Below are 71,498 nucleotides of genomic sequence, written 5' to 3'. Positions count from 1 at the left end.
ATAATCTATAACGTCGAGCGCAGAGCCCGTGCATGTGAAGGAAAAACAGGCGTGACCAAGGAACCACAGCTGACCACCCATAATGCAGAGCGCGGAGCCCGTGGCACGTGTAGGGAGAGATCGGAGGCTAGGTCTTCTCTGAAGAGAACAGAAAAGAAAGTAGGCTGCTCGCTGATCGGCGAAATATCTTTAAAGGTTCACATCGAATTATTCGGCGGTTTGGAGAAAAACATGTGGCGAGACACGTTGGCGATTTGGAGGAGACGTGTTTGGAGAAAAGTTGTTTGGCATTTTTTGGCGAAAATGTGTCTGTGTTTTGGAGAAAACGTTCGGCGTTTTTTTGAGAAAACCGTTCGGAGATTTTTGAGATTTGGAGAACTTTATTCAGCGAGATTGTGGTCGACAATTTGGAGAAATCGTTCAGCGATTTTGGAGAAGACTGTTCGACAATTTTGGAGAAAACTATTTGACGATTTTGGAGAAAACTATTCGACGATTTTGGAGAAAACCGTTCGGCAATTTTGGAGATCGTTATGGAGTATCGTAATGCTTCGGCGACCATACGCGGAGATCAAAAGTTAAAGGGGAAAAATGGAGACAAATCATGGAGACAAAAACTTTATTCATCATAAAATGAAGAGTACATATCTGGAGCATTTCAAGGGTAGAAACGTATAAGGTGCTCGATGTGCCATGAGTTTGGAACATCAATCCCATCTAAGTCACATAAGCGATAAGATCCTGGTCAGGTGAATTCTTTGACGACATAGAGCCCTTCCCAAGGGGAAGAAAGCTTGTGCAACCCTTCGGTCTTTTGTTTTCTGTGGAGAACAAGGTCGCCGACGGTGAATGAATGACCTTTTATGTTGCGGTTATAGTACCTTCGTAGATCTTCTAGATACTTGGTTGTGCGGACGTAGGTGATCAGGTGTTCTTCCTCGGCCCAGTCAACGTCATCTGTCCAAACAGCCATGGCCTGCTCTTCAACATAATTTTCCACCCTGGGTGCTTGAAAGGCAACATCTACTGGTAGTATGGCCTCTGATCCGTAGACCAAAAAATATGGAGACACATTGGTACTATGACTAGCTTGAGTGCGCAGTCCCCAGACCACAATTAGTAGCTCTTTGAGCCATCTGCCCGGATGCTTTTCTTCTTTCTGATATAGCCTCTTTTTGAGGGCGTCAAGGATCATACCATTAGCCCGCTCAACCTGGCCATTAGCTCTAGGATGAGCAATAGAAATGTATTTAACAAAGATGCACCGGCCTTCACAGAAGTCCCAAAAATGATGGCCGGTAAACGTGGTTCCGAGGTCGGTGGTAATGCTGTTCGAGAGACTGAACCTGTGTATGATATCTTCAAAGAGGTCGACTGCTTTCTTTGTAGTAGCTGAAATGAGCGGTTTGTACTCGATCCACTTGGAGAACTTATCAATGGCAACATATACATACCTAGAACCTCCTAGCGCTGGCTTGAAGGGCCCAATCATGTCCAGTCCCCAGCATGCGAAAGGCCAAGAAGCTGGGATGTTCTGCAATTCCTGTGCCGGTACGTGTATTTGCTTGGCGAAGAACTGACATCCTTCACAGCGCCAGATGAGGTCTTCTGCGTTAGAGATGGTCGTGGGCCAGTAGAAGCCAGCTCAGAAAGCTTTGCCGACCAGGTTTCTCGAGGCCGCGTGATTGCCATAGGAACCAGAATGAATTTTGTGAAGCAACTTCACTCCTTTGTCTTGAGGGACGCACTTCTACAATACCCCTTCATTGGTACTCTTCCTCATCAAGTTACCATCTACCAACATGTAGTGCTTACTTTGGTGGATTAGGCGTTCGGTGTCGGTCTTGTTGGTGGGTACTTCAGAGTTGGTGAGGTACTTAATGAATTGCTCCCTCCAATCAGCGATCGGTGAAGGCACCGCAAGTACCAACTGCTCGGCCGGGGGAACCTCCTCAACTTCCTTTTCTTCTTTAATGGATGGCACCAGGAGATCTTGCATGAAGACCCCTGGTGGAACCACGGTGCGAGACGAACCTATTTTTGAGAGCTGGTCAGCTAGTTGATTTTGATATCGTACCACGTGGTGGTACTCGATACCGTAGAACTTCCCTTCAAGCTTCCTGATTTCGACGCAGTATGCGTCCATCTTCTCACTAGAATAGGACTAGTCTTTGTTGAGCTGGTTCATAACCAGCACTGAGTCTCCGTACACCATGAGGCATTTGATGCCGAGCGCGATAGCTATATGAAGACCATGGAGACATGCTTCGTATTCCGCAGCATTGTTGGAGGCCGAGAAGTGTATCCGAAGAATGTAACATAGCTTATCCTTGGTCGGCGTAATGAACATAATACCCGCACCGGCACCATTGATGTTAAGGGCACCGTCAAAGTACATCACCCAGTGCTCAGGGCAAGCGACAGCGATGGGCTCTTGGATCTCGGTCCATTCAGCGATGAAGTCAGCGAGCGCCTGTGACTTAATGGTAGGTCTACTTCTGAATTCAATGGAATAGGTGCCGAGCTCAACAACCCATTTAATGATGCAGCCATTGGCTTCTTTGTTGCGAAGAATATCCCCTAGGGGAAACTCAGTGACCATGGTGATCTTGTAGTATTCGAAGTAATGCCGGATCTTGCGCGACATAATTAGAATTGCGTATAACAGCTTTTGTACCTAAGGATAATGAGTTTTTGGCTCATTGAGTACTTCACTGATAAAATAGACCAGACATTGCACCCTGTAAGCATGCCCGGCTTCCTTGCGTTCGACGATGATAGCTGTACTCACGACGCGAGAGGTGGCGACGATGTATATGAGCAGAGTCTCATCTAGCCTTGGTGCTGTCATGATCAGTGGCTTTGTTAAGAACAACTTGAGCTGCTCGAAAGCTGAGTCTGCCTCCTCTGACTAGGAAAAGTGCTCGGAGGCCTTGAGGAGCTTGAAGAAGGGTAGCCATTTTTCACCGAGGCGTGATATGAAGTGGCTTAAAGCAGCCATACAACCTGTAAGCTTTTGTATAGCCTTGACACATGTCGGCCATTTCATATTGGTGATGGTGGAGACCTTGTCCGGATTAGGCTTGATGCCTCGAGCACTAACGATGTAGCCCAGCAGTATACTGGATGGAACTCCAAAGATGCACTTTGAAGGGTTCAACTTCCATTGGTACTTGTTCAAATTGGCAAAAGTTTCTTTGAGGTTGGTGATAAGGTTGTCGGTTGTCTTGGTTTTGACGACCATGTCATCAATGTAGGCTTCGACATTGTGGCCGATCTACTGGTCGAGGCACATCTAAATGGCCCTTTGATAGGTAGCCCCAGCGTTCTTGAGTCCGAAGGACATAGTTTTGTTGCAATATGCACCGAAAGGTGTAATGAACGATGTCTTTTTCTAGTCTTCTTCCTTGAGGGAGGTCTGATGATAGCCAGAGTAACAGTCAAGGAAAGAGAGTAGTTCACAGCTGGTAGTAGAGTCTACAACCTTGTCTATCCGAGGCAAGCCGAAGGGGTCTTTAGGGCAGTGTTTGTTAAGATGAGTATAATCAACGCACATTCTCCATTCTTTATTCTTTTTTCTAAACAAGAACAGGGTTTGCTAACCAATCTGAATGATACACTTCTTTTATAAACCCAGCAGCTAAGAGCCGTTTTATTTCTACCCTAATAGCCTCCTTCTTGTCTGGCGCGAATCGGCGAAGTTTCTGCTTGATTGGTTTGGCGGTCGGCGAGACATTCAAGGAGTGCTCGATCTTCTCCCGTGGTACCCCCGACATGTCTGCAGGTTTCCAAGCAAACACATCGGCATTGGCACGTAGGAAGGAGACGAGCACGCTTTCCTATTTAGGGTCAAGGTGAGCCCCAATCTTCATGGTCTTGGAAGCGTCATTGAGGTCGAGGCCGACCTCCTTGATTTCCTTGAACTTGGCGGAGGCATGGGGAAGCTCAAGCTCTAGAATCTCCATGTCTTCGGCGGTACTGTCTTAGCTTCAGCGACCATGCTAGCCATCTAGATGGAGAGGTTGGTGGCTTCGGCGAGGGCGAGACTCTCTGTCTTGCAGGCGTAGGCGATCGAAAGGTTGACCCATAGAGCCAGGACTCCTATAGGCGAAGGCATCTTCAACACCAGATATGCATAGTACGGTATGACCATGAATTTGGCCAGAGCTAGCTGGCCAAGTATGGCGTGGTAGGCTATGTCGAAGTCGGCGACGTAGAAGTTGATATGCTCAATGCGGTAGTTGCTTGCCATGCTAAACTGTACTAGCAGGGTGATCTCTCCAAGTGGCTTGGATGCCCTTCTAGGTACCACACCCCAGAAGGAGGAGTCCGAGGGTGTGAGATCTGATATCGCAAGGCCCAACTCTCATAGGGCTCCGGCGAAAAGTAGGTTCAAAGCACTGCCACCATCAACAAGGACTTTTCTGAATAGCACCTTCTAGATGGTTGCGTCGAGGACAAGGGGCAAACACCATGTATATGGTATGTCTGCCCACTAGTTGGCCCTACTGAAGGTGATGGGGATCTCGGACCATGGGTGATAGCTGGAGTCGGCGGTAGTTTCTTCTGAAGTGATGGCGAGCACTCATCGAGCGGCAAGCTTCCGTTCCCTTTGACTCTCAGTGGAGGCAAGGCCCCCAAAGATGGTGGCGACCACCTTATTGTGGTCCTAAAAGGCGTTGTTGTTGTTCCCAGGCGGTCGGCGACCTCCTATTCCATTGTTGGCGTCGTCGTCGAGCCTCTTGTCCTAGAACTCCCTGACTAGACCAATGCAGTTCTTCATCTTATGTTTGGCGTTCTTGTGAAGAGGGCACGGACCATCGAGTATCTTTTGGTACTGCTCGTCATAGTTACGCTTGGTGTGAGGTTGACTAGCGGAGGTGAAGATGTGTTTTGGCTAGCGGCGGCGATTTTGGCCAGGCCTGTGTCCTCCTGTTTGATTACGGCCACTATCATAATGATAGATGTGGTTGTCAGGGCGGCGGTCATTGTGACGTCGGTCGTCGGGGCGATCGTCGTATCGGTGAGGTGGTCGCTGAGTGCCCGCATCCTCGTTGAAGCGCACCTCGGCTTCCTCTGCATTAGCGTACTGGTTGGCGGTAGTTATCATCTCGCCGATACCGGTCGGTGGCTTACGGTTGAATTTCGAGCGAAGCTCGCGATGGTGGAGTCCTCGGATAAAGGCGGTGATGACTTCAGCTTTTGTGATGTTGGGGATAGAGTTCCTCATCTCAGAGAAACGCCAGATGTAGCTATGGAGGAGCTCAGATGGCTTCTGGTTGATGCAGCTGAGATCATGCTTCGTGTCGGGTTGAGTACACATGGCCATATAGTTGTCGATGAAGACTTTCTTCAACTCTTCCCATGAGCCGATGGAGTCTGGCGCAAGGCTGGTGAACCAGCTCATGGCGGGTGGCATGAGCATGATGGGGAGATAATTTGCCATAATGTTGGTGTCTCCTCCGGCGGCATGGACGGTAGTGGCATAAGCCTACAGCCATTGAGTTGGGTTCATTCTTCCTTCGTAGGGCTTGACCCCGGTGATCTTAAAACCATGGGGCCATCGAAGCATTTAGAGTGCCCTTGTGAAAGCCAGAGGCCCCTTAGGATTATCGACACCGTAATCTGTGGCATTGTGGTTGGGGATAGGCTCGAGGGCTGAGTCTGGGATGCCGTACTCCCTTTCGTAATCCTAGCGGCAACGTACTTCATCTTCATGATGACCAAAGCGAAGGTGCTCGATACGCCGCCGCGCATCCCGGAGGTTGCTAAGATGTACTCTAGCATCTTGTTTGACCTCCTGGTCGTGTTGGCGATGGTGTTCAGCGTGATGCCCCCCGGGTCCCCCTTAGAGAGGTAATGACTGGTCGGTGAAATGGCTTTGACTTGGGTGGCGATTGGACCTTAGCGCAGTTGATCGGTGAATCGTGCTCAGAGAGCACGAAGGTCTCTGATCCTCGTGGATCTCATTGACCTGACAGTGAGTCGCTTTAAGCATGGCAGCGATCTTGGTGAGCTCGAGTGTTTGAGGGAAACGAGCGAGCTCGTTGGCGGCTACTGCCAAATTAGCACTTGGAGTCTTGAAGACATCGTGGCCGTTGATGCAGAGAAATACTTCGTCGAGGTCGCAGTAGAGCGGGAGCGGTCTTCCTTGAGAGTCAAGCCAATTATTCCGAGCAGCCTCAGCCCTTGCGATGGCTGCCTCGTTTTCTTGCCGCTGTGCGTGGTTGATGTTTTGGTTCTCCCGAGCAGCGTGCTCCTCCTCGGTTTCGCCGTTCCGAGGAGGGCTATCGATGCTAACGTTGAAGATCGCGCCACCCCAGAAGGATGCGAGGAGAAATTGATTGGAGAAGGTTTCGGTGAGGGTCTTCGTAAAGCCCTGAGACTTGGAGCCCAGAGTTTCTTCTGGGATGGTCTGGAGGTGCGTCCTAAGGCTCCAGCCTAAGTGTAGCGTGTTGATAGCCGGTGGGAGCTGGATGGCGATCTGGTCGGTGAGTTTGCCCCTTAGGGCATGCTGGTAAGTGGTGGCGGTGTTGGAGAATCCGAAGGGTAGGGCCATAGCCCTTGCAGTTTGACAAGCACACTCTGAGAGATTTGGATCGGAGGGTGGTCCAGGCTGAACCAGAGTGTCTAGTGCCGATTCGGCGATGGAGAGACAATTGGCGAGCTTCAGTCCGACCCGATCGATGGATTTAATCAGATCATTATTATTGATTGGCCTCCTCTAGTAGCGAGGAAGCGGACGGTGAGTTGTTGCCGAAAGGGACCTTAGAATCTCCTCTGAGATCAGATCTGTAGTTGTAGGTGCAAGGGTGGCCGACGCAGAAATGATCTGCTCCAGCTCGAGGAGCTCTCTGACTCCGTCAGCGTTGATGACCCACGAGATGGATCCGACCGTGAAGATCTGGCCAGGCTGTGGAAGGAATGAAGAGCCTATGGAAAAAGCCATCTTGTTCGACAAGGAAATAGCATGCAGACCCCTACCTGGCGCACCAACTGTCGACAGATTATCGTCGACAGTCCTCCGAGGGGTATCCCACGAAGGTAGATTGATTAGTAGAGGAGCGCGAGATCAAGAACATGAAGGCAATAGAGACACACGAGTTAGACAGGTTTAGGCCGTCAGTATGACATAATACCTTACTCCTATGGTCTGTTGGTTTGTATTAGCTATCGTATGATATGCCGTGATTTTAGAGGGGGTCCCTGCCCGCCTTATATAGTCCGGGAGGCAGGGCTACAAGTCGGTTAGATCTGAGAGATAATCAGAAAGTAATAACTAATTACAGGAAACTAGGGATCATACATATCCTAACAGAACTCATAGTATCTTCATGATATCTTCCCGATGTCTTGCGGAAGGCATCGAGCAGAGTCGTGCCCCACAAGGCTTCTTCTTGTGGGCCAGGCCACCCCAAGGGGCACAGCCCATGGGGTCTGTCATGGGTATCTGGGGTCGTACACCCCACAATTACATTGTATGACATAATTAAGTACGAAATAATGTCTTAGGGATAATATAAGAGTTATAGTGCTTTCCTTAAGATTTCCAAATTATACTAGATCACCCTTTCGGTGTTGTAGAGCTCCAGTTATAAGCTTGTGAAGTTGCATGGTAGAATCTATCCTAGTCTAGATAGAGGTGCTCAATTGTGCTTGATTGACCTTGTTATTTGCGGAATCACCATGTGATGATAACAATGTTGTAGGCAATTTCATTAGCTTTCCAAAAAGTCTAGGATCACCTTCTTTGGATGCTTATATCTCTAGTTATGTTTAAAACAAGTGACTACTTTGCTGCTGTCCAGATTTCTATACATGTGCTGGGTGATTGGTTTAGCTTGCTCTTGTTTTGGCCAAACATGTTGGTTAGTTCTTGATCGATGCATGGGTACAATATCTGAACTTAAGTTCACTTGTGTGCCATACCTAATATGCTTGCTATCCCTCATAATAGGTTATGTGATGTTTAGTTAAATAACTCTAGGTGCCTATGTCTTGTATGATCTTATGTTTGCCTTGAATGCTATTATGTGATGCATCTCATATTACCATTCTTTATATTCATGCACTTGCATCTTGCATCTCATCTAGGTATGCTAGATGAACCACGTGAAGGACATGATCTTGGAGCCGAACCCGAAGATGGTGTATGGTGGACCTATCCCAAAGATGGAAGGACTAAGCAAGTGCTGAGATGGGAGATACTCGCCAAGCAAGTGTCGTCTAACAAACACTAACCTAGTGTTGGATCATAGGCAAGCCCCGAAGCATTCTAAGTCTCCTACATTTTTATAAATATCACTTGAGTTCTTTATGTTTGATGCATTAGTTTCTAAGAGTTGATTGGAACCACTTGATGCATAGAACTACCTTATCCAGAAATATACCTTGAACCCTATGTAGGTCCAGGATCAAATGTATGCTTAGCAATGCTTAGACCGATAGAAGTCGGGTGATTTCCTGTCACCTACGAGATATAGGTGGATATGAAAGCACGGTTGGCTATATTTGCTATCGTGGAAATAACCTTGTGTTGATGAATAAAAAGGAGACCGGGCGGGATATCGATAGAGAAGCAACAAGGCATGAAGGTCTTGGGTGTGGATCTATCCCCGTCTGTGTCGATTAAGGACCGATGCTTTATATGTCCTCATGTCATGTTGAACGCATGCCTATCACTTAGTTGGCCGGATTACTCGTTTCGACCATAAAGCCGAGTAGCTCAACTCAGGCTAGAAGCCAGGAAGTGAAAGTGCGCACTCTGGTGGTAGTAAGGATGTGCGGGGAGCCATTGGCATAAGTCCAAAGGAGAGATTGACCTCCTGGCAGAGTGGATTCCCTAAGAGTGTGGCACTGCTCGGACCCATGAATTTGTTCCTGAGTTGTACCAAAGGTGACCCGAGGCAACCACTGATTAGGTTGATTGGGTGTGTGTTAGGAATAATTCCCCAGCTGGGTAGGAATTGATTCGAATTGCCGTCTCTCCTGGATAGTGAGAACTTGATTGAGCAGTGGCAATGTAGAGTAACTTAATGGAAACTTGATGGTTATGATGATGATACTCACATTACTACATCGGCTATGGTTACTATTGCCTATTACTAAATGATATCCCACATGTTTGGCACAGGTTAGTTGCTAATCTAGAGATGAATAGCTATAATTAGCTTGGTTACTGAATTGTAAAATGTATAGCTCAACTCTTGGCTTTTATGCAAAATGTTGTCAAGCAAGCTCCACCTATAAAACCTTGCATGCTCCTTGGTGTCACTTTATTTTTCGTTTATGATGGGTGAAAGCATCTAGGCCCCTAGTTGGGTTTCGGTGATTAATGACAATACGTGATTATTGTGACTAACGTGTGTTTTGCAGAAACAATTGAGTTAGGTCATAGTAATGGAGATTGAATGGGCAATCATGGTTGTCATGCCCCTACGATGGAAATCGTTTTGGTTTTCAAAGGATGGACGACAAGGTTAAGGATGGACTAGTTCTAAGTGTCAATTGGAGTTGGAGAGACACTTAGAGTAGTTTAGGACTTTGTTTTTCCTTTGGCCATACTATTAAGGGGGGTATGAATGGGTAGCTTGACCTAGGTGAGTCTAGTGAGTTAGGTATCATGCACACTTGTTATGACTAGCACTAGGTAGCTCCAAAACAACCCTATGATCTAATGGAGCAAACTTCATTCACATATGTTCGAGAGTTGGAAGTGAATGGAGGGTCAAATACTGACCGGACGCTGGCTTCGGTGTGACCAAATGCTAGCTCAGGGTCTGGTTAGTTCATTTGACCAAGGTGAAAGTGTCTGGAAGTGACCGGACGCTGCGAGGTCATGGTACCGGACGCTGAGGGCCAGCGTCCGGTCGACTCTAGTAAGGTCCTAGAGAGGGAGAATCCTGATCGGGCGCATCCGGTCAATGTTGACCAGACACTGATCAGGTTCTAGTTACTGACCGGACGCTGCACAGTAAATGACCAGACTCTGGAGGTCCAGCGTCAGGTCGACATCAGTAAGGTTCCATTGAGGGGAAAATGTGACCGGACGCATCCGGTCAGTGTTGATCGGACGCTGCCAGCGTCCGATCAACTCATAACCACTAGAGCTTGGGGTATACTGACCGATGCATCCAGTCTACATGACCGGAGCGTCTGGTCACCCCGTAGAGGCACATAACGGTTCATTTTTCAACCGGTGTTATAAATACAACCTCCGCTCATGTGTGGGGGTACTTTTGCTCATTCCAACAGCTGAGAAACACCTTAGAGAGTGCCAAGAAGAGCAAGGTCCTAGTGGGGTGATTGAGATTTGAGAATCCCAAAGAGAGCCCTCATTAGTGAAGATCAAGAGTAGCAAAGTGTGCATCCACCTTCTCATTAGGCTTGTTGTGGTCAAGTGAGAGTTCATGCTTGTTACTCTTGGTGATCACCATCACCTAGACAGCTTGGTGGTGATTGGGAGCTTGGTGATCATCCAGAGAGCTTGTGGATGACCCAAGCCAAGTTGTGAGCGGTTTGTGGGTGATTCACCGCGACGGAGTGTTGAAGAATCAACCCGTAGAGAGCACTTGATCCTTGTGCGGATCAAGGGGGAGCTACACCCTTGTGTGGGTGCTCCAACGAGGACTAGTGGGGAGTGGTGACTCTTCGATACCTCGGCAAAACATCGCCGCGTTCCTCCTTCTCTAATTACTTTGAGCATTTACTTTGAGCATTTACTTTGTGCAATTCAATTCTTGTCTTTACATTCATAGAATTGCCATGCTAGAGTAGGATTGGAACTTAGGTTGCAAGTCTTTTGTGCGGTAGAACAATTAGAAACACTACCTAGGCATAAGGGGTTAATTGGGCTAACCATAGGATTTAATTATTGCAAAGAAATTTAGAATTAGCCCAATTCACCCCCCTCTTGGGCATCTTGATCCTTTCAATTGGTATCAGAGCCTCGTGCTCATGTATTTAGGCTTAACCGCCTAGAGCAAGATGTCTCATATGGATGGACCTCCTCCTATCTTTGAGGGAGATGACTTTCCTTATTGGAAAATTCGCATGGAGGCGTATCTAGAGGCTCTAGATGTTGGTATACTTAGAGCCGCCTCACAAGGCTTCCTAAAACCTCGGGATGCTACTAACCTACAAGGTGATGAGGTGAATTACAAGAAGAAGAATGCAAAGGCTCGAAACACCATCTTTAGAGGCCTTTGCAAAGATGTGTTCAATCAGGTGAGGAACCACAAAGACGCCCATGCACTATGGTCGGACATTTGTGCGCTCCATGAGGGAACTAAGAGTGAGCGTGAGGAATGCTATCATCTTGTCATGAAAAAGCTCAACTCTTTTGAAATGCTTCCTAAGGAATGTGCTAATGAAATGTATTCACGTTTGAATGTTCTTGTAGAGGAAGTCAATGGGCTTGGACTCACTCAAATGCAACCATCCGATGTTGTAAGAAAGATCTAGAGTGTCCTCCCCATTGACAAATATGGGCATATTGTGACCGTGCTACATCAAGGTGATCTTTCCACCACTACACCAACACAAATCTTGGGGAAGATCAATGCTCATGAGATGTACATGCACATCATGCCACAAGATGGCTCATCCTCTACCAAGAAGAAAGATAAGGACTTAGCATTCAAAGCTAGTCAAGAGAAGGGCAAAGCAAGACTTGAGTATGAGAGCTCAAGTGATGATGAAAGTCTTGCAATCATGGTGAAGAAGACCACCAAGATGCTAAAGAAGCTAAACAAGAGTGGCGTCAAGTTTGATGGCAAGAAGAAGAAGTTCTTCACTAGTTCTAGAAGGAAGCCAATCTTCGAGATGGATTGCTACAATTGAGGAGAACTTGGTCATCTAGCTCACCAATGCACAAAGCCCAAGAAAGACAAGTTCAAGAACAAGAACAAGGGCAAGAAAGATGACTCAAGCAATGAAGATGAAGATAAGAAGAAAAAGAACAAGCCATACAAGAAGAGAGATGGCAAGAAGAAGGACTTCCACAAGAAGAAGAAGAGTGGAAAGGCTTACATCGTCGGTGATTGGCTCATGGACATTGATTCATCTAGTGGATCATCCGATGATGATAGTGACAATGAGAAGGTGGCCGCCATTGCTATTGACTCATCATCTTCACCGCCACCACCGCCATCATCCTCTATACACCTATGCCTTATGGCCAAAGGTGAACGAAAGGTATCACATGATGATGATAGTAGTGGTGATGATCATGCTCATAATGATGATAGTGATAGTGATAGCGATGATGATGAATATGAGTCACCTACTTATGATGATCTTGCTAAATTGCTAAAGAAATACACTAAGATCATTATAAAGACTAGAGCTAAAAATGAAAAGCTTGAGATTAAGAATGATTCTCTTTTAGCTAAATGTGAGATAGCCGAAAAGGCTAGTGTTGAGCTTAGAAAAGCAAATGATGCTATGTCATCCAAACTCAAGGAGCTCAAATCTTCTAATAAAAAGCTTAAAGATAAACATGATAAACTTGAGTGGGTGCACAAAGAGCTCATCACTAGCCATAACAAGCTAAAAGATGAATATACTACTCTCAAGATTAATCATGACAATCTTGTTATTGCTCAAGAATTTTTACCCAATGAGCCACATGATGCTACTAACGATGTTGTTAAGATTAACATAGCTACATCATGTGATGATTTAATTGATGAGAGCATTGAGCAAGGATCTAGTGGCAAAGGCAAGCAAGTGGTTGAGTGCAATGACTATGATGAGTATGTCAAGCTCAAGCATGACAATGAAAAGCTAAAGAAAGAGTTTGAAGAGTTCAAAACCCACAACACCATTGTGCTAGAAACTCTTGATCATGATGGTAACTTGATTCTTGAGAATGAGAAGCTAAAAGAAGAAAACAAGAAACTTAAGGAGAGAAACAATGTTGCACTCAAGGAAGATAAAAGTAGTGATGCACTCAAGGAAGAGAACAAGAAGCTCAAGTTGGAAAAGAGCATCTCAAGATTGGATTGAGCAAGTTCACTAGAGGCAAGTATCTTCAAAGTGAGCTTCTAATGAACACCGTCATGAAGATGGATAGAAGTGGCATTAGGTACATGGCAAACAAAGAGAAGAAGGCTCAAGCTCAACAACAACAATCAAAGCTAAAGAGATGCTTTGAGTGTGGACAAGAAGGCCACTTTGCTCATGAGTGCCAAACTCCACCACCACAACCCTTGCCCAAGCATGCTAGACCCTTTGCCTTCAATGCTCACTACATGCTTAGAAAGGATTCTAGTGGAAAGATGAAAGTGATGTTCTTAGGACCTCCAAATAATAATAGGCCTAAGAAAATTTGGGTTGCAAAGTCACTTGTTGAGAAGGTGAAGGGCCCTTAACAAGTTTGGGTTCCTAAAGCTTGATCTCTTGTGTGTAGGTGAACTACAAGACTGGTGGAAGTCATTGGGTTATTGATAGTGGTTGCACACAACATATGACCGGTGATCCTTGTATGTTCACCTCACTAGATGAAGAAGTAGATGGGTAAGAAAGAATCACATTTGGAGATAACTTAAAGGATTGGGCAAAGTGGCAATATCAAATGATCATTCCATCTCAAATGTGCAATATGTTGCTTCATTGAGTTTCAACTTGCTATCCATTGGACAATTGTGTGATCTTGGCTTCCAATGCATGTTTACCGAGAAGGAGGTTGTTGTATCCAAGAAGGATGATGATCATGTTGAAAGGTCCTAATGGCTAGAGGGGGGGTGAATAGCCTAATAAAATTTCTACAACAACACTTAACAAAAGGTTAGACAATTATGAGGCGAAGCAAGTGTTGCGCTAGCCTACTCAAAATGCAAGCCTCCTACCACAATTCTAGTTTAGATAGTGTCTATTCACATAATAGCAAAGACACTATCCTATGTTAGTGTGCTCTCAAAGACTAACTAAAGAGCCACACCAACCAAGCAAGCAAGCTCTCAAAACTAGCTACACTAAAGAGCTTGTTAACTAGTTTGCGGTAAAGTAAAGAGAGTGATTAGGATAGTTATACCGCTGTGTAGAGGTGTGAACCAATCAATCACAAGGATGAATAACAATGGAGACCAATCACCTCAGAATCAAAGGACGAACACAACGATTTTTACCGAGGTTCACTTGCTTGCGGCAAGCTACTCCTCGTTGTGGCGATTCACTCACTTGGAGGTTCACGCGCTAATTGGCTTCACACGCCAAACCCTCAATAGGGTGCCGCACAACCAACACAAGATGAGGATCACACAAGCCACGAGCAATTCACTAAAGTACCTTTTGGCTCTCCGCCGGGGACAAGGTCAAGAACCCCTCACAATCACCACGATCGGAGCCGGAGACAATCACCACCTCCGCTCGACGATCCTCGCTGCTCCAAGCCGTCTAGGTGGCAGCAACCACCAAGAGTAACAAGCGAAATCCGCAGCGAAACACGATCACTAAGTGCCTCTAGATGCAATCACTTAAGCAATGCACTTGGATCACTCCCAATCTCACTATGATGATGAATCAATGATGTAGATGAGTGGGAGGGCTTTGGCTTAGCTCATAAGGTTGCTATGACAATGAAAATGGCCAAAGATGTGAGCCATAGCCGGCCATGGGGCTATAAATAGAGCCCCAATCAAATAGAGCCGTTATACCCCTTCACTGGGCAAAACGCGCTCTAACCGGATGCTCCGGTCATACTGACCGGAAGCTGGCCCTCAGCGTCCGGTCGCCCGATGGACGCCACGCGTCACCAGCTTCAAATGCTATTCGTCAGATTCCAATGGCTACGAAGCTGACCGGACGCTCCGGTCAAAACTGACCGGACGCTGAAGCCCCAGCGTCCGGTCGTTTCCAGTAAGCTCCCCGAGGCATGTTTTTTCGACCGGACGCGTCCGGTCCACCTTGACCGGACGCAGACCAGCGTCCGGTGCTCAACCCTACCTACTGTGCCGTCTGACAGCTCGACCGGACGCAGCCTTTCAGCGTCCGGTCGCTGAGTGACCCAGCGTCTAGTCAGTAGACCGACACCAGCATCATTTCGACCAACTCCATTTCAACTCTAACTTCTTCACCCTTGCTCAACTGTGCCAACCACCAAGAATTTTGCATCCGGCGCAATAGAAAATAGACATTTCATTTTTCCAAAAGTGCTGAATCCCACCGAGCAAGCTCGGCGGGAGGGAGAGAGGGACCCAAACCCATCTCAACCCTGCAAACACCTTGTGCACATGAGTTAGCATATTTTCACAAATGTTATCAAGGGTGTTAGCACTCCACTAGATCCTAAATGCATATGCAATAAGTTAGAGCATCTAGTGGCACTTTGATAACCGCATTCCGATACGAGTTTCACCCCTCTTAATAGTACGGCTATCAAACCTAAATGTGATCACACTCTCTAAGTGTCTTGATCACCAAAACAAAATAGCTCCTACAAGTTATACCTTTGCCTTGAGCTTTTTGTTTTTCTCTTTCTTCTCTTCAAGTTTAAGCCCTTGATCATCTCCATGCTATCACCATTGTCATGTTATGATCTTCATTTGCTTCTCTACTTGAAGTGTGCTACCTATCTCATGATCACTTGATGAACTAGGTTAGCACTTAGGGTTTCATCAATTCACCAAAACCAAACTAGAGCTTTCACATGTGATATTCAAAGGATTTATATACAACAACCTATATATAGTGGACTTCACCTCCGAAGCTGCAAACTTGAAGACATGCCTATTCACCAAAACAACACTTGGGTGGTTATGGCATAGAAGACTTGCTCATGTTGGGATGAGCTCACTCAAGAAGCTTATGAAGAATGATTTTGTGAGAGGGTTGAAGGATGTGAAGTTTGAGAAGGACAAGCTTTGTAGTGCATATCAAGCCGGCAAGCAAGATGCAAATATCCATCCAATAAAAACTTTCATGTCAACCGCAAGAGTGCTAGAACTCCTTCATATGGATTTATTTGGACCAACAACATACAAGAGTTTGGGAGGAAATCTTTATTGTCTTGTGATTGTTGATGATTATTCAAGGTATACATAGGTATTCTTCCTTCATGACAAATCCAAAGTTGCATCTTTCTTCAAGAAGTTTGCCAAGAGAGCACAAAATGAATTTGAAGTGAAGCTCAAGAAGATAACAAGTGACAATGGGAAAGAATTTGACAACACAAACATAGAAGCTTATTGTGATGAAGTTGGAATCAAACATGAAGTCTCCACAACATATACTCCTCAACAAAATGGTGTAGTTGAGAGGAAGAACCGGACATTAATCACTCTTGCAAGAACAATGCTTGATGAGTACAACACCCCTAAAGCTCTATGGGTGGAAGCAATCAACACCACATGCTATGCATCCAACAGCCTATTCCTTCAAAAGTTCCTTGGCAAGACACCTTATGAGTTGCTCAATGGGAAGAAGCCGGACGTCTCCTTTTTTAGGGTGTTTGGTTGCAAATGCTACATCTACAAGAAGTGGCAACACCTAGGAAAGTTTTAAAGACGTTGTGATATTGGTTTTCTTGTTGGTTACTCATCAAAGTCCAAAGCATATAGAGTATTTAATCATGCCACCGGCTTGGTTGAAGAAACATATAATGTGGAATTTGATGAATCTAATGGCTCCCAAGGAGCACATGAGAATCTTGATGATGTAGGTGATAAACCATTGAGGGAGGCTATGAAGAACATTCTGGTTGGAGACATCAAGCCTAAAGATGATGAAGATGATGTACAAGTGATTGATCCACCTTCTTCATCAAGTGTGCCACAAGATGGTGAAAAATATGGGAGAGTAGGAAATGAAGACACTCATGTCTCCCATGAACAAATGGTGGTACAAGCACAAGATGTTAATGCTCCACAACCTCCCCCTCAAGTGGTTCATAGAAGAAATACACCTCTACTTCAAGATCATCCACAAGATCTTATCATAGGGAGTCCATCAAAGGGTGTAATGACTTGATCTCAAAAACTTGCTTCATTTATTGCTCATCACTCTTTTGTCTCTTGCTTTGAGCCTACTAAGGTAGAAGAAACTCTTCAACATCCGGATTGGATAAATGCCATGCATGAAGAGTTGAACAACTTCACCCGCAATGAAGTTTGGACTCTTGAAGAGCGACCAAAAGGTGCAAGAGTATTGGAACAAAGTAGGTGTTCCGAAACAAGCAAGATGATCAAGGTGTTGTTGTGAGGAACAAGGCAAGACTAGTTACAAAGGGGTTCTCTCAAGTTGAAGGTTTTGATTTTGGAGAGACCTTTGCCCCGGTTGCAAGATTAGAAGCCATCATTATCCTCCTTGCATATGCATCACATCATGAAATAAAACTTTATCAAATGGATGTGAAAAGTGCATTTTTAAATGGCTTTATTAATGAACTAGTTTATGTTGATCAACCTCCTGGGTTTGAAGACCCTAGATATCATAATCATGTTTATAGGTTGTCCAAGGCATTATATGGGCTTAAGCAAGCCCCAAGAGCTTGGTATGAGCGCCTTCGGGACTTCCTCATTGGGAAGGTCGACACCACACTATTCATCAAGAAGCTTGATGGGCATATCTTCATTTGTCAAGTGTATGTTGATGATATCATCTTTGGATCATCAAATAAAGATTCATGCAAAGAATTTGGTGAATTGATGTCGAAAGAGTTCGAGATGTCAATGATTGGAGAGCTTACATTCGTTCTTGGTTTTCAAGTCAAGCAAATGAGAGAAGGGATTTTCATCTCTCAAGAGAAATATACTAATGATCTTCTCAAGAGATTCAAGATGGATGAATGTAAGCCAATCAAGACTCCAATGCCAACCAATGGACATCTCGACCTAGATGAGGGAGGTAACCCGATTGATCATACTCTCTACCACTCTATGATTGGTAGCTTGTTATATTTGACTGCATCTAGGCCCGACATCATGTTTAGTGTGTGTATGTGTGCTAGGTTTCAAGCTAATCCTAAGGAAACTCATTTAATTGCCGTAAAAAGAATCCTTAGGTATCTTAAGTACACACCAAGCATTGGCCTTTGGTATCCTAAAGGAGTTATATTTGAATTAGTTGGCTATTCCGATTCGGATTATGCCGGTTGCAAAGTTGATAGAAAGAGCACATCCGGAGGGTGCCATTTGCTTGGTAGATCACTTGTGTCTTGGTCCTCCAAGAAACAAAATAGTGTGGCTTTGTCCACCGCCGAAGCAGAATACATTGTCGCGGGTGCTTGTTGTGCACAAATACTTTACATAAAACAAACTTTGCTAGACTATGGTGTAGTTCTAGATAAAGTACCTCTTTTGTGCGACAATGAAAGTGTGGCAAAACTTGTAAATAATCCGGTTCAACACTCTCGCACCAAGCACATAGATATTCGCCATCACTTTCTTAGAGATCATGTTGCTAAAAATGATATATCACTAGAAGGTGTAAGGACCGAGGATCAATTGGCGGATATCTTCACTAAACCGCTAGATGAGGCAACATTTTGTAGATTGCGGAATGAGCTCAATGTGCTTGATTTTAGTAACTTCACTAAAAATTAAGCTTATGTTGTCCCTTGCATTGCATTGTAATATACAACATGTTTAATGTTTTGTAATGCATATAGGGCTTGTCTAACATGGTTAAGATAACCACCAAAAAGCATGTGAAGAAGCTTAACCTTGGATCAAACTTGACAAGCACTAGATTTACTTTCAAGTATTGCATTGCATATGCATGATTGTTGTTTGTCGTTTGTCTTCAAATTGCCCTCTTATTGCCTAATTTCTTAAAAAGAATTATAGCCTAAGGCAAAATATTTTGAAAAACTTGAGGGTTTGAGAGAGGTCACTCATATCAGTCCCAATTGGTGTTTATTTGGATCTTATTCAAGTTGGGACTTTATTGGGAACACGCAGCGCGAAGGACATTGAAGATTCGCTGAAGAAAGAGTGACCGGACACTGCACTAGACTCTAATGTCCAACGTCCGGTCAGTTCATAGGAGGTGAACTGCTGCCGAGCAGGAGTGACCGGACGCTGAAACAGTGTTTTCCCAGCATCCGGTCAGAAGGAGCTTCAGCGTCCGATCGATCATGAAGACATCAAGGCTAGGTGATCAGACTCTGGCCGCATTCGGTCGGTGTCCATCGGACGTGTTCGGTCATGATTCCAGAGGAATTGGACCCCTCTGGAATCGACCGAACGCTGGGTGGCAGCGTCCGGTCGCTGCCACCAGAGTGTCCGGTCAGTAGATTTCGTGCGGTTTTAGGACTCTTCTCCGTTTCCTTTTCTGATCCACTGGGGGACCCCCATATAATCCACGTGCACGTCGTACCTTGACCTAATCCGCTCTCTCGCCGTGCCGACATCGCCATTCAAATCATCGTGCCCTGCCTGCGCCACCTCTAGAGCTCGCCTCCACCGCCGTGCTTCATGCTCCCGAGTGCCACCGTGCCCTTGCCTTCCGAGCCGTCGCATCGCCCTACCCATGCATCGCCGCCGTGCCTTACGCACCGTCCGTTCTCGGTGCTATGCCCTACTCACTGCCCATAGCTTCTAGCACCACCGTCTGCAGCTGTCCCCCACACCGAGTTAGAGCCACCGTGCTCCTCACCAGCACCGCCGCCTGTAGCGCCTCCCCGCGCCTCTCTGCTCCCCACTACCGCGCAACCCTAACGCTGCTGCCGAGCCCTGTTCTGGTGCCCTAGCTACTACTACCCTCAGCCATCGATTCATCGCATTGCATTGTTGATCCTCGCCGACCAGCAACCCTAGCCGATTTGGTGTCCCTCGATCCGTTCCTCTTCTCGCTGTTTTGCTGGTTCGTCAGATAGCAAGCCCCACGTTTCAATTTCATATCTAAATTGCTTGCTTCCTAGGGTTTCGCATCTATTAGACACATTGTATTTATTTGTATATCATATCTATTCCATCGTGCATCGAGCCGGTTCCATTGAGGTGTCAGCGACAGTTGTCAGTCAACTCGGGGCCAAGCTCACGAGTATGGAACGAGTCCAAGCCTCGACAGTGTCAGCGATAGTTGATCTTTGTCAGAGGCAGCTATTTCTTTGTCAGGGGCAGTTGATTCATCTCAGATCTTTCAGATGGCTCATACAAAGAATGTCGGCGGTGGTCCCGGTGATGAGGATCCGAGGCCCTCTCCTCACCAGCCTACAGAACCTAAAGGCATGGCGACCAAGAAGCTGGCAGTTAGGAAGCGCAAGTATTCAGATGTAGACACAGCGAGAACTACCGTAGTTGCAGAGGCCACAGAGCATGCCAAGAGAGGAGGCGCTCGCAGTGGAGTCCGGATTGCTGATCCGCTTTCACCAGAGGCAATGGCTACACTTCAGCGAGTTGAGCGTCTTCATCGTGGTCTAGCTAGGACCCTCATGATTGGAGGACGTCATGTTGCCATTGACGAGGTTCAGCCTCAGGGGGAGCCATAGCAGCAGCCTCAGCCCGCACAATAGACTCAGGAGCCTCAGCTAGCTCAGCAGACTCAGGGGCCACAGCTAGCACAGCAGTCTTAGGAGGGTGAGTAGGTCCAGCAGGCCAAGGAGACAGAGCCGGCACCACAGCCATAGTTACGCCGCTCTGGTCGTACTCGTGTCCCAGTTTTACCAAGGCCAGTCACTCAGTGGAGGGGTTCTCGTCCACTGCCTCGACCATAGGGTCCGCCTCCAGTGACCCATCTTGACCTAAGGGCTGCCACGGCCAAGCAGGTGCAGCAGCTGAGGTTCGTTGACTTTGAGGTGTGGTTTCCACCCAGGAGGGATGAGAGAGCATTAGAGGGATTCTATGCACCCCTACAAGAGGATTTCTATAATACTTATCTGAACAGCGGAGCAGTCTTCAGACCCCAAAGAGTGTGCAACATAGAGTCTATTGTTGTAGTAGCTGGAGAGCACATTCGCCCCTACCTTGCATATCTGCCAGGGCTAACATATTTGATTGGACGGACCGGATTATATGTTCCATCTTGGGTTTGTCAGTTCTATACATCCCTCTGGATTGACCCCCACCATAGGTTTATTCACTTTGCATTCGGTGGTAGAGACTATCGGTTGATGAGCACCAGGGTTAGGGAGATTCTCAGGCTTCAAGAGCAGCTAGTCAGGCTCCATGAGGTGTGCTATGGACAGACTGCACCCCCCAGATGCCCTCATGGTGGCATGGTACCCCCTACAGATTTGGTACGTCACTGCTTCACTGAGCCTTTTGGCGAGGGGTCAAGGAGGAACCCTAGTGATCTCACGCCCACTACTCACGTGCTTGAGGCTGTTATGAGGAGGACTTTACTTCTGAGGATGGGATACAGAGAGGGATTGACTCAAATTTAGCTATGGCTTCTCTACTCTCTCATGCAGTAGACAGTTTTTGATATCTGAGATCTTCTCCTGTCAGAGATGGAGGATACTATAGCTGAGGGCTTCAGAGGTCATAGGTAGCTACCCTATGCTCAGTGGGTCACATTCCTTATCCATAGAGCAGTTACAGTTAGGTTGCCTCAGATGATTGCTAAGTATAGTGGTGCCACGACAGAGTTCCCTACTTATAACCTAACTTAGATGATCCACCACAGTACACCATAGACACCTAGTCAGCCGCGCCACCATCTAGAGGTGCCAGAGACTGTAGCCCAGCAGGACGATATTATTAGGGATATTGCAGCCATAGAGGAGGAAGAGCTTGCTCAGTAGGAGGGGTTGGTCACTAGCGAGCCCAGTGACAGTTCTGATGATGACTACCAGCCCATTCCATAGATGCCTCCACAACGACATGATGCTGAGGCTGGTAGCTCCAGTTCAGCGCCACTTGCCCCGCAGACTGACCCCGCTCTTCTTGCTATACTTGAGCGGATGAGGCAGGATCAGGCCAGATAGGCTCAGGAGACAGCTACTACACTTGCTAGCAGCTTGTTATTCAGCAGCAGACATAGGCACTATAGCAGCAGCAGCAGGCTATGCATCAGCAGTAGATCCTCATGCAGCAGCAGCTTCTAGGGTTCATGCAGCATGTAGTGCAGGCGATTGGGGCCCCACCACCACAGGCTTCGCCCTAGCTTGGTCAGCCTGCTACCACTTTGATGACTCCAGCGTTACAGCCTAGTGGGCTTCAGAGTCAGGGACAGCCACTAGCACAGTATGCTTCACCGATAGAGCAGGTGTCCTAGTAGTTTGCTTCGCTAGTGGTAGCCCCGCAGTTCACACCACTCCAGACGGGCTTCACACCAGCACAGACGGCGTCGCTTCTTAAGCCAGACACTTCAGTCTCTAGGAGTCTTGGAGCCTCCTTTAGTGAGTTGATAGGGCAGCCCACTCCTCCATACCTACATGCTCTAGGTCCTTCTATGGCTACACCTATCACAGCAACGACAGAGATGCTCCCCTCCTTAGTGGCATCATCAGAGCCGACTGCTTTAGTTATACCTTCTCAGCCTACAGCAGCACCAGTTCCTGATCCGACCTAGACTTCTTCAGCATCACTACTAGCTACAAAGGGTCAGGCAGCACAAAGCTCTGAATCAGACGATGATGGCACCCAGTTCCACCTTGCTTCTCATACCTCAACGCCTGGCTCGTCCGCTGCAGCCCCGCCAACCGACCCGTAGGTTTTGGTGTTTGACGCCAAAGGGGGAGAGAGTTTGAGTATGTTAGGCTTAGGGGGAGCATAGTTATTATATTAGCTTATCTATTTACATTTGGAGTTTTTATGTGTGAGATACATTATGCATTCATGTTTACTATATTTATGTGACAGTGATATCTACATGATAGTGATATATGACATGTGTGCTCTCTACTTTGAATTCTTTATATGTCATATCACTTGTGTTTTGCTCATTTGCCTTTGCTTCCATGTTTTACTCCGATGCAAATGAGCTTTATTACTTGTACTCATGCGTATTTCATATCTTTTGAGTACATCATGTTGGCTTTGGTCATATAAGATTGTCTAACACCTTTGTTCTTATTGCCTAAAGCTTATATGAACCAAGCATGTTAAAAACCTCATCTCTTTCACATACTCGAGGTAGTATTGGCATCAATCACCAAAAAGGGCAAGATTGAAAACATCTAGGCCCCTAGTTGGGTTTCGGTGATTAATGACAATACGTGATTACTGTGACTAACGTGTGTTTTGTAGAAATAATTGAGTTAGGTCACGGTAATGGAGATCGAATGGGCAATCATGGTTGTCATGCCCCTATGATGGAAATCATTTCGGTTTTCAAAGGATGGACGACAAGGTTAAGGATGAACTAGTTCTAAGTGTCGATTGGAGTTGGAGAGACACATAGAGTAGTTTAGGACTTTGTTTTCCTTTGGTCATACTATTAAGGGGGGTATGAATGGGTAGCTTGACCTAGGTGAGTCTAGTGAGTTAGGTGTGGTGCACACTTGTTATAACTAGCACTAGGTAGCTCCAAAATAGCCCTATGATCCAATGGAGCAAACTTCATTCACATATGTTCGAGAGTTGGAAGTGAATGGAGGGTCAAATACTAACCGGACGCTGGCTCCGGTGTGACCGGACGCTGGCTCAGGGTCCGATCAGTTCATTTGACCAAGGTGAAAGTATCTGGAAGTGACCGGACGCTGCGAGGTCATGGTACCGAACGCTGAGGGCCAGCGTCCGGTCGACTCCAGTAAGGTCTCAGAGAGGGAGAATCCTGATCGGACGTGTCCGGTCAATGCTGATCGGACGCATCCGGTCAATGCTGACCAAACGCTGATCAGGTTCCGGTTACTGACCGAACGCTGCACAGCAAGTGACCGAACTCTGGAGGTCCAGCGTCTGGTCGACATCAGTAAGGTTCTCGTGAGGGGAAAATATGACCGGATGCGTCCGGTCAACTCATAACCACTGGAGCTCAGGGTATACTGACCGGTGCGTCTGGTCAACATGACCGGAGCGTCCAGTCACCCCGCAGAGGCACATAATGGTTCATTTTTCAACCTGTGTTATAAATACAACCTCCGCTCGTGTGTGGGGGTACTTTTGCTCATTCCAATAGCTGAGAAACACCTTAGAGAGTGCCAAGAAGAGCAAGGCCCTAGTGAGGTGATTGAGATTTGAGAATCCCAAAGAGAGCCCTTATTAGTGAAGATCAAGAGTAGCAAAGTGTGCATCCACCTTCTCATTAGGCTTGTCGTGGTCAAGTGAGAGTTCGTGCTTGTTACTCTTGGTGATCGCCATCACCTAGACGGCTTGGTGATGATTGGGAGCTTGGTGATCATCCAGAGAGCTTGTGGATGACCCAAGCCAAGTTGTGAGCGGTTGTGGGTGATTCACCACGACGGAGTGTCGAAGAATCAACCCATAGAGAGCACTTGATCCTTGCGCGGATCAAGGGGGAGCTACACCCTTGCGCGGGTGCTCCAACGAGGACTAGTGGGGAGTGGCGACTCTCCGATACCTCGGCAAAACATCATCGCGTTCCTCCTTCTCTATTTACTTTGAGCATTTACTTTGTGTAATTCAATTCTTGTCTTTTGTTGTAAGTCTTTTGTGTGGTAGAACAATTAAAAACACTACCTAGGCATAAGGGGTTACTTGGGCTAACCATAGGATTTAATTATTGCAACGAAATTTAGAATTAGCCCAATTCACCCCCCCCCCTCTTGGGCATCTTGATACTTTCAATGGGTAAGTCTAGCTGAGTACATTCGAGTACTTATGGTTTATCCCACCATGTTGCACGTGAAGTTCTTGACCTGCTGAAGATGGTGGCTAACCGCCGGTGGACTCGGTGACTCTGTATTTACTTCTCATCTATATGCTTTTATTAGATGATGTCACTTATGCTAGCAATGTATTTGGAACTTATATTAATGTAATCATTTGAAAGCTATGTTGTTTTCACCAATCGGTTTTGAAACCTAAACTTGTACTAATATTTGTGAACTCATTTGTAATATTATTTCCGCTACAACTCTATGTATGTGATGTGTATTTGCTTAATCCCTCGATCTTGGTTATGATGTTGATTTACCGAGGTCCTTCGTGAGACTCGGCGGACTACCGGGTTTATATAAGTGAAAGTATACACATGTCAACGTGTTAGCGGGGACAACCATACTTGATCTTGTATAAATTAAGCGGTTCTGTCACAATGCACCCCCCACGAGCCAACATGGAAGCCTGAAAGCTCGAGTCCACCAATGCCAAGCAAGTAATTATTGCTTGTTTGGAGATTATCTCTATCATAGGAATAGATATAAATTGGTGTTAAGATTTGTATCGTGGAATTTTTTTTTTACTTGAGGTATAGGTAGACTCGATACCAAGTACACATAAAGAACGGTAAGGTTTATTTGGATTGGCTAAGACTAATTATTATTAGAGCTAAAAAAAAGTGATACTAAATCTACCAACCACAATCACACATGTGCCATATGGACCAACTTCACAACTATATAGTTCAATAAAAGTTTAGGATTTAAATGGGTTGGCCATGGTAATATGTCATTTGAATTGCTAATGTCATCTAATTATGTGGCAAAATAATCGACAATATCTATTTTTCTATACACAAACTCTACACACATTTCAATGGATGTCACATGGGTCGCACTTTGAAAAAAGATAAATGCTTGAGTGGCCTCTAAACTTGACCTTATCAAATGATGTCACTTAGGTCCATGAATTTTGAAAACATATTTCTAGGTCCCTAACCTTGTTAAGTGATACACCACAATAGTCGGTATAGTCCAAAAATGGATCTACGGTGCACCATTTTATAAGTTTAGAGATGTATAGTGCACCATTTGAACCTATGTGGCGCCCCTCGACAAGTTCAGAGACTGACTCTTAAAAAAACAAATTTTGCCATGTAAATATTTGCACATCAAGGTTATGTACAACTGAAGTGATGCACCCCCCTCATTTCAGCTCTAGCTTCGCCACTGCCTACGCTGAAGTGCTCAAGAGTCCAATGGATGAAGGAGGACGATGGGTTTGGCTGCCGGAACCACGACACCCACCACTGCAATGCCCCCAGAGGCCTCCGCACCAAATCAACCTCGGTTCCCCTAGAATCTACAGTCGGGATGGCAGGAGCAGGGGCAGCATCAGGTGGCCTATCAAGGTATGCCATGCCCGCCACCACCACCTCAGCAGCAGCAGCCACAGGTGCCACCCCGTTAGCAAGCACCGCCGCCTCCACCTCATCAACAAGTACTGTCGCCTCCACCCCGGTAGCAAGTACTGCAGCCGCAGAGGAGGGGGACTCAGCAGGGGAAGATGCAAGGTACAGAGATTCTTGAGAATCCACCTTTTGTGATCGATCCGCGTTATAGAAAATTGGCATGCAACAATTGTGGAGAGCCTGGTCATTTTGTTGCAAATTGCACTAAGCCAAAGATATGTTTCATCTGTGCTGTGCCGGGTCATCATATGAATGAGTGCCCAGTTTGGAAACTTGATCATCCTACAGCTGTGTACATGGGTAGTGCATGCCTAGGCCTGGGTTTCTATCATCTAGAGATTCCAAGTGTTGAGTGAACTCAGTGGCTAAATTTGACCAGCTGTGGTATTGTCAAGGTTAAATCTGTTGAAATCAGCTCAGGATCAATCATCGCTAGAACGCTCGCCCTCCCTCCTTGCACTCTCTCTCTCTCTCTCTCTGGAACTCGCGATGAACTCGCGCTCGAACACAGGAACAAGCAGGCACAAGAGAATTTTGGCGCAGCGCATGAACTGCTGCTTTTCTGGTTTTTTTTCTCCTTTTATTGACTTGGATTACATGCTAAACTTGGCTCCCATCGCTACTGCCCACGCCCCGCGTTTCTTGCTGCGCCATCCCACAGCCACGCGACGTGGGCGACATTACCGGGCCAAGCCTCGCCACCAGACGCACTCATACGCGCACGACGCGAAATAAGCGCCGCGCTCACCACCACTCAGCTGTACAAGCTAAAGATAGACACACACACACACATACGCAACAGAAGGAAATTCAACACACTCCCCCTTAATTCTGTTGCGCCAAACCGATGTTGACGATGCCACTCCGGACGCGTACTTCCTGAAGGCGTTCGCGCGGAAGCGGCTTGGTCAGTAAGTCCGCCAGCTGATCACCCGTCTTGATGAAATCCGTCTCGATGACATCGGAGCTGACGCAGTCGCGGATGAAATGAAACCGGACGTCGATGTGCTTACTCCTGTCGTGAAGCACCGGGTTCCTCGCCAGCGCCAGGGTAGACTTGTTGTCAATGTACAGCAGTGGCGCGACGACCTTGGCGTTCACTAGATCAGCGAGCAGGCGCGATAGCCACACTCCCTAACACACTACGGTAGCACCGGCGATGTACTTCGCTTCGCACGACGATAGCGCCAACCATGCGCTGCTTTTATGATTGCCAACTGACCGGATTCTGGCCGAGGAAGAAGAACACTCCGAAGGTGCTCTTTCGATCATCGTAGTCCCCGGCGTGATCAGCGTCGCTGAAGCCGATCAACTCCAGGGCTCCCTCCCCTCGCCGGTAGACACAGCCATAGGACCTCGTCCCGGCAATGTACCTTAGTAGATGCTTGACGGCGCTCCAGTGCTCGGTAGTGGGCGCCTCCATGAAACGACTCACATAGCCCACTGCGAATGCAATGTTAGGGCGTGTGTGAACCAGATACCTGAGGCTTCCGACGATGCTACGGTACAGGGTCTTGTCCACCGGAGGGTTTGAGCTTGCCTTGCTCAGCTTGAGTCGTGGCTCCATCAGAGTACTGCACGGGTTGCACCCCAAGAGCCCGGCCTTCTCGACAATCTTGTCTGCGTAGGCGCCTTGACAGAGTGTGATGCCCTTCGCGCTCTGACGGACTTCGATGCCGAGATAGTAGTGCAGTGGCCTGAGGTCGCTCATGTTGAAGAGTCGGGCCATCTCCACCTTGAACCGATCGACCTGCGCCTGGTTCGCCCCAACCACGACGAGGTCATCAACATAGACTCCGACGAGCAGCAGGTTGCCGCCGGAGCCCCGCACGTACACCGCGTGCTCAGCCATACTGCACTTGAACCCAAGGGACTGCATCGAGCTGTCTAGTTTGGCGTTCCACGCCCTGGGCGCTTGCCGCAGCCCGTATAGCGCCTTGTGAAGCCTGTACACCTTGTGTTCCTTGCCACGGACAGCGTACCCCAGCGGTTGCTCGATGTAGACCTCCTCCGCTAGGTCCCCATTCAGGAACACCGATTTCACATCGAGGTGGTGCACCGTCCACCCATGATGTGCAGTAATGGCGAGGAGGAACCGCACGGATGCCATGCGCGCCACCGGCGCAAACACCTCGTCAAAGTCGACGCCGGTGCGCTGCACGTATCCCTTCGCCTCCAGTCGCGCCTTATGCCTGGTGATGTTGCCGTCGGCGTCGCGCTTGATCTTGAAAACCCATTTGAGGCCTATGGGTTTCACCCCTGGAGGCGCGTCGGTGAGCGTCCACGTCTTGTTGTCGTTGATGGACTTGAGCTCCTCCGACATGGCCTGCTTCCACTCCTTGCGGTCCACCGCCTCTTGGTATGTGGACGGCTCAGTGTCGGCAGCGAGCAGCAGATCGCCATCTGCTACAAGTTCGTCGTCATCGTACAGCAGGTTGTCGACGACCCTGAAGCGGTACGCAGCCTCCTCGTCGTCGTCCGCGTCCAGCATCTCCAATGCGCCCGATGTAGGAGACACGAACTGAGCTACCACATCTTGCTTCCTTGGCAGCTCACCTTGCCAGGGTACTGGCCCGCCGTGGACACGCGGTGCTCGTGGTGATGACACAGCCGATGACGTCGCCTCGGAGCTCGACGAAGAGAGGTGCTGGTCCATAGAAAGCGGTGAGTGCGCTGAGGGCGGCGAGTGCGCTGAAGGCGCATCAGTCAGCTCCCCGAGCTATGCCTCGCCCCACTCGTCCTCCACCACGAGTGTGTCCTGGCCAGCACTGTAGTCGAACCCCACCGTGCCACCTGTGTTGTCGGACACGCTCCAGTCCCACGCCGCGTCTTCTTCAAAGACTGCGTCGCGAGTGACGTGCACCCGGTTCGCGACAGGGTCGAACACCCAGTAGGCCTTCGAGCCAGGCTCGTAGCCGATCATCACCATCTTCGTGCTCCGGTCGTCGAGCTTCCCGGCGTTCGGCTTGGTGGTCTTGACATGCGCCACGCACCTGAACACCCACAGGAAGTGCACAGCCGGCTTCTCGCCATACCACGCTTCATACGGTGTGCGCCCCACCAGACTCCTCGTCGGGGCACGATTGAGGAGGAAGACAGCCATCATCACAGCCTCCCCCCATAGCCAGGCTAGAACCGCCTTGGCCTTCATCATGCTCCGCGTCATGGCGAGCACGGTCTGGTTCTGGTGCTCCACCACGCCGTTCTGTTGAGGACTGTACGGTGCGGTGAGGTGCCGCTTGATGCCGCACTCAGAGCAGTACTCGAGGAAGCTCGCCGATATGAACTCCCCCCCCCCCACGATCGGTGTGGAACGCCTTGATCTTCTGCCCGGACTCAACCTCGACGCCGGCGCGCAGCTTGCGAAACGCCTCCCCAGCGTCGGATTTGTTGGCGAGGAGCGTCGCCCACATGTACCGAGACATGTCGTCGACGACCAGCATGATGTAGCGCTTGCCGCCGGGTGTCGCAGGCGTGACAAGGCCACACAGGTCCCCATGGATGAGCTCCAGTGGTTTGACGGCACAGTAGTTTGCGGCCTGCGGGAACGGTGCTCGACGTTGCTTCCTAGCCAGGCACGCGTCACAGACGTGCTCGACATGCTCGATCTGCGGAAGGCCTCGCACCATCCCTTCTCGCCCCATCTTGTTCAGCGCCTGAAAGCCGAGATGCCCAAAGCGGGCATGCCACTTCCACTCCTCGTTGCCGTACGAGGCAGCCAGGCACACCGGTGGCGATGGCTTGAGTGGCAGAATGTAAAGGCGATTCGATGTGCGCTTTACCTTGGTGAGCAGCTCATGAGTGGCCCGATCCCACATTTGTAGGATCCCTTCCTCGATCTCGATCTTGCACCCATGCTCGTCAAGCTGCCCGACGCTGAGGATGCTGCTGCGGAGTCGCGGGATGTGGTAGATGTCGTGGAACGCCCGGTGGCCCCCATCCTTGGACGCGAACAGCACGGTGCCGTGCCCAGCGATCTCCACGAGGGAGCCGTCCCCGAACCACACTGAGCCGATGACACCGGGTTCAGCTCGGAGAAGATGGACGCGTCACCGGTCATGTGGTTCGACGCTCCCGTGTCGAGGTACCACTGCATCTCCCCGCGCTCGCCGTCGGCGTCCAGGTCCGCCACGACCTTGTGCTCGTTGAGGAAGACTTGCTCGGTGCGGTGGCTCCCGTGGATGACCGTCTCTGACGGCGTCACCATCGCCATGTACAGAGCCGGTGCCTCCTGCTCCGCCTGAGCCAGGTTCGCCTACGGCTGATTCGTAGCCGCCGCCGCCTTCTCCTCATCCCGCTTCCTCTTGCGGCACTCGCGCTTCTAGTGGCCGCTCTTGCCGCAGTAATGGCAGCAGTCATCATCCTCACCGCCATTGCCGCCCTTTGGCGGCCCCGAGCGTGCGTCTTTGCCGCGCTCCTTAATGCGGACAGTGCCGCTGCGACGCTTGCCTGGGCCGGATGGCGCCTTGCCGCGCCTCGCCGACCCGTCGGAGTTGATGTTGAGGTGCGACGCGAGGCGGGCGATCACCTGCTCCTCGGTGAAGTATAGCTTGCCGTCGATCTCCTTGCCGGCGCCGCTGCTGCCCGATCCGCCGCCACCTCTCCCCTTCGTGCGGTTAAGGTGCTCCTCCGTCGCCTTGAGCCGCCCAACCAACTCATCCAAAGACACGTCCTCAAGATCGAGGAGCGTCTCAATTGCCACCGCAATCTGCTCAAATCGATCAGGGAGAGCCTCCAGGAACTTACGCACGATTTCCTCCTCCTCGTGCTCCTCACCCAGGATCGCGAGCTAGTCGGTGATCCTGGTGATGCGGCTCGCGTAGTCGTCGATGGTCTCCCCTTCCTTGAAGGTGATGCCGTCGAACTCGCGGCGCAGTGTCTTCGCCTTGGCCTTCCGCACCCGATCGACGCCGATGTACCGGGTCTTGAGTGCGTCCCATGCCGCCTTGGCCGTGGTCTTGTTGGCGATGCTCCCCCGCAGCTCCTCCGGCACCGACTTGCAGAGCGCCTCGAGGGCGTTCCGGTCGTCGGTGAAGTCGTCCGTGCCGACGTTGATGGCGTCCCACAGATGCCGTCCTTGCAGCATGACGCGCATCAGCGCCGCCCAATCGGTGTAGTTCGTTCTCGTCAGCATTGGCCATCCCGCGTTGCCGACCTCCTTGACCGTGCGGTGAATCACCAGCCCACGGTTCCTTCCGCCGCTCCCTCCTGAGCGACTGCCGAAGGGTGACCACGATCGCCGGCGCAGCGGCGATCTGGATGCTCCGCGAGGCATGAACGCGGCGGTGATGGCTCGGTGACGATCCCAGCGACTGAATCTAGCTCTGATGCCACTTGTTGAAATCGGCTCAGGATCAATCGTCGCTAGAACGCTCGCCCTCCCTCCTTGCACTCTCTCTCTCTCTCTCTGGAACTCGCGATGAACTCGCGCTCGAACACAGGAACAAGCAGGCACAAGAGAATTTTGGCGCAGCGCACGAACTGCTGCTTTTCTGGTTTTTTTCTCCTTTTATTGACTTGGATTACATGCTAAACTTGGCTCCCGTCGCTACTGCCCACGCCCCGCGTTTCTTGCTGCGCCATCCCACAGCCGCGCGACGTGGGCGACATTACCGGGCCAAGCCTCGCCACCAGACGCACTCATACGCGCACGACGCGAAACAAGCGCCGCGCTCACCACCACTCAGCTGTACAAGCTAAAGATAAACACACACACACATACGCAACAGAAGGAAATTCAACAAAATCTGGGTCTGTCACATTAGCTGAGCTGGAAAGAGAGCTATCTGCTATATACTGTAAGGAGTGGCCATGGCAGATTAGAGAGTTGGAGCCTAGTCAGTTTCTGGTTAGATTTCCTCCTCACAAGCGAGTGGCAGACGTAAAGAATTATCCTTCATTCAATTTGAGAAAAGAGGGTGTTCAGGTGGAAGTTCTTGAGTGGTTTGGTGATTTGGCACCATATGCTATTCTTCAAGATGTGTGGGTTCGGATGAAAGGTATCCCTCCTAAGTGGTTCCATTGGAGAGTCTTTGCACAGATTGCTTCAAGTTTTGGTCTCATGCTAGAGGTGGACTGGTCAACTCTTTTCAAGTCCTTCTATGAAGTGGTCAGAGTCAAGGTTTCCTGCAAAGACATCATGAAGATTCCTTCAGACAGGCTGTATGAGATGGATAAGAAGATCTTCTTAGTGTCTTTTGTGGTAGAGAGGGAGGAAGATAAGGAACAGAAAGGTAAAAGTACTGATGATGGGGGGAATGATGATGACAACCCTGATAATGATGATGAGGTAGATGATCTAGATGATGATGATACTAGAGTAGAAAAACCTCCACCTTCAGAATTTCAGATTGGGGAGAGTTCCAAAATGAGGACTCCTGTTACTAAGCAAGGTCCAAATACTGGTCACAAAACTGTCAGTATGGAAGGTGTTATGATGGAAATTGATCAAGAGAAGCAACTAAGGTCCCTCATGAGAGGTATGGACCTGGTGCTGCTAACAGCTACTAAATCTCAACATAATGGAAACACGGGCTGGATTGATGTAACTCGTGATTGTGTAAGTAAATCAACTGATGTAAGCAGGGCTATGTGTGATAAGGATGATAACAACATGGTTCTTGAGAACCAAGACAGAGTTAGGCAGGTCCCAATCCTGGAGTTAACTCGGGGGAGGGAAAACTCTCATATTAGACCAGGAGAACAAATCGATCTACGACATAGTGGTCAGCTCTTGGTGGAGCATGCTGCTTTGCATACTGTTAGCGAGATACCATCAGTCAGTATGTCAGATGAGCGAACTTGAATACTCCGGTTTATTTGGGCAGTTGATGGTGACTAGTATGGAGAATGCTTCTTCTGATAAAGGGTTACAGCTAGATAAGAGGTGCAGTCTAGAAATTGTGCATGATGAGCCAGTGTCCCAGAGGATGATGGATGATTTTGCCTATACAGCTGAGGTTACTCCTGTGCAGTCTTAGTTAAAGAGTGAAGAGTGTCAGTCAGTTGGCAGAAAGTATCATAACCTTGAAGAAGATTCTAGGCATTCTAGATGGGAGGAATTAAGGAGGTTTGCTAGCAGAGACAATGCTACTTAGGAATGCTCTACTCTATTGAAGAGAATGGAGCTGGAAGCATCTGACAATGAAGATGAAATGAACATGGAGGCTGAGATGATATCTTTAGAGTAAGCTGGTTTGATTCCAAGTGGTGAGGCTGAAGAACTGGATGTTAGGATTGATCTCCACCAACTTGGCCCAACGGCCAATTGGGCTCTTGATCTGCGCCCTGATCGGGGGCGCCCAGCCATTCTTCTGGCTAATGGGCCCCCATCGCATAGCGCAATAAATAGGAGGTGGGGGCTAGGGCTTGAGACATGAGGTTCACTGTAGCCGCCAACGCCCCACCATGTCCTAGCCCTAGTCCGATCTAGAAGGGTGCGCTGTAAGCGACGGGAAATGCCATCGCCTTCACCGCCGCCACTGGACCGCGTCTCCACGTTGCTGCTACCTCGTCGGCGGTGCCATGGTTGCGACTGGAGACTCGAGATGAGGTACATTATCATCAAGTTCTATCTAAGTTATGTTTTACCCATTAGATCTACGCCTAGATAGTCCAAGAATCCTACCAGAGCCAGGTTTTCTAGTGTGTAGATCTAGATTGGGGTAGAAAAGAGAGAAGCAAATAGAAAGAGAGGATTAACCCTAGCAAAGAAGAAAAGAAACGAGTGGGCTCACCTTGAACCCGCCACACCACTGCCGCCACCACGCCGGCTCGTGGGAAGAAAACAAGAAAGGAAAGGAAGGGGGGTTTTCCTACCTGGGAACTGCACACACTGTCACCACCGCCGGTCGTCGCCTCGACGCTGCGCAGGAAGTCACCCTGAACCGCCTAACCCTAACCCTAGAAAGGGAACGAATGGAGTGAGGGGAAGGAACCTACCCTGTTTTCTTCACCGCCGTCGATGCCGCCGCGCACAGGAAGAAGCACCTGCCGCCACCCCGCTGGCACGCGGGGAGATGGCCGAGCCACGCTCGTTGCCGTGCGCGTGAGCCCCGGCCGAGGGCACCGTCACAGGACCACTTGATGGCGGTGTGCTCACCCACTGGGGAGCGTGCGCTCTGGCGAGGGGACCCTCAACAGCGCCGCACTTCTTCTCCGGCGTCTGCTACACTGTGGGCTAACAAAGGAGAAAGGGGAACGGAAAGAGCTAGGGTTTAGGGAAGAGCCCCACCATAGCACACATGGGGGAATAGGGCACCGTTGCCCAGACCGCTCGACGGTGGCCCACTCAGCCTAGGGCGAGCGTGCTCGCCGGTGAGGGGACCGACGGCGGCACCGCTCCGCTGCTCTCGTTTTCCCAATGCGCGTAGAGAGAGAAACAAGAGGGAGGAAATGAGGTTTAGGGTTCGGGGTAGTGGCGCAGCGTGGAGTTTTGTTCGCCCAAGCAACGTGGACGACCGTCAGATCGGATCCGACGGCTCACGGCGGCCAGGCCACTTTAGGCCCAGACGGATCGAACAAATGCCGGCCTAGGCCTAGGTTGCGTCACGGGCCGTGTTTGGCGCCGATGGGCCACGCGTGCAGACACGTTATAGAGATGGGATGTGACTATTTCATCAGGTCGGGCCAAATGAATAGTAAATGCAGAGTTTTGTTTTATTATTTTCAGAAGCAGTTTTGATGAATTCTATCAAGTTTTGAATCTCTGTCAAAATTTCAACCAACCCGATAATTTCTTTCAGAGAGTAGATAAGTAAAGTAAAATGCTTCTTAAAAGTAGATAAAGAATTTTTCTCTTGTTTCCACTTCAAAGTTTAATATTGATTATCTTCCAATTAAATTCAATCCAACGGGAGAATTTAATTTGAAGAGCAGTTAGTTTTAGTAAATTATGATTATGTTTATCCTCTAATTAAATTAGAACCAATAGGAAACTTTAAATTAGAGGAGTAGTCCAATTTGTTTAAGTTTAGATTATGGTATTGTCATTTTTTGACCAACGTTGATGATGATAATATTATAATGAGTTCAAGTTTGAGGTTTAAATCTCTGATAAATTTTACACCAACGTGGTCAATTTTTCAGAGAGTAGATAAGAACCAAGAAATGTTCCTGAACTAAAAGAATATATTTTATTATCAAATTTCTACCTCAATGATGTTGATTATCTGCTAATTAAATTCAAACTAATGGGAGAATTTAATTTTGAAGAGTAGTTATATGTATTTTAAGTTGATTTATGAGTTTTATGCATTAATTCTATTTTCTGCCCAACGGTGATGTAGAATTGATGCAGAAGCACCTTCTTTATTTTAACCGATGAGATCACTCGGCTGCAAGCCAACAGGCTGCAATACTGGGCTATGTGAATGAAAAGGCTTGAGTCAAACCAGTGCAGGACTGATTTTTGGTTGTTAGTTTACTAATTTTCTGATTAAATTGGAACCAACGGGAAGATTTAATTAGAAAATAAAGAAATAAGTGAATGTTTTAGTCGTCATGACTAAGTTTTTGTTATAGTAAATTATGTATAGATTTATTCCGCATAGGGAGAAGTTTTGGCATAGTACTTATGCTAGTTAATCCTACATGGTGGGAGAAGTTTTGTGATGATTCACATGTTTTGTATCCCGCATAGTGAGAGAAGTTTGGGTAGCCCTTATGTTGTCCTAGTATTAACCATGGCACAATAAAAATGCATCGTCATGGTCAATACTAACCAAAGGATAAGAAAATATGCAAGTGTGACTTACAAAAGTACTGCTAATGAAAGACCTTGTTGAGTTCTTGAAGTGAAATAAGGAAAGTGTACTCCTAAACGGATCAAGAAATAACTTTGTTTATATGACATAATCATGTGAATGAAGTAAGTTATAAGTGTCTCCTCGTTCATAGATTTTCTAAATAGTTCTCGAAATTATGGCAATAAAGTTCATGCCATATTTTAAGGGGGAGAATATTAAGATCAATTAAGAAAGATACTCTTTATTAAGAGTGAGATAAAGATTAATTAAGATGAATGCGATCGTTGGAGGAGTATAACGGTCACAACAATGATACTGCTAAGCAGAGAAATAGCTAAATTCCTAGACCTTTTAAAGTTCTGACAGGAAGATAGTGTAGTTAGCCTCAAAGATGTTAAGGTGGTGCTTAAAGCTCCATACGGGGTTTTAACATATTAAACCTAAAATAAGATATTTGAAGATACACCATTTTTAGGAAAGATGGGAAGATCTAGGGGAGCGTGGTATGTAGAGGTATGTAGAGACCTAAGACTTGAAGAGAAGAGGGACTACGTGCCCACTCTAGTGACTCGGGAGCAATAAGTTTCTCAATATCTGTTGATGTTGTATGACTAATACAACACCTGTTGTTAGCTCTTTGAAGAAGATAAATAATGTAAACAAGGATCTTGTTATACAGGAGCCCATAGAATCAATTGCCTCTTGGAAATAAAGAGAAACAACAGCCCCATATGAAAGTACCAATACCTGAGGCCCCAGAAGGTCTCGAAGAATTAGTAAACCATTTTCTGATGACTATGAAGTCTATGTTAGTGAAGAAATTCAAATGAAGGATGATCGCACCTCATTTGAAGAAGCCATGAGAAGTGTTTACTCGTTTAAATGGCAAGAAGCTATGGAAGTTGAAATGAATTTGATGAATACCAACGATGTTTGGGACTTAGATGAAATTCCTAATGGAGCCAAAACAGTGGGTTGTAAATGAGTCTACAAGAAACAGCATTATTTTCTATGGAAAACCCCACAACATTCACATCTGGAAATCATCCTTCAAAGAAGAGCTTGGTTTGGTTTGTACCAAAGCCAAGAAGAGGATTAAGGATCCCCTCATTGGGTGGTGTGAGAATGTCTATTAATGTTTCATCCACTTTCTCTTTTTTGGCTCTATGAGCCTTGTAATCTATAAATATTGTAATTTCCTTAACTTATATGAAAATAAAAAAACAATAGGTGGGTCTCCCCCGCTGACCTTTCAAAAAAAAGGTTAAAATCAAGATCACTACTACAGTAAGTATTTGTAGGGGCGGCTGGCGTTAGTTTGTAGAGGCGGTTTTGCCAGACACCCCTACCACACCGTCTCTTCAAATCAAGGGTTTGTAGGAGGGGTTCCTAAGCCGCCCCTACAAATCGATTTGTAGAGGCGACTAGTGTCACCGGCCGTCCCTACAAATGTATTTGTAGGGGCCACCTCTACAAAAATGGTGTGTATGGGCGGCTATAACACCAGCCACCCCTATATTTCTATTTGTAGGGGCGGTTCAATCTAAAACCACCCCTATAGTATATTTTCTCGCAAAAAAATCAAATTGAACCACCCCTATAGTACATTTGCCCGCCAAATAATTTCAAATTTCAAAATTCAAATCTGACTAGAATATATATACACACATATAATTCAAACATTGTATCCACAAGCATAAGAATATTATATAAACTAACATTACAAGTTCAATTCACAAGAACATATATAATTCATCGTTACACAGACATAATTCACAAGTTGTCCAATCCGTTCCACAAGTCCAAATCGTTCTACAAGGTAAGACCAATGTCACATTCCATACACATTGTTATCAACGGCCTAAAGCTAGCATTTCCATCTCATGAAGATGTTGGTACTAAGGATGCCTTCCTAACTCAGATTTTTGGTCATGATAAGTGCCTCTTATGTGTAGAATCTGGTCCAATATGAAGGCGCAAAGGTCGCCGACGAGCTCCAAGAGGTTGTCATCTTTATGTGGGTCATCTCTCATTTTTTCTCTTCTTGCCACTACAATAAAACAAGTTGGGGTTTAGTATGTCATGACATATGCAAACATCTATAAAAATAGTGAGCATCTATAAACATAGTTTGCATATATAAACATGGAGCTTGTTTTGAAGTTAACATGGTTGTAATCACAATTAAAGAGGTTGAAGAGGTTCAAACTTACCCTACAGGGGTCTCTTGTAGGCACTGGAGTTACTCATGAGAGTGCATATGTAATATCCACAATGTACACTCCCGGGCTTCTGCTTAGGGCACTGTGTGTTTCGCATATAAAAATGTTAAGTAATGCTTTCGACACCAACCTAGTGGAGTACTAAAGTAAGTTACACTTACCGCACATAGTGTTTTGACACATAGGTTAGGCTCTCTTTCTGGATCATGCCTCCCGTGATGTGTATTGACATAGAACCTGTACGCCCTATTCGAATGAATTTAACAAATGCAAATTGTTAATATCCAAAATGAAGGTTACAAGTATGTATACAAACATATAAGGTAATGAGGATTGTCGATATGTATACGTCTTGAGAATCGTAATGAAGTCTTTATATGTCGTCGGGTCCTTATCTATTGAATCAAAGACCCACGCCATGCCCAGCCCAACATTGACGCCTATACAAATCCAGTGATTGCTGCATGAATTTAATCATAAAAATGGATAAGCTCTTTTGCATCGAATAAAATATATCGAACAAAACTTTAAGTATAGAGTTGAACTTACTCGAAGTTGTATGCTAGCCATATAGCAGAGTTATTTTGGAGATTTTTAAAAGCTAGGGCAATGTATGCCATAGCCTTAAGGGATGCTTCACGTATTTTCTTCTGCCGGATTTTCTCTTTCTCCTCAACCATCTTTCCAGCAGCTAGCTCTTTGCCATCCAATTTCCAGTCCTTGGCATAATTAAAACATGTTGCTGCTATACATTGAGGGTCTACATACCCAGCTCGCACACTTGTCATTTTTTTTGAAAGGTGAACTTGCATTCTACAAATCACGGCATGGGTTAGTATCACCAAAATCCAAATAATTACAATAATATCATATCGAGAGGGCAAGGACTTGCAGGCACCATATGCGAATTAGATTTATTTTCATAGCTCCAAGGTGAAAGCATGTATGGATGTCATTAAAGTCAAAGATAATTTTCCTGGCTGGGCCTCCAAATGTGCCGGTAGGGAAGCGTGCTTGTATGAGACTTATGGTCGTTGGGATAACACGCAAGTACCAATCATGGAACCTTCTCATTCCAAGTGGTAGGCACTGGATGTCCCGGTTTGGTAGGAAGGACTTGCCTCTTTCATACGTTTTTGGGCAATCCTTTGACCATTTGATGGCATCAACATTTGGATACTTCTTTGCCGGTTGTTGTTTGCTGGTGACGACCTCCTCAAAAGCCCATGCTAGGACTTCTTTAACTTGGTTCTCAGGCTTGAACAGGTCATGGGAGTACCACTTGGATGTCGACATGACATCTTTCATCGGAACATAAATTGGCCATACAGTGATTGGATTCTTTTTTTGAATTTTTGGCTCCTTGCAGGCACCCTCTTGTGCATGCACTTCTTTAGGAGGCCCTTGTTGTTCATGTATTAGATCCATATCAGGCCCTTGCTCCTTATGAGGTGGAGAAGGTTGTGCCATCTTAGGCACATGCTCACTAGGAGGGAGAAGACTGTGGCATCTCATGCACATGCTTGCTAGGAGGCAGAAAAGAATGTGGCATCTCAGGCAAGTGGTGGTCAGGAGATGGTGAAAGTATCTCCCCCTCCTCAACAACTCCCTCCAAACATTGAACAGACGGTGAAGAAGCAATCAATACAATGTCCTATTTGTGCCAAAGGATGAACTGGTTCATTACTTCTCCAAGTAATCGTTGTTTGTCGGGAGTTGGGTAGTCTATGCGCCACTGCATGAACTCAGGTTTCACGGTATGCACCTCGACCCTAATGTACTCCGACAGGATCCTATTATTGTGATGCAAGTTGTCAGGAGGATGTGCCACACCCATTGCCACCTCCATCATAGTGTTCTGCCTATCGATGAGAACCACCAAGGTGCAACTAGATGGTTCCCATATGCAATCGACGGGGGTTGTGGCTGCAATAGAACCTTGGCTGCTAGGAACTTTTGAAGGGCTGTCGACTAATGCCAGTTCTCCCAGTAGCACCATTACTATCCTTGGCTCCATAGATAGTCCTTGCTCCTTTAGCGCCTTCACAACTAGAGCCTTCACGGTGAGCTCAAGATTAGACTCTCAGTCTCTGCCATGTTTCTTGTACATGTGTTGTTCCTCTTCGAATCCATGCTTCCAAGTCATTCTTTTCCCTAGCTCCCTCGTGCGGCCTGTGTGCTCAGTGTTTCCCAAGGCAAGTCTATGCTTGTCCCTCTCTTTGGAAGGCTTGAATGAGCACTTCTCCTTGTCTTCAACATGTTTTAGTATCTTTGATACTGCCGCTTTGGTCACCGGGTTATCAAACTTAAGGGAACTATCGGATGCTTCTGTTCTCCACCCAACGATCCAATTCCTTGAGCGTAGCTTCAACCCCCTTCAAGTTTAATTTTCCAGATGCGGCGGCCTTTTCCTCCATCTTCCTAAACCTCTCTTCCTTGCCATAGTAGCCACCGGGACCAAGATGATGGTGGTGTTGGTTCCTATTCACACACTTGATGTTACGGGAACTGAGGGCCAATGCTTTAGATGTAGTCTTCTGAACCACGAGCTCCTCCCATTAACTAGGAGTTATGTTGCCAAACTCGTGGAAGGGAGTTAACCCCTTTTGGATATATTTCTTGTTGAGCTCTGACCTCCAACATCAGAATGACTCTCCCATTATCTTAAAAGCATGAAGTTTTACCGGTTCATGCTTACCCTCCGAAAATCTAAAATTGAGCTTTAGCTTCTAATCCCATAGTTCTCCCTTTTTCTTCGCTAGTACATCTTTCTAGCTAGAGATTGCTGGGTTCAATTGATCTCTTACTAGGGCCTCGATCGCATTACGGAATCATCCTCTAAATTCCTTAGGCTCAAGGATCTCCCCTGCTAGCCCGACCTCTATTATCACATAGCATGCCTTATTTGGATATTGGTTTGCTTTTCTATCCCCCCTTTTACTCTTTGGCTTGGGAGCCGAGTTCGTGGTCGTGTCTTGTGGTTGCAGAGCAGAGGCCTCAATGTCCGTTGCCTCTGCTCTCCTTTCCTCTACTCTGTCTTGTCCGACAAGATGTCGTAGATGTCGACGTTGTCTTTTTTGAGTTTTAGGAGGGGCCTATATGTATGGGAGATCAAAGTGCTAGTAATTAGAACATAGTCAAAGCTTTAGTAAAATTTATAAGCTAAGGCTTTATCCCTACCTCCTCATTTGGGTTAAATCCTTGTCCAACTCCTCCTTCGTTAGCCTCCGTCTGGCTTCATGTGGAAAAGGATCCTCGGGACTTTCATATCCCTCTTCTTCATCCTCGTCGTCGTCTTCATCATCATCATCTTCTTCTCTTGCTCTTCCCTATGCTCCTACTTCCTCTATGTCCCTCTCAGTAGCCTCGTCGTCAAACTCCTCCTGAGTAAGCATCACTGTTATATCCTATTGTAACTCGTCATCGAACTACTGCTGAGTAAGCTGGTCCTCTGGTTCTTGCTCTTCAAAGGTTGGCTCGTGCTTAGGGCATCGGGTTGCATTGTCGGCTGTCCGCGACATTTTGTGTCTTGTTCTAATAGATGCAAGAAAGTGTGCTTTAGATACGCGAGATGGTCTAAGAAAACTCAATGGCACTACAAGTCCATACGCTCCTGGAGGAGACTTGTATCCAATGAACAAGTGTGATTTCTCTTTTAAATCTGTGGCTAAAATTTGTAACTAGTCTTTCTCTCTTATAGTAACTCTAAATGCTATGGTTTTTTCTCCTTAAAATTTCTAAAACCATGCTCTATCAAAATTTATATTGGTCATCTTTTTATGTGACAAATTATGAACAATTCAAATTTTGAATTTTAAAAAACTACAACTTCGAAATAGATTTTGAAATAATAAATGATCTCAGCTGAAAAAGTCATCAATATAAAAGTTATAGAACTCATCAAGATCTACAACTTTTATTTTGGTCAACTTATCATGTGACTTTGTTTGAATGATTCAAAATTTGAATTTTAAAAAATGACAACTTGAAACAACATTTTGGAATAGTATATGATTTCAAATATAAAAGTCATGAATATAAAAGTTTTTGAACTCATCAAGATTTATAACTTTTATTTTGGTCATTACTTCATTTGACAAAGTGTTAGCAAATATTGTTCATAAATTGACATATCTCTCATCTAGTTTCAAAAACTTTGTGTGAGATTCATGAATTTGTGATCAATGTTTGCTAACACTTTATCAAATGAAGAATAGACCAAAATAAAAGTTGTAGATCTTGATGAGTTCTACAACTTTTATATTGATGATTTTTTCAGTTAAGATCATTTAGTGTTTTAAAATTTGGTTTCAAGTTGTAGTTTTTTTAAATTAAAAAATTGAATTGTTCAAACAAAGTCACATGAAAATATGAACGAACTAATAGCAGTAAGAACACAACAAATAGTTAGAGCATGATTTTAGAAAATTTTAGGAAAAAACCATCACATTTGGAGTTATTATGTGGGAGAAAGACTAGTTACAAGTTTTAGCCATGTGATAAACAAGTGTGATTTCTCTTTTTAATCTCTAGCTAAAACTTATAACTAGTCTTTCTCTCTCATACTAACTTTAAATGGGATGATTTTTTCCTAAAATTTTCTAAAATCATGCTCTATCAAATTATTGTGGTCATCTTCTCATGTGACTTTGTTTTAAAAAAATCAAATTTTGAATTTCAAAAATTTGGAAACATGGAACAACATATTGAAGGAGCATATAGTTTCAAATGAAAAAGTTATGAACATAAAAGCTGTAGAACTAATCAATCTATACAACTTTTGTTTTGGTCATATTTTTATGTGACTAAATTTGAAGAATTTAAATTTTGAATTTCAATAAATGATACATTCAAACAAAATTTTGAGAGAACAAATGATTTGAACTCAAAAAGTCATGAACATAAAAGTTATAGAAATCATCAAGGCCTACAACTTTTATTTTGATCATTTCTTCGTCCGACAAAGTGATTGTAACATTGTTCACAAAACTTATATATCTCTCATATAGTTTATGAAACCATATGACATATATGTAAAATTTATGAACAATGTTCTTATCAATTTATCGGATGAATAAATGGCAAAAATAAAAGTTTTAGATCTTGATGAGTTATACAACTTTTATATTCATGACTTTTCTAGCTAAAATCATTTACTCTTTAAAAATGTTGTTTCAAGTTGCTATTTTAAGAAATTCAAAATTTAAACTTTTCAAACTAAGTCACATGAAAAGATGACCAAAATAAAAGTTGTAAATCTTGATGATTTTTATAACTTTGATGTTTACAATATTTTCATTTTATGTCATTTTCTATCTTAAAATTCAATTCAAAGTTCACAAATTCAAATTTTTAATTTTTAATTTTTTTTATTTTTTTTAAAAATAAAATATATCATTATATATTTCAGCAAGTTGTTTTTTTATGTGTACGGGCAAATATAGCAAATTGTTTTTAATACATTTATATATACATTTATAAAAAAATATGCAGAACTAATATTTAAAAAAAACAAAAATATTTATAGGAACGGTCAGTGATTGAGCCGCCTCTATAAATCGAATTTGTAAGAGCGGCTAATGAATGAGCCGCCTCTACAAATCAACCCATTTGTAGGGGCGGATCGTATCACTAGCCGCCTTATTTGTAGAGGCGGCCGGTGATAGAGCCGCTCATAAAAAAATTATCCTATTGCTATACAGCCTGTTCGTTTGGCTGTGGCTTGTCGTAAACGATCGTAAATTTTCAGCCAGAACAATATTTTTCTCTCACATAAACCAGCCAGCAGTACTTCTTCACAAACCAACAACAATACGAACCAGCTAACCGAACATGCTCATAAATCTTTTCAGTAGCGGTGGATGTCCACATATGGACCCCTTAGATTTTGATATTGACCGTGTTATCATAGGCATCTCGCCGTAAACAGACATATCTGTCTATCATTGAAAAACAGCACCTGTGTTTGTGTGTGCATCGATCTACGTATAGGAGTAAAAATCCAGAAAGCTGCACAGCACAGGTTACAAGGGCCTAGGGCCGGCCAGCCACTGTCGGCTACACCACTCTCATCAGATAAACCGTGTAACAGGTATGTGCCAAAACGCAAGAACGGCTGTATTGTACTAGTGCAATGGTGCTGTGGTGAGAGGAGGCACGAGATTGAATGAGTGATGATGGCAAGGTGCCCCTCTTTAAAATCTTTTGTCGGAAGCACGAGTGCGTGCACATGAAACCTGCCCGGTAGCAGCAGCACCAGCACCTGGTCAGTGATCACTGCTCAGGGACGGGTGAGGTGGTGAGGGGTACCATCCCCATAAAGAAAGACTCCGCAAAATTTGTAGCACACGTTAATGCTCCGTTATTCGTAGCTAATTCGGCGGTAAATTTTAGGGAATAAATAGTATTTTTTTCTCACAACAAATTAATATAAGCATTAGCATAAACCAAATTTCAGTAAAAATTGATCAGTGATCAAATGAAGTAATTTTGATACCGCTCAAAAATGACAATGGACAGCAATAAACAGTGTTAAGTAGAACTGTGTCAAACAGTGTATACTGTTCTCTCTTCTTTTCTTTTGATGGATTTTGAATGGTATAAGATCTTTTCCACTATAGGATTTCTACGGGACAGAGGGAGTACTTGTACTTTGTTGGAGTACCCTGCTGATTGCTGTATCCTTGACTGCTCTGTCCTTTGGGATCTCATCGAGCTTTCAATAGTCAATAATTCTGCTTTACAAATTGAGACCCCTTACTTTTCTTCTGAAGGGATTATCTTACTACTAGAGTGGTTGTCTTTCGCAGGACTTCGCTTTGCTTGGTTTCCTCCTCATCGCACGCAAATAACGAGAGACAATTATTTAATATAGAATGAAAACAAAACCTAGAAAGTAAAAAGTAGGATGGAGTTCTGAATATCATAATTAAGTGATCATAAACCAAAAATAGTGCGAACACATGTTTAAAATGTGTCCATGTGTGATGAGTGATAAGTGATTGTCAAAGAGTTGATCAGGTTTTGGTTTATTGTTGAGACTAACAATGGTGTAAGTGTGGGGTTGTGCAACTGCGAACACATGGTTGAGATGTGACCATGTATGTCGATTGATGATGAGTGGTTGTCGAGAGATGATCAAGCTTTGGTTTAGTGTTTGGACTAACCTTTATCGTAAGTGTGGTGTTGTGCAGCATGTCTCTTAGCTAGCTTATGGTGCACAGGTGTGGAGTACCTGAGACGGTCGATGGCAATGGAGAAGGTCAGGCAGGTCTTTCCCAATGGACTAGTTGTGGTGAAGGACGAACGTGAGACTTATACTAAGGTGATTTCCAATTCAAAACATCTTCCACTTTACTTGGATCAACAGGCACTCCTTCAGAGATAGATAACATGACCCAAAAATGATACTTCCTTTAACCAAAAGTCACGCTTGCTAAGTTTAGCATACAACTGATGATCTCTAAGCTTCTCAAGTACCAATCCCAATTGTTCCTCATGTTCTTCCTCATTCTTGGAGAAGACCAGAATATCATCAATGTATATCACCACAAACTTGTCAAAATATTCCATGAAGCCTTTGTTCATGAGGTACATGTAGGCATGAGCATTAGTCAATCCGAATGACATTTTTGTGTATTCAAACAACCCATAGAGAGAAACAAATGCTCGGATCTTCAACCGATGGTACCTTGATCTCAAGTCAATTCTAGAAAATACAGATGCAGCCTTCAACTGATCAAACAAATCATCAATGCGAGAAAGATGATACTTATTATTAATAGTATACACACATCCGTGTACCTCCATCTTTCTTTGGAACAGAATGACTGGGGCTCCCAAAGGTGACGTATCAAAACATATATACCCCTTATCCAAGAGTTCTTGGATTTGTATCTTAAGTTCAGCTAGCTGATTTGCAGCCATTCCATATGGCCTTTTATAAATAGGCACAGTGATAGGTACTAACTCAATAGAAAACTAAATTTGTTTGTCTGGTGGCATACCTGGTAACTCTTCTGACGTCTGGAAAATCACTAACCACTCTGATCTCTTTAACAGCATTTGCCTGATTGAACTGCATTTTCTCAATTATTGCTGCTTTTGCTTGATACTCCACCTTGGTAACATCTAGATGCTTCAACTGAACTACCTTTGTAGCACATCTGATTATCCCATCATGTTAATCAGCCAATCCATTCCCAGAATGATGTCTATGCCCTTGGACTCCAAGACAATAAGGTGAGCAAGAAAGACTACCCCCTTATAGAAATACTTATGTTAGGGCATGCATGCCTTGATAACAACTCTCCTCCAGGAGATTCAACTATCATCTTTTGCTTCAGAAGATTTTTTGGTATGTTATATCATGCTACAAACTTGCAAGATATAAAAGAGTCTGATGCACGAGAATCAAATAATATTGTAGCAGTATTGAAGTTGATAGGAAACATACCAAGCACCACACCTGAAGTGTTCTGAGTTTCCTCGGCAACAACATGATTGACTCACCCATGGAGATAGTGTTGGTGATGAGCCCAAGAGGCAATCATATTTGTTATGGATTGGATCCATAAGTGGGCTAAAACATAATCCATTAGCATAGTACTAATGGGCTAGCTTTTAATAAGGGAGGGCTTTAAAGCCCATGACTGGAGGTGGAACATGCAACATTAATTAGTTCTCCTCTCTATATAATGTATCAACACCCCATGGGAAAGATAACTCTTGGTTCTTCCAAGCCTAAGCCTAAGCCCCCTTTCTCTATCTATCGTCTGCACGCCGAGTGCTAGCACACCGATGCCTGGTGTTCCATCTCCACACATGTGGATATTGTGGAGATGCTACTGTTGTTGTTGCGGCATTGATCGGCGACAAATAAGAAGCGGGCAGACATGTTGCTGCTCCCGGTACGTGAGGACGTACACAACTACTTCCACTACATCGACGCGCTCTTCTTCCACTGCGCTGTGTGTCTAGTGGTAACGATACATGATCCTCTACTCGCATGTAGTTATCTTGGTTGAAAGTGGTAGATCTGCTGGTGTAGCGTACCCATTTCCCTACCATGGTATCGAAGTCATTCATGCACAGTTTTTTATCTAGATTGATTGCATATAGTCGATATGCTTAGTAGATTGGATCTACTTTTTGGTTTTGTTGTAGCACGGATTGGGACGGATGAGATAATTGTCAGTATAGTCACACTACTTGTTTGCCCCTACCAGCTAGAATCACCATCAGGGCATAAGATCAGTTCGCTTTCCCTCCTGACCACGTGCACAACTTGCCCCTACCGGCCAAAATCACCATCAGGGATAACAGTGCATTTAACCAGGTGGGGAGAAGCAACAGATTTGATGTTGTTATCGTTCTACCTCACATGATTGTCAATGTGATTGACATTTAAAATAGAGGCATTTGGAATGTCTCGAAGTCAGCTTGATTTGATCAATCCAATGAGATTTTCAAAGCAATTTCATTGATGCGATCGATGAAATTTTGAGAGCCCACCCACTGACCGGCCAACGGGATCGCCATTTGCGTACAACGCATAGATTGTTAGGGTAATCCCTTTTCACATCACACGGTAGTATCTGATTCTCTGCCTAACTCGGTTTTGCAGGTAATGTTGTGAATGGTATGGCTCAAGTGTATATGTGATGCTTGTGTGTATTTATAATGGTCTGCGTGTTGACTTGTGATGTTTGATGTATTCATGTAGTTCATTCACTAGCTAGTAGTAGCATAGTTCTTGATGGTTTCATGAAGGACTCAAGCATGATGGTTCAAAGGAAGGAAACATGGTGATAAAGATCACCATGACAAAAGGGACATACTATCTCACATTTAATTTGATTATTTGTGATGTTTTAATTTCCTGCCGTACTATTCTTTCATGTCCTGTATGTGGTAGAATAGCTTCCCTCAGAAAAATTAAGAGTTTGCTTTGATGCCCTTCCAATTGCTGCACCTATAAAGATTTCGATCATTGTTTGGTAGGTCTGCCAAAGTAGAGTGCCATCAGTTATCTTAATCTAATAGGGTGGATGTCAGACATTTGCATGCAGTGTTGGTTTTCTTAATGAGGCTATCAAATTGGATTTGGGCCTTGGGCATGATGTTGGGAGCTGAGGCATTGGATGCCACCCAACAAACAAGAGTCACATAGGATGTGAATAGCAAATGTTGCTTACCTATGTCATTATGTTTCTAGTGGTCATGCCACTAGAACTTAGTGAATATGGATCTTGTCCACTATAAGTCATTAGAGGGAAGACGATTGCAAAACATATAGTGGGAGAATCTCTTGTTAAATTGTTCAATGAAAGATCAAAATAAACATAGTGCTAAACTTTGCTTTTTATTTTGTTCTAGATGGCACCTAATGCTCCTACGGTTTTAATTTGCGATCAATTCTTGAGAAATAAAAACTCGCTGGAACAAACTTTATTGATTGGTATAGTAACTTGAGAATTGTTCTCAAGCAAGAGAAAAACGAGTATTTTCTTGAGACTCCCTATCTTGATGATCCCACAGATGATGCAAGTGATGATGACTGGAGTGCTTATGAGAAGCACACGAACGACATTCTAGATGTTAGCTGCCTCATGCTTGCCACCAAGTCCTCTGAGCTTTAGAAGCAATATGCACATGTGGATGCCTACGCTATGATTGAGGAACTTTGTGGCATGTTCATGTGCCAAGCGAGGGTTGAGAGATATGAGATCCCCAATTCCTTGTTTTCATGCAAGCTAGCTAAAGGAAGTCTGATCAATCCTCATGTAATCAAGATGATTGGTTACATTGAGAGCCTTGACGTGCTTGGTTTTGCTCTTCTTGATGAGCTGGCTACAGATGTGATCCTCTAGTCTCTCCCTCCAAGCTATGAGTCGTTCATTCTGAACTGTCACATGAATAGCATGGAGAGTACCATGGCTAAGTTGCTTGCGATGCTTAAGATATATAGCCAGGGAGAGCATTAAGAAGACCTCTAATCATGTGATGATGGTTCATAAGGATAGCAGGAAGTGGAAACGCTTTGTAAAGGGTAAGGGCAAGGGCAAGGCTAAAGATGAGATCTCAAAGCCAAATGCCAAGCCCAAGTCCGGCCATTCTCCTAAAGACAAATGCTTCCATTGTGACGACCTTGGGCATTGGTTTAGGAACTGCAAGAAGTACTTGGAAGACAAGAAAAAGAAGGGAAGTGAGACTTCTACTTCAGGTATATATGTTATTGAAATTAATCTTGCTATTTCTTCTATTGAATCAAGGGTATTTGATACCGGATCGATGATTCGTACTTGCAAATCATTGCAGGGACTAAAAAAGACTAGAAGATTTGCAAGAGGCGAGTTGGATGTGCAAGTTAGCAATGGAGCAAAGGTTGCTGTGTTGGCTGTCGGCACTCGTTACCCTTAGGATTAGTTTTGGAACTAAATAATTGTTATAATATTCCACCTTTGTGTAAGAACATTATATCTTCTTCATGTTTGATAGAAGATGGTGGTTATAAGATAATAATTGAGAACAAATGTTGTTCCATTTATTTGAATAATATGTCTTATGCACGATGTCCATTATATTGGTGAATGGGTTATATATTCTAGATCTTGATGATAAGAATGTTCATAACATTAATACAAAAAGGCTCTGGCCTAATGATTTGAGTCCCACTTTTACCTGGCATTGTTGCTAGGTCATATAAATGAGAAACACATAGAGATGCTCCATAAAAACGGTCTTCTCAACTCTTTTGATTTTGAATCATTTTAGACTTGCAAGTCGTGCTTACTTGGCAAGATGACTAAGGTGCATTTCACTAGTCAAAGTGAGGGCAAGTGACTTGTTGGGTCTAGTACATACTGATGCATGTGGACCAATGAGCTCAGTAGCCAGAGGTGGTTTTTTTTATCAAGCCAGAGGTGGTTTTTAGTAGTTCATCACTTTTACTGATGACTTTAGTAGATATGGATATGTATATTTAATGAGGTACAAGTCTAAATCGTTTGAAAAGTTCAAAGAATTTCATAATGAGGTACAAAATCAGTGGGGCTAAATAGTTAAGTTTCTATGATCAGATCATGGAAGCAAGTATTTGAGCCATGAGTTTGGCGGTCATCTAAAAAATGTGGAATTGTTCCACAATTGACTCCACTTGGTACACCTCAATGGAATGGGGTTTCTGAGTGGAGAATCAGACTTTGTTGGACATGGACCGGTCAATGATGTCGAGGCGTATCAGGTGGAGTCAATTCCACATTTTGCAAGAGGTGAGTTGGATGTGTGCGTTGGCAATGGAGCAAAGGTTGTTGTGTTGGTTGTCGGTACTTATCATCTATCATTACCCTTTAGATTAGTTTTGGAATTAAATAATTGTTATTATATTCTAGCTTTGTGTAAGAAAATTATGTCTTCTTCATGTTTGGAGGAAGATGGTGGTTATAAGATAATAATTGAGAACAAATGTTGTTCCATTTATTTGAATAATATGTTTTATGCATGATGTCTATTGGTGAATGGGTTATATATTCTCGATCTTGAGGATAAGCATGTTCATAACATTAATACAAAAAAGGCTCCGGCCTAATGATTTGAATCCCACTTTTAACTGGCATTGTTGCTTAGGCTGTAGTGTGACATACGCTGGCGTCAACACCTAGGGACCACGCTGCTAAGCAGTGGAAGGATCGAACGCTGGGGCGCATCCGGTCGGCGTTGACCAGACACGTCCGGTCGGTAATTTTTGGCTTTGGAACCTTTCTGTAAATGATCGGACATTGCGGTGTTGAGAGTCCGGTCACTAGAGCGCTGAGTCCGGTCATGACTTAACTGTTCGCACGTTTAAGAAAATAGCCGTTGAGATCCAGTGGCTGAGATTTGAAAGGGCGACACGTGGAGGCCATTCGGTGACCGGACGTTGAGGTCGGCGCGTCCGGTCATCTCGACCGACGCGTCTGATCAGTGCGCAGAGCGCCCTCTCTTGACTCTAACGGCTCTATTTGTTTGAGGGACTCTATAAATAGTGTTTGGCCAGCCCTAGGCTCATACTCTTGGCACTTTGACATACTTAACATCCTTGTGAGCCTAAGCAAACACCTCCTACTCATCTCCAACATTAATTCATCATCAGAGTGAGATTGGGAGTGATTCCAAGTGCATTTGTTTGAGTGATTGTATCTAGTGGCACTTGGGGATGTTGTAGCTACGGATTTCTTGTTTCTCTTGGTGGTTGCCGCGGAGTTAGAGCAGCGGAAGAGCTTCGGCACGTGTTGGTGATTGTTCGTGGCTGGCTCCGGTGATTGTGAGGGGTCTTGCACCTTCCCCGGCGATGAGCCGCAAGGTAGTTCTAGTAAATTGCTCGTGTCATTGAGTTACCTCACTTGTGGGTAGGTTCTTGCAGTGCCTCTTATGGTGGGCTAGGTGTGTGATACCTATTAGCCGCCGAACCACCAAGTGTTGGTCGACACAACGGGGACTAGCGTGCCAGTAAGCACGTGAACCTCGGGAGAAAAAAATGATTCTTTTGCCCCTTGGTATTCTCCTGGTGATTGAATTGGTATTCATCTTGTGATTGATTCACTCCTCCATGCGGCGGTATAATCACCCTACTCACTTATTTACACTCCCGCAAACTAGTTGTAGCAAGCTCTTTAGTGTAGCTAGAATTGAGAGCTTGCTTTGTAGGTTAAGTTTATCTAGTGGAGCTCTTTAGTGTAGCAAGTGTGAGAGCTCTTAGTGAGTAGTGACTTATCAAATTGTGTGCCTAGTGATTATAGTAACTAGAATTATTGGATAGGTGGCTTGCAACCCTTGTAGAGCTAGAGCAAGTTTGCATTTCGCTATTTGTCATACTAATCAAATTGCTCTAGTGATCTTATAGATTTTTAAATATGCTATTCACCCTCCTCTAGCCATATTAGGACCTTTCACCCATGACTGGTGCAATCTGGGCCGCAATGTCCCCCTGGCACCTGCGGGGGTAGTGACGGTCCTCGTCCTTGCTGATGGAGTCGAAGAAGTAGTCTCGATAGGTGAGGAGCTCCTAGAGGGCAGCATCGCTGAGGGCTACCATCTGGGTGGAGCGAGGAGAAGGAGCTTCATGTGTGGACATGACCCGAAGAGCCCGGAGGTATGGGTTCGGCCTGCCGATGTGGATGTAGGCCTTCTAGTACGCCTCGTGCCGAGGGTGGTAGTAGTGGGTGCTCTCGTATTTGATGCTAAACATCCCAAACACGTACTGGCGGTGCAGGAGGTCGCAAAGCCTCTAGTGGAAGAAGTCATCTTCATTGTCCTTGAAGCAGTGGGTGGCGATCCAACCCCTAGGGGCGTTGGGATGGTTTCCCCCTCCCTCGATGTCGTCGTTGTCGTCGTCGGGATCGTCACCCCCGTCATCATCGGGATCCCCGCCTACAGCAGGCTGGGGTGACCCCTATGCGGCTAGTTCTCCTTCTTAGGGCTATTCCAAGGGCTGTTCCTGGGGAGGCACCTCCTCCGGTGGTTCCACGATAGGAAGGCTAGCCCCATCATCCACGCACTGGCTGTGGCGGAATTGAAAGCGAGAGGTCTTGCCCGTGAGGGGGAACTCTATCGGGCGGTTGCAGTGGTAGCGGACGGAGCTCCGGCGCCAAGTCAATAGCTGGCGGGCCATCTATTGACAAGAAAACATGGCAAAGGTCAAGAGATGCTCAAGATAGATGAATATATTTAAGACTGGTGTAAGGTAAAGATAAAGGTTATGTGGTAAAAAGGGTAAGCTCCACCTAAGAGAGAGAGATGATTAGAACCTGGTAAGAAGCAAAAGGGGTTAGGTAAGACAATTTCTAATAAGGCTACACGTTCAATGGTCAACATGGACGATTAGAAAAAAGAGGAGGACCAGCTTGGGTGGCTGGTGGCCATCGGATTTGACCAGGACGTGGCAACGCGCAAGGAGAGGCGATCCTTGTTCACGTAAGGCTTTGTTGGCATGGCGTGGAGTTTGGTCAAGGGGCTGACCACGTGGCCAAATGTTTGTACGTGACTTGAGGCTTAGACCAGCATGCCGTGTCCATGTTGGACATCCTAGGGGCTGTTGTGCCTGGATATAAAAGGAGACCGAGGTGTGCACGTTGATCTGACTGTGGAGAACAGAAGAGGCCAGGTGGTGCGGCGACAGGAGAAGGGGCAGCGCATGAGAGTTTCTGGCGGCTGTTTTAGAGCTTAGGGATTTTGTGTTCAATCCTTTTGTAGATGCTTGTAAGTGGCATCTTGTGAACACATTATCAGAGTAACGAAGTTCAATTATCTCATATCGATGTGTTGGTAATCTCATTCTTTCGCTCAGCTTCTTGATTTACATGTCTAGCATTAATTTGGTTTTAGTTTGATTTCTTGTTCTCAAGAATAAATTTGTTTCGATCAATCTAAAACTGTGTTGGGGCTTGCTTTGCGTTACTGATCTGAGAAGTTTGATTGGTCAACCTGTATACATTTTGCATAATCACGAAATTAGGACTTATCAATACTCGTCACTTTCTGGATCAGCGTGCTTGTTTATTTTATATCTCAGAATTCTAGACCTCCGATTGACATGATTCTTGTTGGGTTAGTTCATAAATTTCATCTACTTTAATGTATAAAAGTTTGAGGTCAAGTAGAGCTACAGGTTTGGGTCGAGATTATTTTTATTAGAGGTGCGGTGTTCTGTCCAGAATGGAAAAAACGAGGCTTGATTTGGTTTTGTGTTTACGGAAAAGTTTTAAAATTATTTTTTGGCTTCCGCAATCATTTACCCCCTCTGATTGCCTATCTGAGTGTGAATCGATCCTACACTTTGGTATTCTTGATGGCTCCAGTGTTCGCTTTGGTATTCCACGTTAAACATCCCATAGCCATACCGTCGGCGGAAAAAGTCCCTTAGCTTGCGGTGAAATAAGCCTTCCCCTCTGTCTTAAGTGCATGCAATCACTGTCCATCCCCAAGGGCTTTGGAAGGGTTCCCAGCACCACCAGGGCCATTGCCTCCATTGTCAGAGTCGTCATCGGAGTCGTCCGGGCCATCATTTCCAAGGTCTCCTCTGACTGCTTGGTGAGGTTCTTCGTGTTCAGCCTGGTCTACTCCAAGGTCTCCTCATGTCTCTTGGTAGGGTACCTTGTGTCCCTCCTGGTCATATGTCATGGATGCCAAAGAGACCTACGACAGGCCAAATCGCTCCCAAGAAGGTTCCCAACGTCCATGTTTTCAACGACATTGAGATCCTGGACTACCCCTCAACAAGAAGGGATGCAAAGGCCGCCTTGATCACCAAATCCGGCAACGTGTCAAGCACCTAATACACCAACTCCTACACACCATCTACACTGATCATCATAAGAATCACAAGATTGTTGGTGGTGCGCTAGGGCGTGGAAAGGTGTTCCAACCCTCGCTCGCTTCTGATGATAAGAAGGTGTTGCAACAGTCACTGGAGTCCACTAGTTCACCCAAAACGGTCCGGCGAACAAGTAATCCGACGTCAATCAATGGTCCGCCGGGTCATTTTGAAGATGTAGATCACGCTAACAAAAGTGACCATGAGAGGCTTCTATGTGTAGTTGCAAAGCTTAGAGTTGAAAATAGAGAACTAGACGAAAGGGTGGCGGAGTTAAGGATGTCTCATTTGGATTTAGAAGATAACTTTCGCGCCTTCCGCTTGAGCAACAATCCGAAGCTCAAACGCCTCGCCAAGGCCATGGGAAAAGGGGACCTCCTTTTTCCACCATAACCTTAAACATCTCATGGCCCTCACAATAACACTAGGTGATAGGTTGTTTTTGCTTTCATCTATTTCTTCTTCCTAGATTTTATTCATGATATAATGTGCCTATGATCTAGTCAAGATTTGAATAAAATAATGGTTTTGCTAGTGTTTTCCACCAGCAGAACCCCTGCATTTGATGTCTACATTGTTTTCATGTCCAGAACACGTTGCTAATCACCATGTTCAGAACCCTGCTGGATTCCTAATCACCATGTTGCTAAAAAGATTACCAACCCAAGGTTGCATATATGATTTGTCAAAATTAATATTTAACTCATCCCAACCCAAGACTGTAAGCTAAGCATGATTCTACCTATCTAGCCTGGGTTTTAAGGATGATATAACAAAGTCTAGTAAACCCTAACATAGGATTCAAGATTATGACTCAACATGTAACTAATGGTCTAACTACACTAACTCAGAGTAAAACAAATGTAAGCGCAAGATGGTCAGGCACACTTGCCTCAAAAGCTGTTCAGACATATGATCTTTACATCTCGTTCAACCTTGATCAGCCTTCCCTTCGATAGGGCTCGTTTCTACGAACTTGTGAGCACTAGAAGCACCTAAAATGGAGCAACGGTTAAAAAGATAATGAACTTTTGAAGTTTTAGGGACAATTGTAAATAATAGGATTTATTTTATTGTAATTATTTTCCAAACCAGGCAAAATGTAAATTATTTGGACCAAAAAATAAATAAATAAAAGTTTAGGGACTGCTTTGCAAAACTGCCATTTTCCTGAATTATTTTTATACTAATAAAAATAACATTTATGATGTCATAAACATGAATTATTATATCAGTATATAGAAACAAAACATTTTTTATTAAATAAAAACGCTGCAAAGGATTTTTGGTAAGGGTTAGATCGGACGTTTCACAAGGCACCGGCAACAGTACAAGGAAAATTAAAAAAAAACAGGGGCTAGATCGCGAAATTGAAGGGGCTGGCGCGGTGGGCTTGGCCCATTGGCTGTGGACCGGTGGGGGTTTGTGTAGGCGGTGCACCACAGAACGAAGGGGTATGGGGATTGATTCCTGGCCGCAGATCCACGGATGGACGGCCCAGGGAGCTTCTCTGCTTTGGTCACCGGAAAGGCACACACCACGGCGGCGAGCTAGAGGGCACGGAGGACCTCGGGATACGGCGAAAACAGAGGTGGAGCTTACCGCACAGTCGGGCAGGGGGTTATCGGCGGCAGCAGCTGGCACGAAGGGCAAGCATGTCGCGGCGGGGCTGACGGCAACGGCGAGGTGCGACGGCGATCACGGAGGACGACGTTGCGGGCACCAATTCACAGAAAGAAGCGGCGAGGTGGGTGCAGTGTGTTCTTGCGAGGCCAACGGAGCAAGAGTTGGGGTGCGAGGTGATCGGGATGCGGAGATCGGTAGCTCGGGCCGAGCTTCGGTGATGACGGCTGCGGCGCTGATAGTAGGTGCTGCGGCGAGGGAGAAGGCTCGAGGAGGACCGGGGTGGATGCGGCGTGCGTGCGCAGGTCGCTGGAGCCTTTGAAGAGGGAGAGAAGGCCGTAGGGGCCGGTCCACGGAGCTCGCCCGCATGCCAACAATGGCGGCCGTACTCTGGCGTGCGCGGGAGTGAAGGGTCAAGACGCGACCGCGTCGATTGGGGGAGCGCGGAGAGAGGGGAGATCCGGGGATCTCTCTGACGGGGTCGGGGACGCGGGAGCGGCTCAGTCCGCGCGGAACGAAGCACCCCTGTCCGGCAGTGGCGGAAGAGATAGGGGAGAACGGAGGAAGGGGATGGCGCCGACAGGCGGGGCCCGCTCGTCAGCAGTGGAGAGGGGAGGCCCACTCGGCAGAGACTGCGAGCGACAGGCGCTCGCGCGGTGGGCTGAGCAGCCTCCACGCGCAGATGGGCCTCGGCCCAGGCAGGAAGGGAGGAGGGGCGCGGGTGGGGAGACATGGGCCGGCTAGATTGGGGCCGAGGGATAAAGGAAGAGAGGGTTTTATTCTTTTTTTCATTTTGTAAAAAAACTAAGGTTCAAATTGAAACCCTTTTCAATTCAAACCAGTTTTGAAACTCCTTTAAATATTTTGAGTTTTGAAAAATTAATTCTTACTTTTGGAGATAAAACTTTTTAACTATTTTTGTGAATAAAAACTAACACTTTATTTTAGAAAAAGGAGAAAAACTTATTCGCATCTATTTTGATTTTTCATAAATCATGTTTCACTCATTAAATTGATGCATACAACATGAATGCAATACAAATATGTTTAACTTTATAAAATATTATTCTCCTCTAGCTATTTTTTGCTCATAAATTTAAATTTAATTCTAACAAATTTTAGAAAATTGTGAAATTCAAAATTTAGGGTGTTACAACGCACCGAGGGTGCTCCGGCTATGCCCTGGTGGTGCGGTCGCAGTGCCTCTGTTGTCGCCTTCGGCAGGCCGCAGTAGAGGCGAAGATCCGGAGCATGGCAGCGCGGGGCGGAAAGGGTGGGAAGGGGGCAGCTAGTGGTGGAGCAACAGCACGCGTCCCCCATGGGGCCGACATGGCCCCCATCGCCATGCCTCGCGGGGACCCTGCCTCATCCCTCCTAGACAAGTGCATCTGGATCTTGAAGGCGGCTATACGGGTGAACAGGGCGGAGGGTGGCATGTGTAGGGGTTAAGGCCAGCGGTGGAGAAGAGGGAGGCATGTGCGGGATCGAGGCTGGCAGAGGGCGGCACATGTAGGGGCAAAGCCAACGGTGGACGAGAAGATGTGGTGATGCATGCGGGTCAAGGCTGGACGGTGGAGACCGACACTGGCGAAGGGTGGGGGTGACGGGCGCCGGCAATAGAATGGTGGGGGCAGCGGCCGAGTGGGGGTGGGGGTGGGGGTAGCCTGGGAGGGATGATGAGCTAGGAGGGTCGGGAGGGTTTGGCGGATGGCCAAGAAAAGGGATAAAGTTGGTTTCGCATGAGACTCCCTAACTTTAGCGACTCTTTTGTGGGATAAAGTTTCAATGCTATGACGATAATTTTTTGGGACCGAGGGAGTAGTCTATGGAGGGAGGAAAATCGGTCTATAGAGCACGTGACAAGGATATTTGTCATGTGACACGGACATTTTCGCAAAAGGTTCGTTGTTAGTGTTAGGACCAATTGGCACCGTGGGTGAAACCAAAAGATCAAGATAAGTTGGCGCAGGTCAAATGCCAAGTGCTGGAATGGCTAGAGATCAGCAGACGAAGTGAGGCCCGGTTGACAGACACCGGATAAATCAGAATGTAATAGCTGCTATGTCGTTTGGATGTCAGTTTTTAGCTCTCAAGTCTTGTCCAGTAAACAGCTGTACTCTCGTTTGCTTTCTTATTGCAGAGAACATTATCGATAAAAATAAATACTAGGTGTTCGGACCAGGCTTCCTCGAATCCGACCTTCAAGAAGGCCCATAACTACGAAATGGAATGTAGCAGCCCACGGTGCCACTCTTCCCGGTTTTGCTTCCCTCCAGGCTCCAGCTTCCCATCTCCAATCAAGAACACTGAACAAGACTTGGCGGAAGTGGTAAGTAATCAAAGAAAAACCCACACGGAACGAAGGAGAGATACGATCATCCATACACATACATTTGAGATTCTGACTCTTGAGCACGCAAGACGCAAGGCAGCATGTGACGTTCACTGCTGCCACCGGCGAGCAGCTAGCTACCTCTTCCCGGCCCTGGCAGCCTCCGTGGACTTGTCATGGAGCAGCACGCTGGCGGTCTCGGACCCGGAGCTGTGCTTCTGCTCCGCCGACCAAGACACAGGCGACCCGACCTTCCAGTACTTGCCGTCGCCCCACTTCCCACCACCGCCGCCGTGGCCGCCGTGCGCTGACTCCTCGCCGTCGGAGTTGGACACCGACACCGCCCGCCAGTTGCTCCACACCCTCAGCATGGTGTAAAGCAGCGCCACGCACACCACCGCCGAGACCAGCGCGATGCCCGCAACGATCACGACCACCTCTGTGCCCGACAGCCGCCCAGCAGGCGACCGCGGCCCACACGGCAGCAGCGGCGCACCGCAGAGCTCGTTGCCGACGAACGACGCCGCCGGGAAGCTCGACAGCCCCGCGGGCACCGCGCCGGAGAGGAGGTTGTCGGAGAGGTTCAGGCGGTGCAGGCTCGTCAGCTGCAGCAGCGAGGACGGTATCTGCCCGTCCAGCCGGTTGGACGACACGTTCAGCCGCTCCAGCTTCACCAGGCTGCCGAGGGACGCCGGGATCTCGCCAGAGAGCCTGTTCCGGCTCAGGTCTAGTATCACCTGTAGCTCCGAGAGCTGCCCGAGCTCCGGCGGGATTGGCCCCTCCAGCGAGTTCTCCGACAACCTCAGCTCGTACAGCTTGTTGCATTGCTGCAGCGCTGGCGGTATGGCGCCGGTGAGGCTGTTCTTGTTCAGGTTCAGAACGTTCAGAGACGTCAGCCTGCCGATCTCCGGCGGGATGCTTCCGGTGAGGTGGTTGTCGCTGAGGGACAGCTTCAGCAGGCCGGAGCAGTTGCCTAGCTCCAGCGGGATGCCTCCGGTCAACGCGTTCCACGACAGGTCGAGCTCGCCGAGTGACCTGAGGCTGCCGAGCCATGCAGGGACGGTGCCCGTCAGGTTGTTCCCGTCGAGCTTCAGATGGGTGAGCTCAACACAGTTAGAGAGCTCTGCCGGGATGTCGCCGGAGAGGTTGTTGAGCGAAAGGTCAAGCATGCTGAGCCTTGTCAGATTGCCTAGTTCGGCCGGTATCGCACCGGTGAGCCGGTTGCCACCAAGCTGGAGCCGCACCATGTTCCTTGATCGGGCGACTACCGCTGGAATGACGCCGGAGAAGCTGTTGTCGGTGAGCGCCAGCACGGCGAGGGAGGTCGAGCCGAGGAGAGGGACGAGGCTGCCGGCGAACCGGTTGTGGGAGAAGTTGATCACGGTCAGGTTCTTGAGCTGGAACAGCGACTCCGGCAGGGGGCCCTCGAGGGAGTTGTTGTACAGAGTTACCACGCTGAGCTCGGCGAGCTGCCCGAATGTCTCGGGCAACGCGCCGGTGAGCCGGTTGTCTGCCAATGCCAGCACCTGAAGGCTCCTGCACTCACCGAGGCTCGCCGGAACGGGGCCCGACAGGTCGTTCTGCCGGAGCTGAAGCACGGCCAGGTTCTTGAGGTTCCCGATCCTCTCGGGAATAGGACCATGGAAGTGGTTGCCGAAGAAGTCCACCTCTTCCAAGCTCGTGCAGTTGGTGAGCTCGTCAGGGATGGTTCCGGACATCTGGTTCTCGTAGAGGAACAAGAGCTTCAGCTTCTGAAGCCTGCCGATCTCCTGCGGTATTCCACCGGTGAGGCCATTGTGGAACAGAGACAGGATCTCCAGGTTGCTCAGGTTCCCTATCTGCGGCTGCAGGCCGCCGGTGAAGCTGTTATTGTGCAGAACAAGGTTGACGAGGCCAGGCAGCCGGTCAATGCCCGGCGGTATCACTCCGGTGAAGCTGTTGTTTGACACATCGATGGACTGAAGAGCAGCGCAGCTGAGCAGCGCCTCGATGCCGCCTTCAAGATTATTGCCAGCGAGGAACAGGTTCTCCAGCAGGCTTGATGAGTCGTCAGCGCAGAGGTCTTCAGGGATGGCGCCGTCAAGGAGATTGCCAGTCAGCACAAGGTACTTCAGGTTCTTCAGTTGTGCAGCAGAGATGCTGACCTTTCCAGAAATGTTGTTCATGGATAAGTCCAGAACCTGCAGCTGGCCCAGCCGGTTCAGTTCTGCCGGAATGGCGCCGGTCAGGCTGTTGCCGAGCAGGTTGAGGTATGTCAAGCTGGAAAGGCTGCCGATCTCCGCCGGAATCTCACCGGAGAACTGATTGTTTGCTAAATTAAGAGACTGGAGATCACTGAAGCTCCCAATAAACGAAGGAATGTTGCCTTGCAGCATGTTATCAGCCACTGACAGAAAGCGCAAGCTTACGCAGCCAGCAAGCTGCTCCGGGATGCCGCCGGTGAGGGTGTTGTTGTCCAGGGCCAGCTTCTGCAACTGCTTCAGTCTGCCAAGCTCAGGAGGAATGGTGCCATTCAGCTGGCAGTAGGCCAGGCCGAGCGTCACCAGCTCCGAGCAGTTGCCCAGGTGCGGCGGGACCTCGCCGTGCAGCCTGTTGTCGCCGATCCTGAGCACCTTGAGGTTCTTGAGAAGACCGAGCTCCGACGGGATGGTGCCGGTGAGGGAGTTGGAGAAGAGGAGCAGTGTCCTCAGGTTCTCCAGCACGCCAAGCTCCGGCGGGATCGGCCCAGTGAGGGAATTGGAGGACAAGTCAATGGACTCGATGGAGATGAGGCCACTGATCGCCGGCGGAATCATGCCTGACAGGCCATACCCGGACAGGTTGAGGCCTGTCACAATGCCCACCTCCCCGGGCAGGCATGTAATGCCATGCCATGAGCACACGTCGGCCTCCAGCGACCAGCCGGAGAGGACACCTTCAGGGTCGGTGAGGCCGGACTTCACTTGCAAGAGAGCAGCAGGAGATGTGGCTGGTGTGGCTAAACATACAGGTGCAAGCAGGATGCAGAAGAGCAGGGATAGATCAGCAAGAACACACGGAGTGAAGCTGCAGCTCTGCTTGATACCCATTGCTACTGGTAAGATGGTATCATGTAGTTGTGTGAGCTAGAAGGAAGTGAGCTTCAGGGATGTTGCTATGGTGACGAGGGGATGTCTATATGCTCCACTGCACAGAGTAGTTGCCCGAGCTGCAAAAGAGGGGGGGAAAAAGAGTTGTCAAACACTACCTGCTCTATGTATCACAGTCAGAGAATGTGTTGGATTCGTATACTGAAAGTGCAATACAAGCCAAATGAGAAGGTGAAAGCAGTTCAGAAAATAAAAAATGCAGATACTGTATCAGAATAATGACCGGCATAGGTTTCGATAATTCTGGCCTAAGCAACAGGTAGTTTAAAGGCTAATCTTGTTGTTTTGACTTGTTACTCTATCCTCTTCTATTTGATTTGTTATGACGAGAGCGAAAAAGGCGCTCGAAATTAGTTAACTATGCGCTTTACAGAGCGTACGTGCTCGAACAGTTCAACTGCCCCCTTGATTTGGTGGCAACAGGACAAGTAGATGATGCTTCCATGCTTTATTTAATAGTCTTTTTGCTTAGTTTTAGTGACAAAAAAAAGTATTGCATACTCTGGTCATCATCCCAAACCCATAGCTTCTGACTATGCAAACAGGTAGATGGATGACATGAAAATTTCTCCTTGGCAGCTAACTGAAGAAAAAAATACATAGCAGTATAGTTATATGAATCAAGGCGAACATGCTACAGATAACTGAAGGTAAATACATATTGATACTTTTAGCTAAATTCTAAATCTAACTTACCTAAAGTTTTGCTAAATTTATAGAAAAGAGTATCAATATTTATATATCAGATAGGTGTACTAAAAATATATTTAGTGACGAATCCAATAACCATTTTTAGTATCACAAATATTGATACTTTTTGTCTCAATTGGTCAAATTTAAAATGGTTTGACTTGGTATTATATTAGAATTACATACTCCCTCCGTCCTGTGATATAGTGTATTCTAGCATTCAAAATTTGTCCACAAATATAATACATTTCAAGGACAAAAACCAATTTTGTATAAAATACTTTCCATTTATCAACCAATCACCATCAATCACGTTGATGATAGCATCTGATTAGGAAATAAAATGAGGGTGCATGCGTCTTTTTATGTTCTCTCTTAATTTGTCCTAAAATTCCTAGAATGCACTATATTACAGAGGGAGTACTCTTCACGATAAGGAGTATTTAATAAGGAAAGAAATAAACCATCACCTTATATGATCTATGTATCTGAATAAATTGCTGGAAAAGGCCAATCATCAAGCAAGCAAGACCCACAAAGGGGCTTTTCAATTATATAAGGCGAGGGAAAGCCAGTTACTTTTGCAGGGGATCGACAGTCACACAATCAAATCGACAGGGGCACAGGAAACAAAGGTGACTCTTGGTTACAGAAAAAAAAAAGAGAGAGACAAACAAAGGTGACTGGAAAAAACAAAAACGATCCACAGTAACCACTGGGCAGAAGCATGCACGGGGCTCACCAGCTCGCACTTGACTTTGCTTCCTGCAGTTCAAATGCAGCAACACCCAAGTGATTCCATAGACGGGACGAGTCCATTCAGATAGAGACAGACTGCTATCTAGTTATCTACTAGTGGCCTTCTCAGCTCTCATCATGCACAACGACGCCCTCCTTTCTGGTTCAGCTTTCAGAGCTAAGACCACATAGTGGAGTGCCAGCTTTGTGCAGCCATTTTTCTGTCAGTTGCTCACTCACTGATTTGGTTAACCCACAATGCTAAGGATTAAGGAATAACTACTTCCAACTTCCATCCAAGTTATTGCTGACTGGATGTAAGGTTGGGGTCTCTCTACATTGTTACCTTGTCTCTTTACTGGAATGGTTAATTGGAAAGGTACAAGTAATAACACAGAAATAGGTTTTGGAGAAGCAAATATAGAGGTAAAAGTAAAATGAGAAAGTGAATCAGCGGTAACTGAACTTATTGCATGATAAGAAGTCGGTAAAAGAACTGAGAGGGCTATATGATCGGATGACTCCAAACCACAACCTACCCGTCCGTTCGGCGACATGAGGACAATGACTTGCGGCTGGTGCAATGGTTGCATCATTGGTCCACGATTGACTTTCTTTGACGTCCGAACAATTTAGTACTGGTTCCTGATGCCTGATTGATCTGGGTTTGACTTGTGCCTCCTTCACACTGTGATTCTTGCTTGCTTGTACGTTTCTTGCCTGCTCACCCACATGATTCAGAGTTGGATAGGACACGAGTCAAAGGACAAGTGTGGGTTGTAAAGCGTGTCATCTGTTCTAGCTTATCTCCAAACATGATACTTAATTCAGTGCTAGAAGGAGAAATGTATTTTAATAAGAGATATCGAAAGACGAGATAGTCTAAACTAAAATCGCGGCGCAAACATTCTTGGACAAATGAATAGTCCATTTAGCATGTGTTAAAATAATAGTGTGGAACTTATATTCCATCTCATAGCTATAACCGCAAGAATGCTACCTTCATAGCCTCAACTAAGAAACACTTACGTGAGTACTTCTAGAACAGTATCTGAATCATAAAAATGGCTCGTGATGTTGCAATTAAATCAGACCTTCACCTTCCGGCTTGCTGCTCAAGAGAAATTTGGAGAATGCACTTAAATAAGATCCTTTCGTTATCATAGAAAAACTGTTCTGTATCATAGGAGAACTACAGAAAAAAAAAAAAGCAAAGAATTTAAGATACTGCACAAAAAGCTATCTGAATCATAAAAAATGGCTCGTGTTGTTGCAATTAAATCAGACCTTCACCTTCCGGCTTGCTGCTCAAGAGAAATTTGGAGAATGTACTTAAATAAGATCTTTTCGTTATCATAGAAAAACTGTTCTGCATCATAGGAGAACTACACAAAAAAAAAAAGGCAAAGAATTAATTTAAGATACTGCACAAAAAGCTAATGTACTCCCTCCGTTCCAAATTATAAGTTGCTTTGACTTTTTTTATACATCTATTTTGTTATACATCTAAATATAATAATATGTGTAGGTACATAGCAAAATGGATGAACCAAAAAAGTCAAAACGACTTATAATTTGGAACGGGGGGAGTAGTTAACATCACAACATGCTAGGCAAGTCGTCCAAGTTATAGCTAAGGCCCAAGAGGTGCAAAACGTGCGCTGCTATGTTGTACAGCCAATTAGGAGTAAGTGGCTTGTTGTTCAGTACTTCAGTTGTTACTGCTTGTTATCATGATTCAAATCTCTTCAGAATTGCTCTAGGCACCAAGCTCTATCCTTCTTTTGAATGTCCTATGTTTTTCGTTCATGGACTCAAAGAAATGCATTTTTTAGCGAACATGTCTCGGCACATGTTTCATTAAGACAACGGACTCAAAGAAATGCAAACACAAGCCAGAAATAATGATCAGTAGATTTCGCTACGCTAACCTGCTGGCTGTGATAGCAAGCAACAAAGGAGGTTCTAGTCTGCAAATCAAAGTGTGAGCATGCATGAGCCAGGCCTTTTCCCATGCAGACATGCAGGAGCACACAGCCACACAAGCATCTGCAAATCTGCAATCAGCTGCCGAGACAAACTTTCCAGTTGGGAGATGTTGGAAAAGCCAATCTGCTTTCAGAGGAATGAACTGAACCTGCTGGTGAAGCGTTGCGGTCATTGACCCAAGCATAGTACTAGGCAGGAGTAGTACTAGTAGGCTAGCAGATTACTAGCTACTATAGCATCTTGGAGGAACGACAGCACTTGCATGATGACGAATTGACAGTACTTGTGCCGGAGGGAAAAGGGAAAGGAGATCCACCAACCTGTGGCCGCGGCAGGCGTACGTCGCGAGTGTCAACGAAGCAATGGATTGAGTTGGGCAGAGATGCGGACGAACGGGACGTCTCGGCATGGCATGTTGAGTTGGAACAGGAGCCGTGCTCGTCAGCTGGGTCGGCGAGTCCAAGGTCCCCGTGCGGCCGTGCACGTTGCATGTCGTCGCTCCCGTCTCGCTCCTCTGACTCTCTTGCGGAGTCAGTGCATGAGTCGCGGAGGATCCCAACTTCCCAAGCCAGTGTCAGCTTGCGCGTAGGCGTCAACAGGCTTGGCAGGCAGCACTGCACAGATGTGCAACCGTGGACTTCTGCTCCGTTTGCGTTTTCATGCCAAGGCAGGGTTGAAGGGACGGCCGTCTTTTGGTGCGCTCGCAGTCGCAGGGCAGTTTGGCAGCTGGCGCTCGATGGCCCCCGCTGTTTGGCTCGCTCCGGCTGCAGCGCCATAACGTCACCATAACGTCGAGCACCTCGCGTGTGGCAGGTGACCGAGACGGCGTCCAATAAAACACGAGCCAGGCGACACCGTGACAGGCAGGGTACTGCAAGATAGCTAGCACTTCTTGAGATCATCGGCGAGCGGGAATGGATAGGGGAGAAACCCGCTGTGCCGCTGCGGAGCTCGGCCCATTCATGGCTGCGTGCGGCGGCGGATCGGGCGGCAGGCAACCACCGTGGTCGTCGCCGCGTGGCACAATGGAAACACGAGGAAACTGGAAAGAGAGCCCCCCTACCCCGCCAGAGGCTATCTATTTGTGTTGGGCTGGAAAAGTTAGTGAAGGTTGGCCCATCCCTGTGTTCCTTCCTTTGGATGCCTAATAGGCCCTTTCGGCCCGTCCATAAACTACTGGTCTGCCTTCGGGCCTCCTGCATTTCCGGCCCGGTTCCTTCACGCTGGCCTGGCCGGCGTTCTGGCCTGGCCCGGTTCCAACAAACTTTCTTAGACCTACGGTTTAAAAGTCGGTAATGATAGGATGCTGACATCCGATGGTAATGATAGGATGTGTGCGTCCATTCCACCCGACACCCGGCACCTGCACTCGCTCACTGTTTCAAAGCGTGCCCGCACTTTGCCTCCGTCACAGGCAGCGACCCAGCGGCGGACGGATTTTAGAGTAAGATATGCCCATGGCAAGAAAATATTTGGATGAACAACCTAAAAAGTTCACAAGAGCCAAGAGCCTAAGACATTTGAATTTTCATTACCTCTGAACATAGCAAAGGCCAAAGGGATTTGAATTTTGATTATCTCTAATCGAAAAAATCAAATCGAGGTACTGGAGCAGTCGGGCTCACCGGCTCCTGTGGCTCGGGTCGTGCTGAGCGAGCAGCTCTGGCTCCGTAGCTGCCGGGGGGGAGCGGGGCGGCAGGGGGGGACGGGGGGCGCCGGCGCCGCGAGCGGCCACGCGGGCGGGCGGCCTGGCGGCGGCGTGGCGCGATTCCGCGTCCGTCGAACTCGAATGTTCCAAGCTGCTGGCTGCCCTACCCCTACGGCAGCCTCCTGATGGGTTTGGGGAGTGGGAAGGCCAGATGGGCCATTGGGCCGTCCGGTTAGGTGTGGCCTGTGGGCTGCTTTTTTAGTTAGATGCGAATTATAGGCAGAAAATAGTGAAGAGTCGCAATTTTGAGACCTTAACTATATTGTACATGTATATACCTTTAAGAACTACTAAAATTTTTCCCAAAAATGTTGGGTATGCCCGGGAATACCCGGGCACAACTGTAGGTCCGCCCATGCAGCGACCCGCCCGCTGCGGTCTTCTCCAGCATGGCGGTGCTGCACCCACGCCCCCATCTCTGGCTGCTCACGCGCTCCATCCCTGGCTGCTCCACGATTCGCTCCCCCATCCCGTATCGTGCCTCCATCCACCTCGTCCATCGTGGAAGGAGAGGCAGGGAAGGCATGCGCCTGCGCCTGGGGTGGCCTGGGGAGGCCTGAGCCTGTGTCCCCATCAACCTCGCACGTCGGCAGGAAGGGGAGCTTTGCGCTTGCGTCTGGGTGTACGCTGGGCCATTGACGTCCCCCTGACTAGCGTATCAAGTATTTCAGATGTTTCAGAGGTATATTGTAAATGTTGTATACCGATGTTGCAAAAGTAGATCGGGATGTTGCACATGTTGTAATGGCTATACATGTATGTTTTAAGTATATGTTTCATCTGTTCTAGACGTATGTTGCAAGTGTTTTATCTGAACGTGGCAAAAGTTGATTTGGATGTTGCATATACATGCATGTTGCAAGCATATGTTTTCAAGTGTTTCAGGTGTTTCATATGTATATTTGCAAGTGTTTTATCTGGATGTTGCATATGTTTGCAATGGTTTCAAATATTTTTCAAACGTTTTCGCAAGTGTTTCACACGTTTGTTTCAAATATTTCATATGTCTTTTATGTTGCATCCGTTGCATCTGGATGTTTAAAAAGTAGATTGGGGTGTTGCACATGGAGTGGACGTGAAAAGCGACTGGCAGCGCGAGCGACGTTCGGGGTGGCTCGGGCGATGTCCGAGACGGTGTGGGCCCACTGCTGGTGCGCTCGAGCCATACACGTTAGGCGCTCGATCCCTCACTTGTGCGGATCGGACGTCCGAGCGCTAGCAGGTCCGTTTAAAAATCCATGCTCTGTACTCTAACAATTGTTTTATATAGGGGCAGAGCCAGGTATCTGGCAGGGTCGTCTGGCAGCGGTCATACCTAAAATAAAATAATATCTATAGAAAAGACCAAATATATGTTGTGTATATATCAATACAAGTAATTACTTCTTGGATTTCTATTATATTTGTTGATCACAAAGTAATATATATTCATATAATGTTGTAGTGAGCCAAGATGCATATTAGATGTTTCATCTTTATAAATTTCGCCACACCTTAAAATTATTTCTGCCTTGGTGAAACTATTTCTGCCTCCGCCACTGGTTTTATATCTTGTCCGACACTCTAGAAAACTAGCTCCGCTGGAGAATGAGAAACCAGAAATAGATAATGTGAATATTCAGAAACCTAGTTGAAGAGAAGTTGTTGGAAGGGGGAGGTGCGTCACTAGAATCTCAATTTGTGTCCGTATGGAAAATATGAAGAGATTCTTGAAGTTGTCGTGAGGTTCGAGTGTCTATCTTCCGTGCTCGGCTCATGGCAAATTGTAGCAGTCTTGATTTGGATCTTTGGAGTAATATTACATACACAAAAGAAAAAAATCCTAGCACCAATCTTTTCTTATGAGTGGGTTAGTCGTCTGGGCTATTGTGTTCTATTTTTTGTGGTTTTCTATTTATTGATCTGTGTGTCTGTAAGGTTTTTAGGTCTGGTTTTCTTATAAACTATATCGATCAATTTTATTCTTCTTAATTCAAAGGTAAAGCTTTTGCCATTACGTTTTTAAATAAAAAAAGTCTTTTCTTATAAACAAGACAACTACCTCGGAGCATGTATTTTATTACCTTATCATATATGTATGTTTACAAAGGAAGACCATGAAGAGGGACACATTTCATTTCCTGCGGCTATATATTTGCAAAGACTGACACGTCACACACACATCATATATATGTTCTCAGAGACTAGGAGTCTATGACAAAGCAGAAGACACATCTTAGTAGGTGGTGGTTAGTGCTGAAGGCAGCATGTTCTCCCTGACGACGGTGACGGGGCAGGCCGCGTGGTTGACCACGTAGCGTAGGTGCTGACGCTTCCCATGAGAACCATCTTAACCGTGCTGAGGCCTCTGTTGCCGACGACCAGACACTACAGGGGCACCTTGTGGACGGCCTCCGTGAGCTTCCTGGCGGGGTCGCCCCACAGCACCTTGGCGAAGACGTGGACGCCTCTCTGGGCGGCGGCCCGCGCGAGGACCTCCATCGTCTCCCGGTCCGGCGCCACGCCGTAGATGTTGCCCACCCGGGGGTCCGACAGCTCCACCAGAGGGATCAACGCTGACAAAGGCAGGCAAGCAGATGAACTTATTGGTCGATGATCATAACAGCCAGGCAGATGATGAAGAGAGAATGGTGGCGTGTGTACGTACGTGATCCGTCGTGCTCCCAGAGGTGCACCACCCCTTGCTCGTACTGGTACGAGGTCTTGACGTGGATCAGGATCAGCCGGTCGCCGGCGGCCGCCAGGTTCGCTGCCGCCCACCGCAGGGCGTTCTTGCTGCACGACGAGAAGTTCACCGCCACGCGCGCCAATGTTCCTCCCGGCCCCGGCCATGGCCATGCCGATGATCGATCCACGCGGCCACCTAGCTAGCTGCTTGTTCCGCTTCAGCATCGAGAAGAGAACTACTGTGTGTGTGTAACACGCTTAGCAAGTAGCAGGAGTAGCTAGCAAGGCGATCACCAGATCTCCTTATAGACGGGCAGACGGCTCAGAAGCCTCAACAAATTAAACTCCAAGACAAAGAGGCAGTGTCTTGTTTGTGTGCTTCATCGATCCGTTCTTTCAGGATTCCTTCCCCATTCCGTCTGTTGCCACGCCACTTGCCGGCCGGATTCCGATTCCTTACCGGCGTTTCTAGTCCGATCCCGCGGCGACGTGGTTCATTCGCCGATCCCAGCGCCAGCGGGATTGCGGAGTTGAGGCTCGGATGAGCTGCGTAAAAAACGGTTTCGAGCAACGGGATAAATTTTTTTTATAGGGACGACGGATGACGGAGTCACTCCTACAGTGACATGTTTGGGAGCTCAGAGACCAACCGCCCCTATAAATAGAACAGTCGAGCCGCCCCTACAAATGGGTCGGTTTTGTAGGTGCGGCTCACTCACCAGCCGCCTCCGATATTGCTATTTGTAGGGGGCGGCTGGTGATTGAGCCGTCCCAATAAATGCATGCGTATAAATACCTCCGATTTGTAGGGGCGGCTCCATCACCAGCCGCCCCTACAAATGACCCATATATAAAGCAAACTGCGGCACCTTCTTTCTCCTCGGGTCACTCACTCCAACCCATTAAAGAAAGATAGGGAGGCCTTGGGCACCTTCCAAAAATTGCTCTACTAAGAGGGTAAGGATTTGGTCTCAAATCCTTTGGTGAAGAGGTTGTAAACGGTAAGAAAATGTTATTCCACACTTTTTTGAAGTTTTAATGGTTGGTTAGTGAGTAATTAGATTTTTACTTTTCTCTCTCTTCTATGGTGCTTAAGCTACTTATGAAGCAAATTAGGCCTAAATTTTGAATGTACTAGGGTAAATTAGGGAGGGGAACAAGATCATACCCTTATTTGGTCCATGTTTCTTGATTTTAGTGAACAATTAGTTAGTTTTATGGATGTTTCATGTGCATGTAGATCTAATCTAGGGTTTGGTTTTTTATTAATTTCGGTTTTGTAAATTTGTGTTTGATGAAATTAGACTAGGGTTTGCATGAAAGATATTGGGTAAAATATAATTGTTGCTAATTGTTGTCTTTGAAATTGTTTCTTGTAATCAACAAATATGTATTTTAATTATTTATGGATAAATGGATCATTAATTAATTTTCTTCTACCATGGTGTGTTCGTATGCTTCATATAATTATATTTGATTTATATTCATATATATCTAAAGTATATACAATTATTCTCAAGTAATTATTAATTTGATTCATTTATATATATATATCTGAATAAGTAGTCATTTATGTTTGTTTTGTTGTTGTTGTAAAAGATGGAGTACACGACCTCTTAGATATATGGTTCGTTAAGGTTCAAGGCAGATTTTCGTGAAGAGGTGGATAAATTTATTGAGGCCGTAAAGAAGCATACAACGACATTGACAGAGAATAAGGATACAATTATTTGTCCATGTAAAGATTGCAAGAACTGTAGGACATGGACAGATGTGACTATAATCAGATCATATTTGATTATGCGAGGATTTGTTGAGGACTATACAATGTGGATTCATCATGGTGAAACGGTTATTGTTAACGACGAGGATGAGGAGGATTACGATGACGAAACCATAGAATCCCTATCCCAATATTCAGTAGAGCTTGATGCACGAATGGATTCGGAGTATGCTAGTGGTTGGGATGGTAACGACGAAGGTGGTGCCAATAATGATGGTGGAGCATGTGTCGGGGATGAAGATGATTTGGAGGATATGATTTAAGCCCTTGGACCAGAGATTTTACTAAATAGCCCGAAAGGTTTAGAAAATTTGAAAAGGGTGACAAAAGCATCGAAGGAGACTGTGTATGGTGTTGAAAAGGGTTATCCAACACATTGGACATC

The 71,498-nt window shown here is 46.4% G+C and overlaps 3 protein-coding genes and 1 pseudogene across 4 annotated transcripts; all 4 read right to left on the bottom strand.

The window, feature by feature from the left end:
* Positions 1 to 30,457: 30,457 nt before the first annotated feature.
* On the bottom strand, positions 30,458 to 31,270 carry LOC136510564 (uncharacterized). The gene is made up of 2 exons (XM_066504973.1): positions 30,956 to 31,270; positions 30,458 to 30,844 (listed from the first exon to the last, which is right to left on the bottom strand). Exons 1-2 carry the CDS (start codon positions 31,268 to 31,270, stop codon positions 30,458 to 30,460), a joined length of 702 nt encoding a protein of 233 aa, XP_066361070.1.
* Positions 31,271 to 37,616: 6,346 nt separating this feature from the next.
* LOC136514487 (uncharacterized) lies at positions 37,617 to 56,421 on the bottom strand. The gene is made up of 7 exons (XM_066508434.1): positions 56,058 to 56,421; positions 55,348 to 55,450; positions 38,654 to 38,917; positions 38,454 to 38,564; positions 38,266 to 38,350; positions 38,096 to 38,186; positions 37,617 to 37,932 (listed from the first exon to the last, which is right to left on the bottom strand). Exons 2-6 carry the CDS (start codon positions 55,365 to 55,367, stop codon positions 38,097 to 38,099), a joined length of 570 nt encoding a protein of 189 aa, XP_066364531.1. The 5' UTR covers positions 55,368 to 55,450; positions 56,058 to 56,421; the 3' UTR covers positions 37,617 to 37,932; position 38,096.
* Positions 56,422 to 58,255: 1,834 nt separating this feature from the next.
* Positions 58,256 to 63,628, bottom strand: LOC136513911 (LRR receptor-like serine/threonine-protein kinase GSO1). 2 transcript variants are annotated; one of them, XR_010773470.1, is made up of 3 exons: positions 63,506 to 63,628; positions 58,470 to 61,597; positions 58,319 to 58,384 (listed from the first exon to the last, which is right to left on the bottom strand). XR_010773470.1 is itself a non-coding variant. In XM_066507891.1 (2 exons), exon 2 carries the CDS (start codon positions 61,476 to 61,478, stop codon positions 58,548 to 58,550), a length of 2,931 nt encoding a protein of 976 aa, XP_066363988.1. In that variant the 5' UTR covers positions 61,479 to 61,597; positions 63,506 to 63,628; the 3' UTR covers positions 58,256 to 58,547. The 2 variants fall into 2 exon arrangements, 1 of the variants encoding a protein (XP_066363988.1); XM_066507891.1 differs by having other exon boundaries at positions 58,256 to 61,597.
* A 5,250-nt stretch (positions 63,629 to 68,878) lies between these two features.
* Positions 68,879 to 69,501, bottom strand: LOC136510563 (uncharacterized; annotated as a pseudogene).
* Positions 69,502 to 71,498: the final 1,997 nt, after the last annotated feature.

Source organism: Miscanthus floridulus, chromosome 16 (genome assembly GCF_019320115.1).
Source record: "Miscanthus floridulus cultivar M001 chromosome 16, ASM1932011v1, whole genome shotgun sequence".
Taxonomy (NCBI): Eukaryota; Viridiplantae; Streptophyta; class Magnoliopsida; order Poales; family Poaceae; genus Miscanthus; species Miscanthus floridulus.
This window is presented reverse-complemented; position numbering and strand designations above follow the sequence as displayed.

Bases quoted from the DNA above. Each gene is read 5' to 3' on its own strand.
- LOC136513911 (XM_066507891.1), bottom strand. From the start codon at position 61,478: ATGGGTATCAAGCAGAGCTGCAGCTTCACTCCGTGTGTTCTTGCTGAT.
- LOC136510564 (XM_066504973.1), bottom strand. From the start codon at position 31,270: ATGCTGACGAGAACGAACTACACCGATTGGGCGGCGCTGATGCGCGTC. The intron at 30,845-30,955 runs GCGAGCCGCATC...CGATTTGAGCAG, and splicing joins GGGAGACCATCGACGACTAC to ATTGCGGTGGCAATTGAGAC.
- LOC136514487 (XM_066508434.1), bottom strand. From the start codon at position 55,367: ATGTCTGAACAGCTTTTGAG. The intron at 38,565-38,653 runs GTAAGTTCAACT...AAATTCATGCAG, and splicing joins TGGCTAGCATACAACTTCGA to CAATCACTGGATTTGTATAG. The intron at 38,351-38,453 runs GTATACATATCG...TCATTCGAATAG, and splicing joins TTCATTACGATTCTCAAGAC to GGCGTACAGGTTCTATGTCA.